The 72,089-nt window shown below is 42.2% G+C and overlaps 1 protein-coding gene across 1 annotated transcript; it reads left to right on the top strand.

Annotated features, from left to right (window-relative positions):
- Positions 1-39,331: 39,331 nt before the first annotated feature.
- Positions 39,332-40,193, top strand: LOC149457122 (uncharacterized). Its single transcript, XM_089684015.1, has 2 exons — positions 39,332-39,784; positions 39,960-40,193. The coding sequence occupies exons 1-2, from the start codon at positions 39,332-39,334 to the stop codon at positions 40,191-40,193; spliced, it is 687 nt and encodes a 228-aa protein (XP_089540141.1).
- The last annotated feature ends 31,896 nt before the right edge of the window (positions 40,194-72,089 follow it).

Here is a 72,089-nt window from a genome sequence, read left to right as displayed (position 1 = left end):
TTAGCAAAAAATAAAAAAACAAGTGGTATTCAAATACCACCAAAAGAAAGTTCTATCTGGCTTAAAAAAACCCAATAAAAATTTCATATGGGTACAGTGTTGCACAAGTGAGTAATAGTCACTCAAAGTCTGACAGTACTGAAAACTGAAAATTGGCCTGGACTAGGAGGGGGTGAAAGTGTCTGGACTTGAAGTGGTTAAATACAATTTAGGAATAGAAGCCGGCTCCTAAATTTTTATAGTCTGCCTAGGCAGAATTGAAAAAACAGCATATTTAGTACATCTCTGGAATACATGTTATTCCCCCATGATTTATATCTTTTAACACACTGCAAGAACAGAAAAAATACTGTTAATGTGCCAGAGACATAGTGTGATCTACTTTGCTCTGAATTCTTGAATGTCAAACCCTGCCTACTTCATTTCTGCTGAATTACACAAAACACAGAGCTCTCTTCGTTCTTCCCCCTCATATCCATAACCCGTCCTTGTGCACAGGCAGAGAACAAAAAGTTGTTAACTCACAAGATTTCTGGCAAAGAAATTTCTGGTATTTTTTGCACTTGTCGAACAGGTATTGTATAACAAAACACTTTTATTTACATATTTAGCAGACAAAAGCAGAGAAAATAAAAGTAATTTGTAAAGGTTTTGTTGAGATTTTATTAGGCCTCCTGTTCAAGGACATAAAGTCCAGCATATCGGTGTACAGTGTAAAATACATCTGTTGTAGTGCATGGGAGCCACAGCAGCTGCATATTTTAGTCCATAGGACTGCATTACAGAAATTGGTGTACACACATAACCACTGTCAAGTGCTGGGAACTAGAATAGCACCTGTAGCTGTTGCCTCCAAGGAGTCACTGAATTGTCTTGTGTGCACACCTGGAGATGAGACACCTCGCTCACCCATTAGACAACAGATCAACTTATGCAATGTTAGTCTCTTACCAGACCCAGGGTACCTCCCTCTGGGTCTTCGGACATGTGGCCTGATTCAGTACAAGGCCTCAGACAGAACCAGCAGTTGCTGTGATTTTTCTCTTTCAGTCCTGCTTAGACAGTTCCCTTTTTCCTTCCTAAAAAGCGATGGGATAGTATGATCATACTTCACATTTTCACAGGGTGAAAAATCCCATCTCTGAGGCATGGTCCTGAGTGATGAGCAGTCTCTCTGAGGTCTCACCTGATTGTGGTCAGCCATGTCAGGGTTCCATTGAGCCAGCAGTCTCTTCAATCATCCAGTGGTCCAGTCTCTTATTCTTACCCCATCTCCTTTAAGACTCTCCGCTCTCTTCAGCCAATCACTGTCTTTCCAGGATTGACCCAGTCAAGATGGCTGCTCTCTATATCCTTAGGATGGCTGCTGTACTTCTGCATCAATGAATATTCAGTTTAACCCTGTCCTCAATGCAGAAGAATAATACAGCATCAACAAAGGAAAAAGTTCCACAGCAGTTATCAGCTACAGTTCAGGTTACACACTGTCATCACCACTAAAGGAATGTTGAGCTATATATTTCAAATGCTGTGGACTAAGTCTCTAGCATTGATTAATTACAGTGATATGTTTTTCTTTAAAGAGGTTGTAAAGGCTCAAGGTTTTTTACCTTCATGCATTCTCTTCTCTGTGCAGCAGCCCCCCCTAATTCTTACTTGGGCCCCATCGCAATCCAGGGATGTGCACGAAAGTTTTGGCTCTCTAGGGACTCTCCCTTCTCATTGGATGAGACAGTAGTGGGAGCCATTGGCTCTGTGTGTGAAAGGACATGCAGAGCAGTGGTTCAGGAGTGAGTCTTCTTGGGTGCCCCTATAGCAAGCTGCTTGCTCCGGGGGGCACCCGACAGAAGTGAGTAGCCAGGTGCGCCGGCAGGGGACCAAGAAGAGGAGGATCGAGCTGTCTGTGCAAAACCACTGCACAGAACAGGTAAGTATAACATGTTTGGTATTTAAAAAAAAAAAAGAATTGCCTTCAATCTGTTCGCGACAACACTACATATACAGGTGAAACTAATATATGAGATAGACTCATTACATGCAAAGCAAGATAGTTCAAGCCGTGGTTTGTCATAATTGTGATGATTATGGCTTACAGCTCATGAAAACCCCAAATCCAAAATCTCAAAAAAATTAGAATATTACATGCAATCAATAAAACAAGGATTGTACATAGAACAATATCGGACCTCTGAAAAGTATAAGCATGCATATGTACTCAGTACTTGGTTTGGGCCCCTTTTGCAGCAATCACTGCCTCAATGCGATGTGGCATGGAAGCTATCAGCCTGTGGCACTGCTGAGGTGTTTTGGAAGACCAGGATGCTTCAATAGCAGCCTTCAGCTCTTCTGCATTGTTCGGTCTCATGTCTCTCATCTTTCTCTTGGCAATGACCCATAGATTCTCTATGGAGTCCAGGTCAGGCGAGTTTGCTGGCCATTCAAGCACAGTAATCCCATGGTCATTGAACCAGGTTTTGGTGCTTTTGGCAGTGTGGGCAGGTGCCAAGTCCTGCTGGAAAATGAAGTCAGCATCCCCATAAAGCTCGTCTGTGGAAGGAAGCATGAAGTGCTCCAAAATCTCCTGGTAGATGGCTGCGTTTACCCTGGACTTAATGAAGCACAGTGGACCAACACCAGCAGATGACATGGCTCCCCAAATCAACACAGACTGTGGAGACTTCACACTGGACTTCAAGCATCTTGCGGTGTGTGCCTCTCCATTCTTCCTCCATACTCTGGGTCCTTGGTTTCCAAATGAGATGCAAAAGTTGCTCTCATCAGAAAAGAGGACTTTGGACCACTGAGCAACAGACCAGGTCTGTGTTTCTTTAGCCCATATAAGATGCTTCTGACGTTGTTTGTTGTTCAGGAACGGCTTGACAAGAGGAATACAACATTTGAAGCCCATGTCCAGGATCCGTCTGTTTGTGGTAGCTCTTGATGCACTGACTCCAGCCTCAGTCCACTCCTTGTGAAAGTCCCCAACACTTTTGAATGGCCTTTTCCTGACAATCTTCTCCAGGCTGCGGTCATCCCTGCTGCTTGTGCACCTTTTTCTTCACACTTTTCCCTTCCACATAACTTTCTATTAATGTGCTTTGATACAGCACTTTGGGAACATCCAACTTTTTTTGCAATTACCCTTTGAGGCTTTCCCTCCTTATGGAGGGTGTCAATGATGGTTTTCTGCACAACTGTCAGGTCAGCAGTCTTTCCCATGATTGTGATTCCTACTGAACCAGACTGAGAGACCATTTAAAGGCTTAGGAACCCTTTGCAGGTGTTATGGCTTAATTAGCTGATTAGAGTGGGACACTTTGAGCCGAGAATATTGCACCTTTTCACAATATTCTAATTTTCTGAGATTGTGGATTTGGGGTTTTCATGAGCTGTAAGCCATAATCATCACAATTATGACAAATCAAGGCTTGAACTATCCTGCTTTGCATGTAATGAGTCTATCTCATATATTACTTTCACCTTTTAAGTTGCATTACTGAAATAAATGAACTTTTGCACGATATTCTAATTTTTTGAGTTTCACCTGTATACTGTATGTGTTAAGGCCTCTCGGTAGGTGGGCCTTAACACCAAGAGGCTGCATATATGCATACCAGAATGTGATCACAGCTGTACCGAGAGGGCGCGCCCTGAACGCTTATGGCACAGTTACTGTTACAGTTACCAATCACTATTTGCGATCCAGAGCTCTCCGATCATGTGACTGCTGTGACAGCCAATTACGAAGGTCACATGATCAGAAACCCCACCCTGCCTCCTGGCATCGGAAACCCCTTAACGGGCCGGTAGGTGCCAGCGTTAAGGGGTTAAAAACACCTTTTCTGAGTAGTCTATATGGCATACAATCCATGCCTCCTGTTATATTTGGAAAAAATAACTCATTACTTTTTGCGTATTGTTCTTGAACATGTTAAAGTAAAAGTCATATTTTACAAAAAAGAACCCTACAGTAGAACTTACCTAAATACATAGTACTGCTCTGTCAACACATCCAGTTCCTCTGACATTCATTCCACTCTGACCATTGAATGCAAGCAGAGTGTGCAGCTTGGATGCAGCCTTGGTTAATCATGAACCAAGTTGTCTGCAGTTTCTACACTCCAATTCACTGGTGCTTGTCTGTTTGCAGAATAGAGGGAGTACCAGAAGAAGTAGACAGTGTGCTGTGTGGGCACTACCACTACACCTGCTATGCATTTAAGCAAGCCGAACATTCAGGTTATTTTTGTTGTGTAAGAAAAGACAAATCTATTGCTGGAGATATCTGTAAAAAAAATGGTGGTCAAAATAAAATGACAGGTTCCCAGTAATGCAGATTAGGTCCCAGAAAAGAAAATAGAAATGTACACAGACTAACAAAATTGTCATATACCTAAATTCCAATGCACCAGAAAAACAACTGTCACATGTTGAAAGTTGCAGCACAGTTTCATTGCAGTATTTCAGTATCTACTGCACTGGCTCCAGTACATTACATTGGTTATACCGGCAAAACGTTTCTTCCTTAATGAATTAATTGTGACTATGAATTAGTGTGACTATTTTTTCTGCCCCCTAGCCCCATAAACATCTACCTGACACCTCTCATGATGCAGCCCCATCCTCCCCTGGCAGCTCCTCTCTTCCTGGATTCACAGGCTTCACTGAGAGCAGTGGGGGCCATTGGCTCCTGCTGCTGTCAGTCAAATCCTGTGAGGAGGGAGCAGGGGTGTGTGTCCACAGCCTGGCTTGGGAACGGATACATGAGTAGCCCCATCTCACAGGAAGAAGTCTGCCAAAGAAGAGACAAAGGACTGTTCTGTGCAATACCACTGCACAGAGCAGGTAAGTATACCATCTTTTTTATTTAAAAAAATGTGTGACTTTATCACTTTAACTTCAAAGACATATTTTTCACAATATAAGGTATTGATTGAATAAATACTGTCTACATTTAAAGTGGAACTTTAATGGAACTATTAAAAATTGCGGACAGGCAGGAATTTCAATGCAGAAGAGACATGCCATGTCTCTTCTGCATTAAAGTTCCCTTACCTGCCTGTCCGAGCTGTACACTGAGCCGTGCACACACAGCTCAGTGTAGAATTTCGGCAATGCCAAGGTGAGTGAACTCCTACGCATGCTTGGGAGTGACGTCATCTTGGACGAGCCAATTAAAATGATTGGGAGCAATACCCGGAAGCCCATGGGCTGAAGATGTCAGCAGCTGGCAGGGGACGCTGGGGGATCACAGCGTTGGAGAACAGATCACAACGTTGGAGTATAGTTCCTCTTTAAATCACTTTACTTGTCTTTTTTCAAGTTCACTCTAACAACATGAATGCCTCTTACACACTGAGCATTTAGCTCTGGTACAGGAGGCTCCAGTGTTTAGGTGCAGTTAGGTATGGGCAGAGGGCACAGGCGCACCAATCAGCTGTGCCGTGCTGCTGGTGGCCTGTTAAATTCCATGAGATGGTGACAGCTGCTGCAGCTGGACAGTGCACTGATCGATCCTGGCATTTAATGCACTGCTTTGTGTTCTGGGCAATTTTTCGTGAACAAATACTGCCCTAAACATTCGTACTGCTCAGCGCACCATTCAGCCGCAGCAACTGTCAGCCTCTCAAGCTGCTGGTAGTGGGGCGAGACTGTGCACCTGAGCTCTCCACCCAAACACCCAGTGTGTATAGGGCCTAGAGAATTTATTTATTATAGTCAGCAAAAAATAAAAATGTGCTTTAATTTTTTTAGTCAGAAAAATCTCCCTCCCTGGCGGTATTCCCGAGTGTAGCTCGGGGTAAAGTTTCAGCACCACAAGCAGTAACCCCGAGCTACACTCAGGAATACCTTGCAGCATTTCTCTGGGATCTCTTTACTTACCTTGTCCTTCGCTCCCGCGATGTCCCTCCTGCAGTGTCCCCGGCATCTGTCCGATGCCGGCATCTGTCTTCCGGGTTCCGTTCCCTGCGGCGTTGGGACATACGGGGACGGAACTGGCAGGAAATTTAAAAATGTGAAAAAGTGACATTCACTATATACACTAAAATCACATAGTAAAACATTACTGTATCAAACCATTTCACATACATTTTGTCCTGAGTGCTTTGTCCTGTGCCCTGCCTGCATTTTTCCTGTTCTTTCTGCCTGGAAACTGAGAAACGTCCATGGCGTCCAAAAAGCGTCCCTTTAGGTCAATAGCAGTTTTAGACCGGCTAGAGAACAGCGATAGTAAATTAGAACCACTTGCAGAATTGAGTGATAATGATTCGTGGGGAAATTCGTCATCAGACACTGAAAACGATTTTGCGACTTTGCTCAGTGATGTGCGAACTTGGCACTATATTTCAAATTTCAGTGTTTTTGGTTTGATTATATTATTGAATAAAATTTATTATTATTACATTATTATTTTTTATGATTATTTATTAAATTATAATTTATGATTTCATGTTTCAAATGTTAACATACCCGGAATGTTTACTAGACTCTTGTTCGAACAAATTTCAGTGAGTTATTCCTAAAAATTACAGGCCTACAATAAAAAAAAATACATATTTCCATGCAAAAAAATACTGACATAATCAGACCGCTAGGGAGGCTACTGGACTGGGAAAGAAGCAGCTTTTAGGCAAGTAAAGTGGAAAACTGGCAAAAGGGCCTGTTGGAAAACAGGCAACTCCACTCTAGAATGCGGTGACCAATGGCAATGGTGGCAGAAGTTCCTTTAGGAGGATAGGCCAATGGTTCAGGGAGCACTGATGTAATCTGACCCACAAGAAGGGTGCACTGCGGTCAGCTCTGATGATTTAACTGTACTGAAAATGTGTTCAACAATAGCGGCTATGGGAACTAGGCCGCAACACACGTTAACTGCTTCCCCGCCGCCCTATAGTAGAAATACTGCTGCAGGGCTGCAGGGGTGCACAAAATCATACACACTGTTTATGAACAGTCCTTCTCCCTGTAGGCTTGGGTACAGCACAGCCATCCAGAGCAGTGTCCTTACAGTGAAGCACAAACACACCACCCCCTAGTAAAACACTCCCAGCACACAGTTAACCCTTTGAGCGCCCCTCATGTTAACGCCTTCCTGCCCAGTGCCATTTTTTTTAGCACTAATCACTGTAGTGGTGTCACTGGGGATGCCAGTGACAACAAGTCAGTTCCCCCCAGTGTCAGAATGCTCGCCGCGGTCCCACTATAAGTCGCTGATTGGCACCATTACTAGTAAAAAAAAAAAATTCCAGTATATATACCGCCATTTGTAAACGCTATAACTTTCACGTAAACCAATTAATTTACAAGTATTGGGATTTTTTTTTAGTAAAAGACATAGCAGAATACATTTTGGTGTAAATTTATGATGAAATTTGAATTTTTAAAATTTTTTTACTGGACATGCTTAATAGCAAAAAGTCAAAAGTATTGTTTTTTTTTCTCAAAATTGTTGGTTTTTTTTTTTTATACCGCAAAAAATAAAAAACCGCATAGGCAATCAAATACAACCGAAAGAAAGCTCAATTTGTGGGGAAAAAGGACATAAATTTCATTTGGGTGCAGCGTTGCATAACTGCGCAATTGTCAGTTAAAGTAATGCAGCGCCATAACGCAAAAAATGGCCTGGTCAGGAGGGGGGGTAAATCCTCTGGAGAGCAAGTGGTTAACTGAATACAATGTTCATAACTGTGTGCAGGTAAAGTAGCAGTTATGGGGAGAATGGCAGTGTTCTCTTGCCTAACTGGTGTGTGGGACTCTCTCATCCAATCAGTAGCTTCCAGCAGGTTCTGGCAGTCTCTCTCGGCGGATGAGAGCCCCCACAGGTTCTTCGGCCTCACGTGCAGCGCTCCGGCTGGTCACTGTGCTCCGGGTTACCTACTGGCAGACTGTCTTACTCAGTGAGGTGGCAAGGTCAGCGGCTCCTCCTTGCTTCTCCTCTCTCCGACTCTGCAGCCTGGTCCAGTTCTCTGACAACACTCTCTCTCTGCTTCCTCTCTCCAGCTCTCTCCCTTATCAATTCCTGTCCAGTCTCCCAGGTTTCTGTATATATCTGCCCCCACCCACACGCCAGTACTTTTGGGAAAAGTAGTTCTCTGATGCACTGCTCCCCAGCAAAGTCCTGCGATTCAGTATACAAGGTTCATGCGGCTGATCTTGTGTGGGTTATAACATCCTGCAGCTGACATCACAGGAAGGATGTTAAATACTCATACAGCATTAGGCACTTTCTTTCAATCATTTATGTTGCATGCATGCTATGTGCACAAGTTTGTGTGAGTACCTTGGACATCTAATATTTTAATAAAAACTGTTTTGAATGGAGTGTGATCAATATTTCTGTTTCTGAGGGATTTTTAAATTGGTGAGAATGTGGGAAAACAAGGAGTGGAATTAAGGTTTACAGTGCCTTGAAAAAGTATTCATACCCCTTGAAATTTTCCACCTGTTGTCTTGTTACAACCAAAAACGTAAATGTATTTTTTTAGGATTTTATGTGATAAGCCAACACAAAGTGGCACATAATTGTGAAGTGGAAGCAAAATGATAAATGGTTTTCTCAATTTCTTACAAATAAATATCTGAAAAGTGTGACATGCATTTGTATTCAGCCCCTTTACTCTGATACCCCTAACTAAAATCTAGCGGAACCAATCACCTTCAGAAGTCACCTAATTAGTAAATAGTCCACCTGTGTGTATTTTAATCTTACTGTTCTGTGAAGCCCTCAGAGGTTTGTTAGAGAACATTAGTGCACAAACAGCATCATGAAGGCCAAGGAACAGGTCAGGGATAAAATTGTGGAGACGTTTACAGCAGGGTTAGGTTATAAAAAAAATATCCCAAGCTTTGGCACTGATGTGTGCCAGGTAAACATACCTTCACTGTTTAGCTGGGTATAAAGTGTCTCTCCAGTCCTTGAGCTTCTCCTGTGCCTCTGCTCTTACCTCGGCTGTGGTAACCTTGTCCACACAGTCTGCAGTTGCTAATCCAGGTACCCTCTTTTGTAAGCTCTTCTCCACAACCACTGTTCCTGGAAAGCACCATCTCTCAGCTCTTCTTCTCAGCCCCTCCATCAGATATACTAACCTCTGCTAACATAACTTCCTCCTGGTAAGCTATGTTTGCCAAATCTACTCTTTTGAGCTTTCTCACCTGAGTAAATGTCAAGGTCCTACCTTTCCTCAGATTGTGTTGCTCCATGTGCTGGCATCCATCTTAAGTTCCTGCAAAGCATGGTGGGAGCCTTTATGCTTTCAGGCCTCTGCGGCTCCTCCTCCAGAAGGGTGTGGCTGATCACATTTAAGCCTGCTGTCTGCAATTGCTCTTTGCATTCGTGTCCTGTATGTTTCTTTGCAGCAAGCTCTTGTTCTGTTCTCATTGCTCTCCTGGTAACCGACTCGGCTTGGACAAGACTATTCTCTGCTTTATCCCATTACCTGACCTCCCGTTGCTGAACCCGGCCCGTGACCAGAGTATTCTTGTCTACCGTCTTGTACTGTTTGCTCCGTTTGTTATCGACCTGGCCTGTCTGACCACGCTATACGTTTTCCATCTGGCTCCCACCAGCTGTACGCCATTGGCGGCAGTCGTTACCGCAGCTGGGGTTACTCGGGGGCCGCGACCTGGTCTCAGGCTGCGTCAAGTCCATTGCCACCATCAGGGGCCCTGGTGAAGGGCAGCCTGGGGCTTAGACTCCGCGCCCTGAGGGACTCTGGTCTGTGAGTAGCGGCTGTTGTCAGTCACTGCGTGACCCTACCATTAGGCCTGCCTGTCCATTCCACCGCTCCTGCCCTGACAGTAAATCTAAGAATCCCTCTTCTGTGCTCCCAATAGCTTCCTACCAGTATGCTCCAACTGCGAAATCTGCTCTATCGAGCATTTGCAGCTGGGTATATCTGAGCATCCCTCTTCTGTACTCATTCTACCCACCTCTGGTACCTCACTGGTTGGATGGTGGCATTCCCCCCTTTAGCTCTATCAGCTTCTGGGCCAGGACAATTAGCTGGTCTACTCTCAATTTCTGGACTCCTCTACACTATTCTGATGATCTCTCGGCCTTCAGAGGGTTCCTGAACTAGTGCAGCATATTTTTAAAATTGAAACCCACTGGCCAGACCAAAGTGGTGTACATTATCCAGAGATGCTTTCACCTTGGCCTTACCCATTTGGAAGTGGAAAGACTCCCTCAGCTCAGACCTCAATCATTTCCTGACAGCCTTTAAAGGTATCTGTCTGTGCCAGGGTTTCTATATCCATCATCCAGTATACAGTACACTTCCACACCTTCTCCTTAAAATTGGTCTGGAACAATGAGGTCCTGGTAACTACCGTCTGGCAGAACCTGCATGACACAATCAAATATGAATTGACCAGTAGATTTTTGCCTCCTCAACTGACTCTGAGCAATGAGGATAGAGGAATCCTCACCGCTGGGTCAGTGTATTCTGACAGCAGGACTCTCCACTGTCAGAATACACTGATCAGTGGTGGCAGCCGCTAATCAACAAATGTTTTCCAATATTCCCGTTTGACAGAAGCTGAAATAACAATCGACTTCTGTCAAACAAAGATGGTATACATAGATTGACATCCAGACTTTGGAAGTTCTTTTGCATTCTTAGACTAACAGCAAAACTGAGAGGATCAATTTGCCTTTGAACAATTCCTGTGGGCCTATGTCAATTCTCACCATGACGATTGGGTTACACTATTTTCTGGGGCACAATTTGCTCCTAGTTTTGAAAGAATACACAAATCCCTCTTCCTTTTCTCCATTTTCTGACCTCTTTGGAAGCTCTAGGAACATCTTATTGCCTTATTATCAGTTGCAGAATTTATGTTTCCATTTTTGTTAGACAAACCATGTGAGGAAAGGCAGAAACCATTATGTCTATATGTTTGCCTCTGTTGGACTACACAGAAAAAGAAGACATTGTTTCCATTATATGGATATGAAAGGGATGAAGAACTAACAGGGAGGAGGAAGCAATATTATTAAAAATTAAAGATGTGTTTCAGTATTGTTGCTTAATAGTATACTGTATGTATAGAAAAAAAGTTACCAAAAAATGGGGAAGGCTCAATGGACTTGGTCTTTTTTTCTTCCATCTCTTTTATGTTTCTGTCACTGGTGTCACACTTACCCCTTTCATGCTTCTTCTTCCTTGTATAAGTTTATTGGCATGCACACAATCAGCAGTCAATGGTGCCTCAGGCAATTCATGACCAAACTCTGTCTTAAAGGGCTAGATGCCTAGCTCCCTTTGCTTCTCTATGACTCCGCAAGGCTTTCTGTTTCATTTGTAGCCTGTGCCACTGCCTAACCCCAGCTTCTGCCACTGAGGTCTGGTCAACCAGTCTGCCCCTATTGGAAATGCATTCCCCATCTGTGACAGTTTGTTTGAACCACCATCTAGGAGGTTCCACAACAACCAGTGGATCCAACTAAGCATCTTTTCCAAAGACGTAGTGCCTATGGGGCTGGCACTGGTGCACTGAACCCACTCAGCTATCAAGCTAAGCAGTGTCTGCAGCAGCTGAAGGCACATTTGGAAGAGAAGAGTTTGAGGGACTGGCATGCAATGCATTTCAGGGACACACTCTTTTTCTCAAGCTTGATAAAATGTGTCATTTTCATGTAGCCAATCAACAGCCACCCTGAGTCTCAGCCAATCTGCGGCCCGAGATCTTCTCTGACTTCCTGTGCATTGAAGCTTGCTACCTGCAACCAGTACCGGCAATTCACTGCATGTTCCAGTCAGCAATTTGCTCTCCGGCACTTGTGTAATTCTGTGTACTCCATACTGTAAAGGGCATACCTGTACCTGTGACTTTCTTTTTTGCCTCAGTCAGCATCCAGTCTTCTTTTATGTCTGTGACATCTCTGTGATTTCAGCCAGCAACCTGCAACTCAATACTTGTGTGATACCTTGTGTGTTCCAACCAGCACTTCTTACAAGTAACTGTGTGATTCTCCAGCCTGCATCCACTCTCTCTATATTTGCGTGTGTCCTGTATTCTGCAGACTTGTCCTCCGAGTATCCCAGTACTACAAGCGACTTGTTACTATTAGCCCAGCAACCCAGTGCTGCAAGAGACTTATAACAGTATATCTTTACTGCTTGCTTGGGACGAGTCTGAGGGTCACAACCTGGGAATCATCAGCAGCAACACCTATTCCCCCCCTGTGGGGTGTTCTAGTGAAGACCCTTCACCTCTACTGTTCTAAGGGCTCTCACCTTTATTAAATGAGCAGGGACACTGAGTCCAATCCCTGCAGTGCCATTAGGTATCCAGTCTTTGCCTTTCCCACTCCATGACTTCAGGCTTTCTGTGTTACCTCTGTGACCTATGCTACTGCCTTGTCCTAGCTGCTACTAACAAGTCCTGGTCAGACAGTCTGCCCTAGTGGAAATGGATTTCCTATCTGACATCTGGCTTTAGTACTCTGATCCACCAAACATGGACGTACACACACCCATTGGAGACACTCTTTACTTTTGTTGCAAGTTGTCATTTACAGTAGTGTGTGGCCTAACCTTCCTGAATGCAGCCCAACCTGGTGTTATAATTACCCCTGCTCCCCATTCCAGCGATGTTCACTTTGTGGCTCTACCTCGAACCACATAGAGTTTCTTTTCTAAGCATCCTCACTGGGTCTTCTTTACCCTATGCATGCTTGTCCCTGCCCAACTCAATCTGTGGGGAGAGCATACTCTGTGAGTGCATGCGCAGGATGAAGAGGAACCACTGAGGACACTTTTTGAAGAGGCAGTGTGGCTCTGGGTAGGGCCACATAGAGAAGATCTGTGGAACAGGGGCAGAGGTAAGTATCAGACCAGACATTTCCAGCTGTTGACCTTTATATCCCAAGGAAGGAACATTGAGTAGAATTACTGCACTTTACTGATGAAATTCAAGGAATGGCATGAACAGTCACATCACATCGACACACATTCTAGAGTAAGTTGACAATACACAGTCAATCACATTTAATGGGTGGTCCACAGTAGTCACATGTTAACGCATATACTGAACTTTAAGCTGCCATCTCCCTGTAATAATCTCTTCTTCCACCTGGGTTTATTAGAACTCTATGAGATGGGATCTCTGCAGTCTCCTCCTCCATATTGGTACACCTCTCCCTGAACCATACAGGGTAATAGCCTCTCTCAGGGAACTTTTGGCCTGTCCAAATAGGGCATTTGCAATCTTCCCTAGACCCCACACCTTAAGGGTTAGAAAGTCTACAGGCAGCTCTCCTTGGTGGAGGACTACTCTTCCCTGGCCTCCTGCCCTGTACAGGGCCTCCAAATCCTGATTACATCTGTGCTGGTGTGAGGTGCTTGGCTCCCATGCCTCAAGTGCATTAAGGCTCCTCCCAACCTGGCTTATAACTGGGCATTGACTCACCCATGACATCACTTCAGGAGGGCTCTACCTAAAGGAGGCCTAACACCAGATGACACTGTCTGCTGTAACCAGACACTATTCTGGTACAGAGCCAACTCTTGGAAAAATAACTAACTATATCTGGCTACATCCACTCAGGGGAGAAGGGCCATGCCTTAACCCCTTCCTGATCAGGCCATTATTTGCATTATGGCGATGTGTTACTTTAACTGACAATTGCGCGGTCATGCAACGCTGCACCATCATGAAATTTACGTCCTTGTTTTCCCACAAATTGAGCTTTCTTTCTGTGGTATTTGATCGTTTGTGAGTTTTTGTATTTTTTGTGCTATAAAAAAAATGTCCAACAATTTTTAGGAAAAAAACAATATTTTTAAAATTTTTGCTATTAAACATGTCCAGTAAAAAAAATTTAAAAAACGGATTTTGTCATAAATTTAGGCCAAAATGTATTCTGCTACATGTCTTTGCTGAAAAAAAAAATCCCAATACGTGTGAATTAATTGGTTTACGTGAACGTCATAGCATTTGCAGATAGCAATATATACTGGGATTTTTTTTTTAATTTTTACTAGTAATGGTGGCGATCAGCGACTTACAGCGGAACTGTGGGACTACGGCGGTCATTCTGACACTGGGGGGAACTGACTTGGTGTCACTGACATCCCCGTTGACACCAATACAGAGATCAGTGCTAATAAAAAGCAATGACACTGTACTAATGGCACTGGGCAGGAAGGGGTTAAAGGACCACTGGTACAAAAGGTGCAGTTGTCCTTTAGGTCAGAACTCCTGATCTCTTTACTTGCTGCAGATCAGTAGTTAGAAAGTATGGGAGCCAGACGACCAGCAAATGGCAAATCAAAGCGCATTTCCCGGAAACAGGCCAGCATTAATAACATGTTTTGTATAACAGGTGTCCTTTCGTAATACAGGTGTGGTACTCAGACAGAAGAGGTTGTAAAAATGATAAATGACTGATCAAAGTTTTTGAAGTGCTGTGAGCAGGCAGTGCAAAGAAAGATGAACAAGAAAAAACAGAATGAACTAACTCATGGTAATCAATTAACATTTCATTAGTTTTCAGAAGCTGAAACATTTAAAAGATGTGTTTCTGAATGGTTTCTATGGCTACACTTTTATATCATAATTATTAAAGAGAAACTGTGATGGTTTCCAGTCAGTTTTGGTTATTTATATGACTGTTTACGATTCGTTATACCTGCTTTTTATATATTTGAATTATTTCTTTACAGCCACACACTTACTACAGGGTGTTTACACAACATTTAGAATGCACCATATGCTATGCTTTCTAATAAGAAATAGCTTACCATTTCCCTTGTTGACTGCATCTAACTAGAAAAATATACAGGTTGGTTATTTATTTGACGGTTTATAATTTGTTCTAACTGGTATTTTACATATTTAGATTTTTTTGATTACAGTTACACATTTAACAGCTTGCCTGCCGCCCTATAGCAGAAATACTGCTATAGGGAGGTAGGGATGCACATAATAATGTGTAGATATACGTGATTTGGCATTTCCGGGTAGGGGCAGTGGTTTATTTAGGTTTTGTGCTGCCCTTGGCAACACAAAAAGGGAGAGCCTAACATTGACCAGTAACATCCCTGCCCCCCCACCCGAGAGAGCCTTCCACTAACACATATCCCCCCCCCCAGGAGTTAAAGTCACTCAACTTCTCAGCTCTGGACATCCCTGGGAACGAGACTCGGGCTCTGAATTCACAATTAAGCAGTCTGCAGCCTCTCTCGACTCCCACCTGGTCCCCATTCCACAAGTGTCCCTTCTACCAGGGGGCGGTGCTGCCCCCCTGAAAAATGCAGCCCTAGGCAAATGCCTTGTTTGCCGTGTGGTAAATACACCCCTGTGTAGGGGGCGGCCTCAGCTGTTGATCACTGAGTCCCGGACAGTGATTCCCCGCTCCCAGCAATCACCGAGTATCACTGATATACAGATCTCTCCCTTGTCAGCATCTGCACACTGCTTTGTATTGCTCAGCATAGCAGAGCAATACAAAGCAATGTGCTTACACAGTAAAACACACACACAGCACACAGTAAAACAGCACACAGTTAACCCTCTGATCACCCCACATGTTAACCCCTTCCTGCCCAGTGCCAATAGTTCAGTGTCAGTGCTTTTTATTAGCACTGATCACTGTATTGGTGTTTCTGGGGATGTCATTGACAGTTAGTCAGTTCCCCCCCAGTGTCAGAATGCCTGCTGCAGTTCCGCTATAAGTCGCTGATCGCCGTCATTACTAGTATAAAAAAAAATCCAGTATATTTACCACCATTTGTAGACGCTATAACTTTCACATAAACTAACTAATTTACACATATTGGGATTTTTATTTTAGCAAAGACATGTAGCAGAATACATTTTGTCCTAAATTTATGATGATATTTGATTTTTTTAATTTCTTTACTGGATATGTTTTATAGAAAAAAGTCAAAAATGCTGTTTTTTTTCCTCAAAATTGTTAGTTTTTTTTAAGCTCAATTTTTGGGGGAAAAAGACATCAATTTCATTTGGGTGCAGCGTTGCATGACCGCGCAATTGTCAGTTAAAGTAATGCAGCGCCGTATCGTAAAACTGGCCTGGTCGGGAAGGGGGGTAAATCCTCTGGAGGGCAAGTGCTTAATACAGGGTATTTACACAACATTTAGAATGCACCATATGCTATGCTTTCTAATAAGAAAGCCCAGCACTATAATTTCCCTTGTTGACTGCATCTGTCTAACTAGCACAATATACAAGTTTGTATGAGGGAACAGCATAGCCTTTCTCTGACTCATGCAGCTATGCATGTGTGTTTTGAATATACCTGAATACCAGAAGGTCAACTTACACAGGCTATTCAGAGCATAGCTGTAATTTGCTGTAGGAAACCTGCAATTTACAGCATTTTCTATGCCCTCCTGTTGGCTGTAGGAGGCTGTAAATATGTAGATATAAACCAAATAACAAACTAGTGCAGCACAGGAGTACCTTTAAATATAAATATGTAGATATGTCTTCAGTATATATTTATCTAAACAGAAAGAAATAAAATAAACTTTGCATTTAACATTTCAGTTCTTAACCACTTCCTGTCCGGACACTTTTACCCCCTTCCTGACCAGGGCAATTTTCAGCGCTATCACACTTTGAATAACAATTGCGCGGTCATGCAATACTGTACCCATATGAATTTTTTACCATTTTTTTGAGACAGATAAAGCTTTATTTTGGTTGTATTTATTCACCGCTGGGATTTTTATTTTTTTTGTTATGGAAATGAAAAAGTCCAAAAATTTTGAAAAAAAGTGTTTTTCTTATAAAATTTTGCAAATAAATAATCTTTCATCATAAATCTTGACCAAAATGTATTCCGTTATATTTTTAGTAAAAAAAAATAAGCCAAAGTAGTTTATAACCAAAAATTATAATTTTTAAACATTTTTTTTACATTTTTATTTATTTTTTTATATTATTATTTATGTTTTTTTTTTTTGTTTTTTTTTCATACTATCACCCTAGCAGTACAGTGTCACCATGGTGACACTGTACTACTTGTGGGGGGTTATGAAGATTTTTTTTTTTTTTTTACAGTGATTGCTTTTACACCCATATAGGATGTAAAAGCAATCATTTCTCTTTCTCTCTGTCTGCATTCTTGCAGCCATTGAGAAATACTGAGTGAGCTGTGATTGGTCGCCCCTTGTCACATGGTACAAGGCTGTTGTGAATAGCCTTGTACCATGTGACCTCTGTGATCATTCACAGATTTCACACATAGTAAGCAATGATGTCACAAGTGACATCTTGCGTTCTACTTTGCATGTGATCACTGATTGGCCAATCAGTGATCACATGATCGGGACCTTGTACAGAGGTCCCGTCCGACGATCAGTGTTTCACTGTGTCCGGAGGACACAGCGGGCACCGGATCGCGGTGCTGCGCGCTCCCAGGGAGCGCGCACAGCTAGAAAAGGCGGGTTCCGTTTATGAACGGCAACCCACCCCTGGAGTGCCACCGTCCTGCCATTTATAAACAGCAGGCGGACGGCAAGTGGTTAACATTGTACAGAAAGAATGTGAAGCAAAAGTGCATACATGGCCTTTAAAAAAGTCTAATTTAGGGCTCATGTACACGGGGCGTTTGGAAAACTCTTCTGAACGATGGAAACTGCTGGAAAAAGTAGGTTAAAAAACGTTAGTTTAGCCGCGTTTGCATACGTTTATGTGCATTTGCATTTAGAGGCATTTAGAGGCATTTTTAAAAAATAACCTCAGGAGACCTTCCAATATGCCCAGAATGCACTGAAAAATAGTAAAAAAATTAACAATTTAAGACATTTTGAGAGGAAGAGAGAGAGCAGAAGCAGAGAGAGCAGTATGTGTTGAGATTACCTTTCTTTTCTGGTTGTATTCACTATGGATCCCATCATGAGCATAATGTGGCACGTTCTACCATTTTTTCCTTCACGCAAAACCTGGAACGGACTGCGCTGGTGTACCGGGTCCATGGAATACATGGAAAATGCTTTGCATGCATGATGATGAAAAAAGGCTCTGGACAGCATCTGAACATGGAACAGTTAAAAAACGCTTATAAACGCAAACGCTTATAAATGCGGTTAACCGCATTTACAAGCATTTGGTGTTTGAAACGCCGGTAAAATCTACTCCTGAACGCAAGTTTGGTGCGTTCAAAAAAACGACTGTAAACTTAACTGCCTGTAAACGACTATGTGTACATGGACACATAGGAACACATTAGGGAGAGTTCAGGGGCTGCTGAAAACAACGCTGAACAGCTCCTGAACGTCAGTTTAGCAGCTGCAGTGTACATGAGCCCTAAAGATGCCCAAGTATTCCCAAAAATTACATAATGCTGCCATAAGCAAATTTTTCATTTCAGTCCCATATTGTGTCTGTTTTTTGAACCTTGTCAGCTGTTGATTTGTTTGAGATGTTGCCAAGCATACTATGCTGTGCAATTTGATATTAATATTTGCAGGTGCAGTTTGTGTTTTCTAACCGAACAATGTCAGTCTGAAGTGAAAACATGAAATGCCACACTATGTATCACATGCATCTAGTTTCAGTATAGGGGTGGGGCTTCAGTGATTGACATCTCCCATTGCAGAGCGGTTGGCAATGAAAGGAAGCAGCCTGTTCCTGTTTGTCTGCTATGTGTTCTACTGTGTTAGCAAGAAGATCGCTAATCTCTTTCAAAACACTTACAAAGTTGAAGGGAAAGAAATGCAGCAAGTCGCAGATCTTATGTTTCGGAGTTCACTTCATTTGTTTGTACATGTAGTGCAGAAATCTAAGGTGTTCAAGAATGTTGTAGATGATGTATACTTAATGAATAATTAATAACTACCGTGTTACCTTCATTATGTGGTAAGGGCGACTTTTTACAATGTAATCTTTAAATCTCTCAAACCTTGCTTTAGGAAGCCATATGACAAAGCACATAAATGGTGTTCTAGTAGCCATAAAGGTATCCATTCATTATTAAAGTGTAATTATCACTTATTCAGACATAATGTTCCTCTTTATGACTTCGGTTATTATCAGATCTAATAAAGTCAGTAGTAAAAACTCACAGAAGGGAAAAGAACTGCTGAAATGCTTTCCCTCCCGTCAGAAAATGGGACATTAAGGCTGATCACACACATATATATATATATATATATATATATATAGTGCCTGCCAAAGGACATACATGACATGCTGCCAGAAGGAACCTGGGGCCTTGCTTTCTACAGGAAACGTATGAACTTCTTTACATCGTTTTCCTTAAAGTGGTATTAAAGGCTTAACTTTTTAAAAAGAAATAACAAGCACATTATACTTATGTGCTCTCTGCAGTGGTTTTGCACAGAGCAGCCCAGATCCTGCTCTTCTTGGTCCCCCTGCCAGTGCTCCTGGCCCCTCTCTCCTGTCAGGTGCCCCCACAGCAAGCAGCTTGCTATGGGGGCACTTGCTGCTTTGTGTGTCCATTCACACATGACGCCACAGCTTGGCTCCGCTCCTGCCCCCTCTCTCTTCTCATTGGCTCACTGGCTGTGATTGACAACAGCAGGAGCCAATGGAGAGGGAGATTGCAGAGACTCCAGTGCACATTGCTGGATCAAGAGGGGGCTTAGGTGAGTATTAGCCCTCATGCACACTGAACGTTTTGATAACGCTGGTAACATTAGCTGTGTAAAGTCACGTTTAAAAGTGAGTTTTGTAGCTTTTTTTAGCGTTTTTGAATTAGCATTTAGCAGTGTTTTTCCGCTATTAGCGGCATTTTCCCACGTTTGCAGTTTTTGCAACATCTCATTTTTCATCTCATCTCATCATGCAACATGCATTTTTCTTTACTAAAAAAAGTCCAAAAACACCGGTTTGTGGCGTTTTACTGTGTTTTGCCGGGTTTTTCAGCGCTAGGGGGTTTACTACCTGTAGAAAAAAGCCAAAAACAGCAGTTGTAAAAACGTCCAGTGTGCATGAGGGCTTGGGGGGGGGGGGGGGGCTGAGGGAGCTGCTGCACAGAGGTTTTTTACCTTCATGCATAGAATGTAAAAACCTTGAGCTTTTACAACCACTTTAATGAGGCAGAATTGTGAGGATAGCGGAAGTGATGTTCTTTGTCTGTTTATCTGCTATCCAGTAATCCTGTACTTTGTCTATGCAAGGCTAAGCAGCAGGTCCTCTTTAAAGTGATTGCAAACCCTTACATTTACCCAGTGATGTGGCTGACCTCAGGTGATGCACAGAGATGAAACAAATCCTCCTATATTAATTGTAGCTTTTTACCTGCAGTCTTCTCTTCTCTATATCTGTTCAAAGTGCACAATTTATACAGCTTATCTGAGCTGTCAGAAAAAGGGGGCTGAATTTACACTCTGCCGAGCTCAGTGGGGAGAGCTCTGAGAGCTGATTGGAGGGAAGGTACACACTCCACACACACAGTACACAGGAACAGAGCTGAGGCTTTCAATCTGCTGGAGCTTCTTCCCCTGTCGCCTTTTTTCCCTTGATGTCAGGAAAACTTGTCAGAAGTTATTCATGCAGATAGCAGAGTAATGAAGCAGTGGACAGGAATGACACTTAGGTCTAGTTCACACTGGCTTTGAAAGCAGGTGTTTGAGGGGCATTTTTAACGCTCCTCAAATGCCTATGGAAATTATACTATGGGCAACACACAGTGCTGTTCACATTATCAAAACATGAAGCGTTAATTTTAAAGCCTCCAAAAGCTTCAGAATTGAAGCCTCATGTCGAGTCAGGAGGAGTTGAAGCTTTTCAATGCCTCTCAATCAAGTCTATGGTGATGCTCCTCAATACCCTGACAGGCGTTTGCGGGCATTTGCAGTGCGGTTATGGCATGTTAATACCATAAGAGTTTATTATAGGCATTTGTGGTGCAGTTTTAATGATTGTAAACGGCTTATAAACGCCTCAAACCCATGCATTGGGCATTTGGGGAGCATTGTTAACGCTTGTAAAACACCCATATTAAAGCTCATTAATATAAAAATAGTAATAAAAGTGAGCGCTCTAATAATAAGCAGCTGAACACCCAAGGAAACCAAAAGAAACCTCGTTAAAACGTATAATATATGTGCAGCGCTGCACATATATTATAAAGCTCATTAATGCCTCTCTAATGCCCATACTAACTCTGTAGAGTATTTGAAGAGTTAAAAATGTAGTCAAGTGTGAACAAGCCCTTAGTGCTCTGGATTGAGACAAGTCCACACTATAGAGGGATATGCCTTGTTCATATTTCTGAGGTTTACAACAACCCCCAGCAGCACATATTCATCTTTCCTTTGCTCCCTTGTCATTGCATTCAGCCACTGGGAGCAGGGAAACATCTGGCACTTTCAGGTATGGGCAGCAGGTGACTCAGTCCCGTTCCTCTCTGATGGGTGATTGGATGACTTTATTCTCAGCTCTTTGTAAAGCTGGCCATACAGATTTTCTTTTATAATTCAGTCTACGGGCTATGCAAAAGAGTTCATATAGATTCCTCCGTCCATACTAAACAGCAAGGATGGACAAGTATCCCACTGTGGCTACGGTATTCTCACAGCCGGTACCAGAAGCTGTTAGAATACCCAAACAGTGGCTGCATCTGATTTGATGCAGCTGCTGTTCGGCTGAACAATTTCTATCCAGCTCCTATGATTTTTAAAAGGAAGGATGTCAGGCAGGAGGTTGGTGAGGAGGCCATCTGCAGAGTGAATCTTGCATAGTGTATTTTAATCTTCAACTACAGGAACTCAGAGCATACATGGGGTATCTGTTTCTCACTCCAAGCAGCTTAACAGAGTCACCAAGAAGCAAGTGCAGCTTGCCTAAGATCGCCCACTCCTCCCAGACTGACATCCACCCATCAAGGCATTCAATATTTGTATAGGAGCCAGGAGACTGCTTGCATCAGAGCTAAGGAGTCTTGAGAGGAATACTGAGGCAGGGTGCTGTGTGTTGCGTTGCTTTCAAAAAGCTATGTACAGCATCCTGCTGGTCCCTCCCACCCTCCGCAATCTGCCTACATTGGAGAGAGAAGCACAGAGACACCTGCAATGATGCTTTTGGGTCTAAAATAAAATAAGAAGTGAACACAGGATCTTTCTGATCTATCAAAAATAAAAAAAACTTTGGCTATATTTACACTTCGAGATATTCTCTTACATTGCTGAGTACAGAAACCTGCATTGTATTGCAGCTATTTTTTATTTACTTATTATTAATTAACAACACATTCATTTCCCTTCCAATTAATAACTGAATAACACTGGAATGTAAGCAGGAATAAACACTAATCAGTAGATTTGGCTCCTTCAAAGTGGCTTGCGCAATCAGGTTGAAGTAACCCTGTGTTTCTAGGATTCCTGTGTGCTGGCAAACACAAAGCCATTCCTTCACCTTGCCAGTAAGATGTGTGGAGGTCAGAGCCCAATTAATCTGGACTGAGCAGCCAAACGTTATGTACTTAGGAAGATTACCGTTTGAAGCTTGTAGCTGATTAAAGGATAGAATTACATTTTTGGAAGATACCAGTACCCAGGATTTTTTGTCAGTTTTCAAGCTTTTATTTCCAAAAGCTTGCAAATGTTTTGATGTTTGTTTATTTATCTTCTTTTGTTAATTAGATTGGCAATAAAAAAGCAACACATTTTAACCTCTTGGCGCCGGCCGCATGCAAATGTGCAGCTTCCCGGCATCTGGGCCTTGACGCCGAGCGGCTGCACATTTGCATGCAATGCAATTAAGAAAAACATACAGTTGTGTCCAAAATTATTCAACCCCCACTGAAATTGAGTGTTTTGGCCAGTTTGACATTGCTTTTGATCATTCAGTCATCTTGCTTACATTTACATTAAAGAGGCACTTGTAGGTCAGACAAATATAACATAACAGTTATAATGAAATAACCACAAATGTCTTTTCTGTGCTCACAGCATTATCAGTTTTATTCAACCCCCAAGTGACATTCAATCTTAGTACTTAGTACAGCATCCTTTTACAGTTATAACAGCTTTTAAACGTGAAGCATAGCTTGACACAAGTGTCTTGCAGCGATCTACGGGTATCTTCGCCCATTCTTCATGGGCAAAGGCCTCCAGTTCAGTCACATTCTTAGGCTTGCGCACTGCAACTGCTTTCTTTAAGTCCCACCAGAGGTTCTCAATCGGATTTAAGTCTGGTGACTGCGATGGCCACTCCAAAATGTTCCAGCCTTTCCTCTGCAACCATGCTCTAGTGGACTTGGAGGTATGCTTGGGATCATTGTCCTGTTGAAAGGTCCAACGTCTCCCAAGCCTCAGGTGTGTGACGGACTGCATCACGTTTCCATCCAATATCTCCTGGTACTGAAGAGAATTCATGGTACCTTGCACACGCTGAAGCTTCCCTGTACCTGCAGAAGCAAAACAGCCCCAAAGCATGATTGACCCTCCACCATGCTTCACAGTAGGCAAGGTGTTCTTTTCATCATAGGCCTTGTTCTTCCTCCTCCAAACATAGCGTTGATCCATGGGCCCAAACAGTTCTAATTTTGTTTCATCAGTCCACAGAACACTATCCCACAACTTTTGTGGTTTGTCCACATGGCTTTTGGCATACTGCAGTCGACTCTTCTTATTCTTTGGAGACAGCAAGGGGGTACGCCTGGGAGTTCTGGCACGGAGGCCTTCATTACGCAGTGTGCGTCTTATTGTCTGGGCTGAAACTTCTGTACCCACATCTGACAAATCTTTTCTCAGTTCCTCAGCAGTCACACGGGGACTTCTCTCCACTCTACGCTTCAGGTAGCGCACAGCAGTCGAAGTCAGCATCTTCTTTCTGCCACGACCAGGTAGCGTTTCAACAGTGCCCTTTGCCTTGAATTTGCGAATGATGCTTCCTAAGGTGTCTCTTGGTATGTTTAACATCTTTGCAATCTTCTTATAGCCATTGCCCTTCCTGTGAAGAGAAATCACCTCTTCTCTTGTCTTCCTGGACCATTCTCTTGCCTTCACCATGTTTGTAACCACACCAGTAATGGTCTAGAAGGAGCTGAGTATCACAGTCATTTTAAAGCTGCCTAATTGGTGCTTATTATGCTTGATTGCTGCTCGGTGACATCCACAGGTGTTTTCAATACCTGATGGAAAGCACCTGTATGAACCTCTGTTCTTCAGAGTGGTAGTCTTTAAGGGGTTGAATAATTGTGGCAATGAAGAAACCACATAAGAACCATTTACTACTGTATTACATAAACAATTGATGTCATTTTAGTTGCATTTGGGTAGTTACAACGTCCTTGTAGGATTTGATTCTGAATACAATTCCAAATGTACACTATAGTCCCTAAACCCCTTTACAGCATTGGGGGTTGAATAATTTTGGACACAACTGTATGTGCTGAGAGCACGCCCTGTGCGCTCCCAGCACACATGTCCGGTACTCACAGAAAGGTCCCAATCTCCTCTTTCGATCGAGACCTTTCCCGATCATGTGACCGCTGTGACAGCGAATCACGGCGGTCACATGACCCTAAAACCCCACCTTGCCTCCCGGCTTCTGAAACCCTTAAAGGGCTAGGAGGCGTCAGAGCTAAGGGGTTAAGTATTGCTTGTGGCTACTGGACCATTTCAGATGTGTCTTCTCTCTCGGTGATATATCTGGGCATCAATGGGCAGCCTAATTAGCCACTTACAGTGAATATAAAAAGTCTACACACCCCTGTTAAAATGTCAGGTTTCTGAGATGTAAAAAAATGAGACAAAGATAAATCATTTCAGAACTTTTTTTCCACCTTTAATGTGACCTATAAGCTGTACAAGTCAGCTGAACAACAAACTGAAATCTTTTAGGGCTCATGTACACGGGACATTTGGAAAACACTTCTGCACAATGGAAACTGTCTGCTGGAAAACATAGGTTAAAAAACGTTTAGCCGCATTTGCATACTGTGTTTATGCGCATTTGCGTTTAGAAGCGTTTTTTAAAGATAACATCAGGAGACCTTCCAATATGCCCAGAATGCACTGAAAAACAGTAAAAAAATAACTATTTCAGACATTTTGAGAGAGATAGAGAGAGCAGAATCAGAGAGAGCAGTATGTGTTGAGATTACCTATCTTTTCTGGTTGTATTCACTATGGATCCCATCATGAGCATAATGCAGCACGTTCTACCATTTTTTCATTCATGCAAAACCTGGAACTGACTGCGCTGCTGTGCTAGGTCCATTTGAATACATGGAAAACGATTTGCATGCATTTCTGATGATAAAAAAAGGCTCCGGACAGCATTTAGATATGAAACAGTTAAAAAACACTTCTAAACGCAAATGCATATAAACGCGGTTAGCCATGTTTATACGCATTTACAAGCGTTTGGCGTTTGAAACGCTGATAAAATCTACTCTTGAACGTAAGTTTGGTGCGTTAAAAAAAAGACTGTAAACTCAATTGCCTGTAAATTACTGTAAACGACATAGTGTACATGGAGACATAGGAAAACATTAGGGAGAGTTCAGGGGCTGCTGAAAAAAACACAGAAAAGCTCCTGAACGTGAGTTTATCAGATGCAGTGTATGTGAGCCCTTAGGTGGAAAGAAGTAAAAATTAAAAACTAAAATAATATGGTTGCATAAGTGTGCACACCCTTAAACTAATACTTTGTTGAAGCACCTTTTGAGTTTATTACAGCACTCAGTCTTTCTGGGTATGAGTCTATCAGCATAGCACATCTTGACTTGGCAATATTTGCCCACTCTTCCTTGAAAAAACACTCCAAATCTGTTAGATTGCGATGGCATCTCCTGTGCACAGCCCTCTTCAGATCACCCCATAGATTTTCAATCAGATTCAGGTCTGGGCTCTGGCTGGGCCATTCCAAAACTTTACTCTTTTCTGGTGAAGCCATTCCTTTGTTGATTTGGATGTATGCTTTGGGTCATTGTCATGCTGAAAGATGAAGTTCCTCTTCATGTTCAGCTTTCTAGCAGAAGCCTGAAGGTTTTGTTCCAATATTGACTGGTATTTGGAACTGTTTATTCCCTCTACCTTGACTAAGGCCCCAGTTCCAGCTGAATAAAAACAGCCTCAAATCATGACGCTGTCACCACCATGCTTCACTGTGGGTATGGTGTTCTTTTGGTGATGTGCAGTGTTGTTTTTGCGCCAAACATATCTTTTGCAATTATAGACAAAAAGTTCAACCTTGGTGTCATCAGACTGTAACACATTTTCCCACATGCTTTTGGGAGACTTCAGATGTGTTTTTGCAAAATTTAACCGGGCTTGGATGTTTTTCTTCGTATGAAAAGGTTCCGCCTTGCCACCCTACCCCATAGCCCAGACATATGAAGAATACGGGAGATTGTTGTAACATGTACCACACAGCCAATACTTGCCAGATATTCCTGCAGCTCCTTTAATGTTGCTGTAGGCCTCTTGGCAGCCTCCCAGACTAGTTTTCTTCTCGTCTTTTCATCAATTTTGGAGGGATGTCCAGTTCTTGGTAATGTCACTGTTGCACCATATTTTCTCCACTTGATGATGACTGTCTTCACTGTGTTCCATGGTATATCTAATGCCTTGGAAATTCTTTTGTACCCTTCTCCTGACCCTTCTCCCCTTTTACAATGAGATCCCTCTGTTGCTTTGGAAGCTGTCTGCGGACCATGGCTTTTGCTGTAGGATGTGACTAAGAAAATGTCAGGAAAGACCTACTAGAACAGCTGAACTTTATTTGGGGTTAATCAGAGGCACTTTAAATGAGGCAGGTGTGTACTGACTCCTATTTACCATGATTTGTAATGTGATTGCTTAATTCTGAACACAGCTAAATCCCCAGTTATAAGAGGGTGTGCACACTTATGCAACCACATTATTTTAGGTTTTTTTATGTTTACTCCCCCCCAAAAGATTTCAGTATGATTTTCAATTGAGTTGTACAGTTTATAAGTCACATTAAAGGTGGAAAAAGTTCTGAAATGATTTATCTTTGTCTCATTTTTTTTTACATCACAGAAACCTGACATTTTAACAGGGGTGTGTTGACTTTTTATATCCACTAAATAAATAAAGATAGGTGCAGTGCTAAAATTCAGCCTAAAACCATATAATACCACATTCATATGTGTACGGTGCAGATTGCACCAAAATGAAATTATATAAAAACACAGTTCAATATGCGTGAGAAATCGTGAAGGCTTGACTCGAAATGGTCAGCAAAGCAGATGGTGAAATCCAACTTTGTCACTAATAAATCATTGTGATGTGACTCCGTGCTCCAACCACATAAAATGCGCACTCACCAGATGCACATGGAAATTTTGCATTACATATAAACTCTCTGCGGGGTCTCCTTTAAGGTAGATCAGTCAGCCTGCCAGGAGTATGGATCCTCTGTCCGGACAGCCTCAAGTTCAGCTTCTCTTCCTCTGGAGGTCTCCACGAGCAGTTGGCTCAAAGCCAAGCCATATATAAAAAAAAGGCTTATAGTGTAGTATTTTCAAAGGTAACAAATTTATTGTGAATGCTTATTAAAAGCAGTTAAAAAGTTCACCAAACATCCTCATGCAATGAGGAAATAAAGTTCACAAAGTATAATAATATCCAGATGTATATCTATCCAGGTGGCTGTATAAGGTCGCTGGACCTCACGTTCGGCTTCGGCGGCGTGACGTCACGACATTAGGCCTCCTCCTTAACGCATTTCGTGCAATAGCACGTTGTCAAAAGGGGCACACCCTGAGCTCTGTGAAAAGAGATGATAAGGGATTTCAAAAACAACAAGTGGTCAGTGTGACGGTGCGCGGTGTCAGACCGTAGCCCTTTTCACCAACTTGCGACTGAAGGACCAGCCGATCTAAGACCGCGCTGCCACTTACATAACAATACCACTCTCAGCTGCGCCCTGCACAAAGATTTTCCAGCTCGCTGGACCACAATCTATGTGCCAGCAGCCTTAAAGCAATTGTTACTGGGTGTCAGGAATGGACTTGCCAGTAATGGTGGGACTCACCTGCCTTGTGGGCTGCAGTACCAGGGCTGGCGAGCGGGTGCTCTCAGCAATCAGAGACTCAACCCTGCAGCCAGCCAAACACCTGAAGCTGATTATGCAGGTGTATTTAAGGGATGGCCAGACCTGCAGTCTGTGCCTTGGTGTGTGTTTTTCCTGGGCCCCTGTATCTTGTTACCTGCATCCCTGTTCCTGTTCCTGTCCCTGTCTGACTGATTCGTTGCTGACCCTGCCTGATCCGGACCTCTGCTGACTTCTCCTGTTTGATCCCTGGCTTGTGACCCCGACCATTCTCTGCCTGACCCCCTGTACCTACCTGCCCGTTAGTTGCTGCACCCAGCTCGTGACCTGACTACTCTCTGCCTGCTCCTCCTGTTCCTACCTGCCCGATTGTTATTGACCCGGCCTGCCTGACGACGCTTGCATTGTATGTATTGTTATCTGTGGGTGGTTTGGTTTGGTTCGTTTGCACTGTGTTATGTTTTAGTATTGCACTGCGTTTATGTATTGTTAGTGTTAATAAATTATATTGTTTATAACATATCTGAAGCCTGCGTTTCCCTGCATCAGTTCACATACCTCTGGTCATACCCTGGAGCCCTGACACTGGGTCAGGTTAATTACGCGATTAACCTTTCACACTGCCACCACCACCTTTTTACAGAGAAGGAGGAAACAATCTCAGCAGTAACACTATGATATTTGAAAAAGCGTCTGTATACACACTGCCACCGCAGACAGATGTATGCAGAGGGTTAATACATACAGTAGCACTCTCCAGAGACAGGGATTCTTAGTTTGCATTAAAAACTTTAGAGACAGTTTCAAAACTTTTCAGAAAATAGGATTTATTACTAAAAAGGTCAAAATGGTGCAATTAAAATATTTACAGAAAAAGATGTAACAAATATATATATATATATATATATATATATATATATATATATATATATATATATAAATATAAAGAGAGAGCAATAAAACAACAGAGAAATAAAGAAAGAAGTTTCAGAAGGCAAGATACTTGCAAGAGTCCTTGGTGTGAGCAGAATCCAGTCATCCGAACAAAAAGGTTGCCTTTCTCCCAAAGATGTTCCTGATGTTAAAAAGGGAGGCATCTCTTCTTACCTCTCTCCAGGCATGTCAGCCTTTTTTCTAGTAATCCAAAGGGGTGTCTCCTGAAAGCAAAGGGCCAATCGCCTCATTTGGGGATGGGTGTTAGGCGGGGACCCAGGCTATGACCAAATCCCTTACAAGTATATACCATGGTCACTAACCATGTAGCTTCACTTGTAGACGCTATATAGGGATGTAAGGTGTCATGTGACTCGTATTAAAATGACGTATCTGAATATATATTTTGTATCAATGTGCCCTAGTTCCTGCTGAAGTTATGAATTTGTATGAAAAATTACTCATGTGGGATGTACGTTTTATGGCCCCTGCTGTAATGCTTACATTACCAGCACCAGGACAGGGGAAACCCCACAAAATGACTCCATTTTGGAAAGCAAACACTCCAAGGTATTTTCTGAAAGGCATAGTGAGTCTTATGAAAACATTATTTTTGCCACAAGTTTTTGGAAAATGCAGTAAAGAAACTGAAAATTAGACATGGGCGATTCATTTCGTTTTGTTCTGAATCAAAATTCAGCTGAAATTTTCATTATATGGAGATTCGGATGTATCCGAATTTCCAAATTACAACAGTAATGAATTTTAACGAATCCAGAATAACAAAATTACATTTCAGCCCAAATTCTAATCACATTCAAAAACAAAATCGAATTTGAAAACGAATTTGAAATAAAAACATATTGTTGACTATTGCTGATTTCCTTCAAAGACTGTGTATTAGTGTTAGAATATAGCCATATTCCAAAATTCGAATTTAAAAAATAATGAAAATAGAATAGAAAATAAAAGAATAGAATAGAAAATAAATTTAATGAAACAAAACTAACCAAAATGAATGCAATGAAACAAAATTAGTAACTTAATGAATCAATACAAAATGAAACTAAATAAATTTTTTTGTTCTGTACGTCTTTTTTTTTTTTTACACAAAGTTGTCAATTTATAAAATATTTCTAACATGCTTCATAGGCATACTCAGAATTACACCCCACAACAATGTTCCCTGTATGATCCCCCATGTCATTTTCTCCCCCAGTATAATTCCCCCCAGGTTAGTCTGTCCCCCCCATATAGTACCCTCCACATCAGTCTATCCCTTAGGATAATCCCCCAGGTCAATCTGTCCCCCAATATAATTCCCCCCAGGTCAGACTGTCGCCCAGTGCAATCCCCCCAGATCAGTCAGACTGATCTAAAGGGATTGTATAGTCTGTCTGTCCCTCAGTACACCCCCGCCAACATCAGTCTGTCCCCCAGTATAATTTCCCCCCATATCAGTCTGTCCCCAGTATAACCTCCTAAGTCTATCTGTCTTCCAGTACAATACCCCAGTCAGACTGACCTAGGGGGATTGTACTGGGGGACAGGCTGACAGTCTGTACAAACCCCCAATGTCAGTCTGTCCCCTAGTATAATTCTCCCCCAGGTAAGTCTGTCCCCCAATGCAATCCCCCCAAGTCAGTCAGACTGACCTAGGGGGATTGTACTGGGGCACAGACTGATCCCCAGTACAACCCCCACAATAGTTGTTTTTTTTTGGCCCTGTAATAGTTGTGCAAATGTTTATCAGATCTCTGTTTTCACAAAAAATACACTAAAATTATTATTAGCACACATACGCGCCACATAACGTACAAAATGACTGTTAAATTCCTACTAAAGCCTTGTTTGCATGTGGCGTACTAAAGAGTACACTCATGTGAGAGCTGTGTTTAAGTGCATGGGGATGCACTGGTGTTCCATGCATCTCTGTGCAGAAAGTCATATTCACATCAATTTGTACACAGCGGCTGCACAGGCACAGTTGCTGCTCCCAATCTGACATCCGTGTATGTGCAGTTGCACAGCTCAAATGCAGACAGTGTGAATTCAGGGACATGCTCCTGTACCCACACAGATGTCATATGCAGAGCAGCGACTAGGCAGCCACTGCTTCTCAATTGATATCAATGGGACTACCTGCACAGGGATGCACGGAACACCTGTACGGGTAAACATGACCTTTCACATGTGTATGCTGTAGTATGCCCCGTGTGAATGAGGCTTTACTATGTTTTTTATTTTTAATATAACATTTTTTACAATGTTATTTTTAATATTCTTTACTGTTTTGGTTTTTTTTGTGGGGGGCTTTGGCAAAAATCAGGGATCTAAACTGTCTCTTTTTGAGACAGAGAAAGGAACTGACGAAATATAGTCCCCATTCCCTTTCTCTGCAGCCTTAGCTGCACTGCATATGAATAAATAGAAGTTTTTGTATAGAGGCTCCTATTCATTCACAAACTGAAGCATAGTAAACACTGTTTACTATGCTTCAGTGCAGGGGCGGACTGAGCATCTGGAAATTCGGGCACTGCCGAGGACACAGGGTCAGTAGGGGGCCCCATGACATGCCCTTGGTACCTTTTTCATAGGCTTTTTTGAGTTTGGGCAAGGACACAGGGGCCCCATGATCCCCTATTGCCCGGGGCCCCGTGAGTTGTCAGTCCGCCCCTGCTTCAGTGATGAGTGAACACTGGAGCAATCTGTACCGATTGCTCACAGAGTTCATTCAGGAAGTGGCATGTAAACATGACATGTTTACCAACCCTTCCCGCTTTCTAATCCCGAGCAGGGGCGGACTGACAACTCATGGGGCCCCCGGGCAATAGGGGATCATGGGGCCCCTGTGTCCTTGCCCAAACTCAAAAAAGCCTATGAAAAAGGTACCAGGGGCATCTCATGGGGCCCCCTACTGACCCCGGGCCCTCGGGCAGTGCCCGAGTTTTCAAATGGTCAGTCCGATCCCGAGACAGATCTCTGTCCCCAGCAGCAGCTGCAGCCGGTGGGAGAGGGAGGAGGGGAAGTCAACCAGCAGCCCTGCAGCAGGGGGAGCTGGGGATCTGTGCTGTGGTGGGGGGGGGCAGTACATACAGGTTCATACGCCGAGGCATCCCTGCAGTAGCTGAAGCCAGCATTAAGTGGAATCTGGCCAACAGCACTGCAGGAAGGGGCACCAGGGACAGATGAGGGAGGGGACATTATAGTGAGAAAAGTCAAAGCAAGGAGGGGGATATACATTTTTGCTAAGTTAAATTCCCTGTGGCTCCCCTACAGTTCTAGCAGCCATTGGGAGGGGAGAGGTGGGGATACAGACAGCTGCAGTGGAACCACAGGGGATCAGTGCTACAGGGGGGCACATAAAAGCAGTGGGGGCATATTAGAGGACAGGTGGAGCATCAGCAGCTCCTCCATGGGTGCAGTGTGTGAGGACACAGTGGGCCCCACCCCCTCAGGGCTTGTGTACACCGCACATATTTCACCCATGGATGATACGCCACTGACCCCAAGGAATTTTTTAAGAGGCATGGTAAGTCTTTTGAAAACTTCATTCTTTTGGCACAAATTTTTGGAAAATGCAGAAAGAAAATAAAAATTGATTTTTTTACACAAAGTTGTCAATTTAGTAAGATATTTCTCACACACTGCATGGGCAAACTTAGAATTACAACCCAAAGCACATTCTACTGCTCCTCCAGACTATGGCAATACCACGTGTGAGACTTTTTTATTGCCTGGACTGAATATGAACCTTGTGCATACATACAGCAACACTGTGACTGGTGTGCCAGTGATTAGGAACACTGTGATTGGTGAAGCCGTGATCAGGGAAACTGTAACTGGTGTGGCAGTGGTCAGGAAGGCTGTGACTAGTGTGGCAGTGGTTAGGAAGTTTGTGACTAGTGTGGCAGTGATCAGGGACGCTGTGACTAGTGTGGCAGTGATTAGGGACGCTGTGACTAGTGTGGCAGTGATCAGGGACGCTGTGACTAGCGTGGCAGTGATCAGGGACGCTGTGACTAGCGTGGCAGTGATTAGGGACACTGTGACTAGTGTGGCAGTGATTAGGGACACTGTGAGTGGATGGGGGTGATTAGGGACATTGACTGGTGCAGTGGTGATTAGGACCACTGATTAGCAGCACTGTTCTGGTGAAGTTGTACTTCTCTGGTGGTGATTAGAGACAGTGGTTGGTGACAGTGATATTAGGGTAGCCAGCCATTAACATTATCACCGCCACAACAGTACACTGTCACCATAGTGACACTGCACTTGCTTTAGTGACAGTATGTAATATACAGTGAAGAAAATAAGTATTTGATCCCCTGCTGATTTTGAATGTTTGTCCATTAATTATGTATGATTATGATGTATTGATGATTCTGATATCATTTTTTGTAATTTTGCAAATCAAATTGTTCACTGTTATTTTTTAGTTTTTTCTAGTGGCAGTTATATGCAAGTATCTATAAATCTCCTGAAGAAGCCAGAAAATTGGTGACACATGTCGAGTTGGAATTGTTGCATTGTGAACTTCAAGCCATGTGAAGTATGAAATATGAAGTCAGTTTTAAATTTCTTACAACTACTAATGTGATGTAGTTTTTTTTATATGACAATATGGAATAAAGCTTTGTATCATTTTAGTACAATATCAAGTGTTTGAAGTCTGTTGAGCACCTTAAAATCCCCTCCTTTTTGTACAACGTTGGCCCTATTCCATGTCATCACAGGAATCACAGTATTAAGCAATGGAATCATGAATGAAAGCCATTGTTAACTAATGGATGTGTGATTGCTGTGACTGGTCACAGCTATCACATGGTACCACAGTCAATCATAGCGACCCAGTACCCCAATTGGTGATCTGCTGTTTCCACTGGCCACAGATCGCGCTGCTGCACATCCCGGCTGGTTCGCACGAGGCATGATTCTGAGAGGATGTACATGTATGTCCTCCGAGAATGATGCTATTCCCACATGATCATTTATTTATAGTGGCCGGGTGGGAGGTGGGTAAACCCCCTTTAACACCTGAGAGTTTTGTATAGTATTATCCTATGACTGACTACACCTGACTACTACCTACAGAATTCCATTGTTATAACTATGGCTGCTCACATTTCACCGCTTGTATGCTCAGTACGCTTTTTAGTTTTTTTTGTTTGTTTTAGCAAAACCAGGAATTTTTGGCCCTGTTAACTTCAAAGGGAGCTCATGTAAACACACAACACAGGTGTTTCTGTACATTTTTGTGTGCACTTTTGGCACTTGATACACTCCATTCTGCTCTCCTCCCCAAATGCAGCAATTTGATATATACGTGCAACAAAAGGCTTGTAAAATGCTTGTAAAAAAAAGGCAAAAAAAGCCTTCAAAATGACAAGGACTACACTGCTCTGGAGTGAATGCAGGCTAAAATTGTATTGCTTTGTTTCTATCTGTTTCAGCCAGCAGAGGGAGCTGCGCAGTGCCTTTAGAGCAGACAGAGCAGCACAAATTCTTGACTTTGAGTTTATATTGCTGCATTCTTGTTTCTTAGTTACTATCTTATCTGTGGAACACAAGCGCTCAGAAACTCCTGTTTTCATGTCACCGACTCTTCAATGCTTCTTTTAAGTTTTCTGTGTGTAATATCCTTACTTAGCTTATTCTATTATTCAGCACAGAGAATGTGTAGATTTCAACTACAGTACATTTGTAGCAAGAACACATGGAATTTACATAACCTTTTACCAGATCAAGAAGGCTCATTGATCTTGGAGAGGAAGCACAGGAAGGACATGAAGATGGATTTCTTGACATTGTAAAAGTGAATCTCAATAATGTATATGCTTTTTAAAAATGTATTTATCCACTTCAAGACTGGGCCTGTTTTTCACCTTTTTGGTTATATGTAAAAATCAGGGGGTTTTTTTGCCAGAAAATTTCTTAAAACCCCTAAACATTATATATTTTTTAAGCAGAAGCCTAGAAAATAAAACAGTGGGTGTTGCAATTTTTTTTAGGTTGCACGGTATTTGCATAGCATTTTTTAAAATGTATTTTCTTTGGAAAAAAAACACTTTAATGAATCTTAATGTGAAAAAATATAAAAGATGATGTTACGATGAGTAAATAGATACCAAACATTTCAAGTTTTAAAATTGTGCAGGCCCGTGCAATGGTGCAGTAAACTACGTACATTTTATTATCCATAGGCGATGCTAAAAGCCTTTAAAAGTTACCACCAGCCTTTAACAGGTTTACACAGGAGGTCTAGAATTATTGCTCTTGACCTGACGCTCGCGGTGATACCTGACATGTGTGGTGCGAGTGCTGTTGTGAGCGAGCATGGGGGGTACTTTTTTTTTTTTTTATACTGTCCTTTAAAACATTTTTTATCACTTTTATTGTTTTCACAAGGAATGTACAGTAAATATCCCTTGTGATAACAATAGGCAGTGACAGGTACTCTGGGGTCTAATAGACTCCAGATCTCTCCACTGCCCTTAAAAGCTTTGGATCATACCAAGATCAGTTCAGCTGACCAGTTTTCACCTGGCTCCTTCAATTGTTTTGTAGCGCCCTCATATATGTTAGGTAAATCTAGTATGGATCTTTTTCTGTAGCCATAGAAGTCTGAATTATATAGTTTGATCTTCTCAGAACTCAACAGGCTGAGAGTTTGATTGCCTCCATTTGACTCTGGGAGAAGCGTCTAGAGATAAGGGTAGGAGGAATCGAATGCCTGGCCTGAACATTTAGTAGGGACTATCCAATCCCTAGGGCAGTGTGCCCAGATGATGGATGGGTTACTGTTAAATAAGCTGTAGCCCAGAGGAGGGGGTCTTTTTTTCCCCTTTGGGAATGGATCAGTGAGCTCCAGGGGCTGCTTGCCCTGGAGAATTCCTGGGATAGATACTGGATTTTCGTTGAGGTTGTGCTTATGGACTATGTACGCTTTGGGACTCTGTGAGCATAGTCTCCTCTCTTGAGCTGGAGTTCTGATCTCAAGTTGTGAAACATGGGCTACCTTAGTCCTCCTTGACTTGTGCTACATTTTTGGGTGCTTGGTTCCCAACTGAGCACAAACAGACTGTCCTAGCTGATTATAATTTCAGTGGAAATTACCAGCACTTCCATCCAGATAAAACTGTCCTCTGCTGGCAAACTCTCATTTTGGGGTATCCTGCTTCATTCCCAGTCCCCCTGTTTAAGTTCATCAGCAATAAAAAAAAAAAAAAAAGACACCCTTAGACTGTTTACTGGGCAAGAATGGATGGAATGATAATGGTCTGCATGACTGACTTGACACTGATTAGGTAAAGAACTTGTGAACATTAACAGTGGCCTTTTCGGGGGCAGCACAACATTTCAATCAAAATCTGGCAATCCAGGTGATGCCAAGTGGACCACTCACAGTTAAAATTTTTGATGATTTAGCAAGATTCGACTGAATGTTGAGCTGTATATAGCCAGCTTTTGTCTACATTCAAACATATCAGTACAGACTCTGTCACCTTTGCCATTCAGGGTAGAGGCATAAAGTCTCTTAAAAGCTCACCGCCAACCCACTAACACGTACCTTCACTGCACTCACTCAATGGGAGCCCTCAACAAAATGGTGCTTCCAGGTATGGAAGCGTATGTGACCTCCTCCCAAGATGCAGTGTAAAGGCATGAATGGTTAGCTGTCAGGCCTGGACACTGTGAGGAATACGAGCAAGACATCAATTCTGTGTAAGCTTTGACACCATTCCAGTATAAGTGAGTTTAGAGGGTGAGCTCTGCCCTGAATGGGAAAAGTGATAGAGTCACCTTAAAGAGGAACTTCACCTAGGTATGCGAAAATCAAAACTCAGCAGTTACAAGTACTATAGCCATGGCTCCCTCTTTTCGAGGGACTGTCCCTGATTTCAAGGGACTGTCCCTGATTTTGTAACAAAGTCTCTCTGTCCCTCTTTCCTCCTCATTTGTCCCTCATTTTGGTCTGATCTATATAATTGTATATAAAATACACTATTTGTCTTTTAACAAGTGTTTCACAATGCTAAACGTTTCATCCAAATTTAAAATTGCTGCATCTCTAAATTTCAAAAGCCAGTATAAAGGAATAGTTGTGGTAAAAAAAAGCACTTGTGGGTTTAACTAATAATGTTTTTTTGTATAATTCTCCTTTAAGGGGACATGGCAGGGGGTATGTCCTATGCCTACATACGTTGCTAGTAGGTGTCCCTCGTTCCCATCTCAAAAGGTTGTGAGGTATGCTGTAGCAGCAGATTTTTTCGACACACATTCCTACTAGTCCATGTAGTCCAGCGCTGTCTTTCACACAGGTGATGCTTCTCAGGGTTCCTGTTCCTCCATGTCACCAGCTGTCACTTCCAGCTGACTCTATGGCAGCCCTTACTATGGAGGTCTCCTAGGCAATGTCATCTTGGCCTAGGTGAGGAACAAGGATGTGGGAGAGGGTGCCACCAAAAAAAGGTTTTGCTGACCTCCCTTTTCCTCCCAAAGAAGTCTGCAATTTCTTGACAGGCTGGGGAGAGGATAAGAAATAAGTTATCTTAAGTTTTCAGAAAATGTAACCTGATTCTCATGCAAACAGTTAAATACACATATAAAATATAGATAAGAGCTTCTTTATCTACAAAAGGTTTTGTATTTTTGTCTATCCAATTCGGAGATTTAGCCTGGGTTCACATATATGTGGTGCAGTATATCGCATGTGATTCGCACAGGAACCGCACCGCATTACTCTGCAAATCACATGCAATTGGAGCCATACATTTTGGTCCGCACTAGAATCGGATCACATGGGTATTCACACCTATGCAATCCGATTCGCACCGTGTTTTGTGGACCGCTTTTGGGGTGTTGGTAACTTAACATACACACCCGCAGCGGTTTGCATGAATGGGGTTCGATTCTGATGCAGTGAGGAATTCGCACAGAAAACGCTGCAAATTCTGCACCGCATCAGTGTGAACCAGGGCTCACACAACTTTGCCACTCTCACAGTGAAGTTGATTTTAAAGACAAAAGCCACCGGAAAGGATAGTATATTTCACAGAGCTGGATTTTTCCTGTAAGTGACCATGTGGTGACAGGACAGTTTAAGGGGTGTACTTGTTGGAAAAATATTGCATAGCAATTCAGCTAGTGACATTTTTTACATTTGTTCTGTGCAAATGGGGCAATTAGGTTATTTCCTGTGCTGTAATTTTTTTTATTGCTTTAACCACTTGACCTCCAAAAGATTTTACCCCCTTCATGACCTGGACAATTTTTTTTGCTATTCAGCACTGTGCTACTTTACCTGACATGTAACACTGTATCCAAATGAAATTTATAGCATTTTTTTCACACAGAAATCTCTTTTGGTGGTATTTGATCACCACTGGGTTTATTATTATTTTTATTATTAAAAATAATTTTGAAAAAAAATAACATTTCTGCATCAATAGTGACACTAATACAGGGATCAGTGCTAATGCTGTACAAGGTCACTGTACTAATGACACTGGCTGGGAAGGGGTTAACTTCTAGGGGCAAAGGGTTAACTGTGTGCCTAACAATGTGTAATATGTGCTGCTTTTACTTTACTGTCTGGCTGTTTTCCTCCCTGCTTTGCAGAGGGAAGAAACTGCCAGATCACTGTTTCCTGTACACAGGGTTCTATGTTTGGTAAGCACAGACCTCTGTGTGTGATTTGACACAGTTCATCAGCTGATTTCAGGTAAACTCATACTGTGTCCATTCACAACATGGGTCAGCAGGGGCAGCACGGAAGCAGGCCTATCATGTATATATATGCAATTGTGCTTGCACCTGCTGCAGGTGGTTAAATTTGAAAATACCATATTTGGCCACTAGATGGCACTAAGTAAAATAGAAATTTTCTATTATACTTTGCACAGTCTAGTGGCAATATGAGGTATTTTCCAAAAATGTTTTTCATTTTTTTAAAACAAAAAATGACCATTTGTCCACTAGATGGCACTATGTAACATAAAAGTTTACTAGGATACCTCAAGCCATCTAGTGGCCAAATACAGTATTTTTCATTTAAAAAAAAAAAAACCCCAAAAAACCTTTGTCAATCATAGGAAATTGATAATGACATTTTTTTTGCCTCATTCATAGAGAATAAATGTTTCACTTTCACTGTGCAAACTTCTATGCATGGTTTATAAATACACATCTTATGCCCCGTACACACTATATGAAAATCGGACGAACAATCGTCCGGTTATCATCGATCGTTCGTTGCTGGTTGAAAGCGATGTGAGAATATTGTACGATATAAAGGCATTGCGTTTGAATGTTATAGCGTAGCTGTGGAAAAGATGTAATATACGTGTAACCCTGTAGCCACGCCTTTCGAAGCCATATTTGTTTTCCCTCAGCGACTGATCTTTCGGGACAAATTTTCAGAACAGTAATGGATACCGTATCTGAATGTTCTGAAGATACTGCAATTGCCATTATGGGTTTAGGAATTCTGGCCATACAGAGGCAACAGAGGAAGAAGACAAAAAGGAGGCTGTGGTTCAAGAAATGGCTACTGAGGCGTGGCCAGTATTCCCACATGTCACTGTTGAGAGAATTGCATGAGAAAAATCCAGATGATTTTAAAAATTATTTGCGAATGAATGACAACTGCTTTAATCAAATCCTGACTGCAGTAAAGCCACACATTGCCAAGCAGAATACCATTCTCAGAGAAGCAATCAGTGCGGAGCAATGTTTGATTGCCACACTACGGTATCTTGCCACGGGGCGAAGCCTGCAGGATTTGAAATTCACCACTGGCATTTCACCACAAGACCTTGGAGTAATAATTCCTGAGACCTGCAGGGCCATCATCAAAGTTCTACAGGATGAATACATTAAGGTACAAGTCATTTCTTAATTGCCCCATTATAAATCCTAAATCATTAATGCTCATGTATTTTTATGTAAAATAATGTCTTTCTGAATTCCCTTAATGAAGTTCAGAAAATGCCAACACTAAAGTGTTTTGTTTAAATTGTCTTACCAATTTTTTTTTCTTCTTTTGTTGATTACAGTTTCCAAGCATTTCTGAAGAGTGGAAGGAAGTAGCTAGGCAATTCCATGAACAGTGGCAATTTCCAAACTGTGGCAGAGCTATAGATGGAAAACATGTCCGAATAAATCCTCCAGCAAACTCTGGCTCCTACTTCTACAACTACAAGGGCTTATTTAGTATAATAATCAGTGGTGTATTTTGGTTTTGTGCTGCCCTAGGCAAGAATAAAATTGGGCACTCCCCCCTCATCTAAATTTGTCCCACCCTTTCAACTGAAAACTCCACCTCCTCCTCTTTAGGCTCCACCTCTTCCTATTAGAGCTCCATCCACTGACACCGATGGGGCGCGATCCCTCCCACTGACACCAATGATGGGGTACGATTCCTCCCACTGGCACTAATGATGGGGCACGATTCCTCCCACTGACACCAATGATGGGGCACTTTTCCTGCCACTGATACCAATGATGGTGCCCCATCATTAGTGTCAGTGTGTGAGGAATAGTGCCCCATCATTGGTATCAGTGGGAGGAATCGTGCCCCATCATTGGTGTCAGGGGGAGGAATCGGGCCCCATAATTGGTGTCAGGGGGAGGAATAGGGCCCCATCATTACTATCAGTGGGAGAAAGTGCCCCATCATTGGTGTCAGTGGGAGGAATCGTGCCCCATTATTGTTGTCAGTGGAAGGATTAGTGCCCTATCATTGGTATCAAAGGGAGGAAGTGCCCCATCATTAGTGTCAGTAAGAAGAATAGTGCCCCATCATTAGTGTCAGTAGGAGGAATAGTGCCCCGTCATTGGTGTCAGTGGGAGGAATAGTGCCCCATCTTTGGTGTCAGTGGGAGGAAGTGCCCCAATCCTTTAATTGTTTTTGAGCTGTCTGTATAGGTATGTGTGTGTGTGTGTGTGTATGTGTGTATATACAGTATATCACTTTGGTATTGCTGTGATTTGTAGTATCACCGACATTATATGTCTATCACATGGGTATTGATGAGACTTGTAGTACCATGGACTTTTTAATATTTGGTTAATTATATGTGCAATATATTAAGACTGTTTCACATGATTTAATAATATTGTTTGTTCACTATATTCACCATAGCATTTCATGACAGAATTTAATATTTAGCACTGCACTTTTATTTATACCAATGAAAAGGTATGATTCAGACATAAATTGACACAATTTGACTGTACAAAACACTTTTTAAAATATACATTTAAAAACTGTGGTTTGCCTAATTCAACAAAACGTAATAATTATTCAGTCTGTGTCATTATGCCCAGAACTGTACAAGCATCACTGCCCTGATTGAGCTATATGTGACACCAAGTGAAAAGGTTTGCTCCCCTATTGTCAGAGCTGGGAAACACAACTTCTGTGATTATACTGTTCTGCTCACTTGAAATTGGCTAAAGGTCTACTTTTGCATCTCCCCAAACATTCTTTCAACACAAGCAGTCACTGGAGGGGAGCTCCTTCTCCCAAGACAAGCCTCACCTTACATATGCTGGTTCTGGTTCCCTCTACAAATAATACTGAGAACCCTTTATCTTAAAAAAACCCAAGCACACCCTATGAGCATACAGCCGTGGCCAGAGTGATCAGATGAATTGCAATTAATTGCCAATGAACTCAATCCAAAAAAAAAATTTTCACTGCATTGCAGCTCTGCCACAAAAGCACCAGCTGACATCATGTCAGTGAGTCTCTCATTAACACAGGTGTCAGTGTCGACGAAGACAAGGCTGGAGATTACTCTGTCATGCTGATTGAGTTAGAATAACAGGCTGGAAGCTTAAAAAGGAGGGTGGTGCTTGAAATCATTGTTCTTCCTCTGTTAACCAGGGTTACCTGCAAGAAAACACATGCAGTCTTCATTGTTTTTTGATTGATTGCAAAGGTTGCATTTGTGTCACCTTCAGCCAGTCAATGCATGAGGTACACTTCCCAAACTGGAAGGGAGTGGGGCTGAGACGCGCTATGTGTGTATACATAGAAACACAGAGCTGGCTCTGCAGCGAGCCCATGCAAAGCAGCTTGCTAGGGGGCACTAGGGGGAGTATCCAGCAGCGCCTGAGGGGTAGAAAAGTGGTGGATCAGGCCTGATGTTTGCCAAACCCAGGAAAAAGTAATTTTTTTTATTGTTGTAAATAAAACCATGTAACCTACAAGAACCAAATGGTAAATCCACATAAACAACAAATATTTATACTCACCCACTCTACCTGCATTCCTCATCAAGTACAGTTGCTGTTTCCTGACATGTTGAATGCCCACTAAAATGTGCAGTTAGAAATACACAATATACATTCTAAACATGTACAAATATTATTTGCACATACCTGTGGATTGCTCCGCCATATAGGATCCTAGTGGTTGTTCATATTCCTGGTCTTCATTTCCAGCCTCCTTGGTCTTAACATAACATAATTGAACTTGCGTAGTTTTTTCTTTGCAAGCTGCTTCTTTATCTTTCCTTAAAAAAAGTTTACTTAGTATATGCACAAAAGAAAAAAAAAAGAAAACAAAAAATAAAAAAACTTACTTTTTTGGATGAGTTGGTGAATGCGGCCTAGTTGGTCCTGTTCCCTGTGTTTCAGATCTGACCATCTTTTCCTTTTTGAACGTAGGATGCCATATTTTTTCTTGAGAGCTTCTATCACTTCATCTAGAATCTTATCTTTTCTTGTATTTGGCTTTCTGTAGTTTTTAAGCTTGCCATCATAGTAATTTCTTTCAAGCATAAACACAAGCTCCACCATTTCTCCTCTGCTCATGGCTGTAGCCTTTATCTTTCTTGCAACCTTCTTGCTGTGCTCTTTCCTGGAAGGTTGTGTGTCCTCTGTGTCCTCCATGCTGCTTGCTGGCGAGAATTCGTAGGCCCAATGTCGCAGGCAGCGGAGCGCGGTTATATGCACAGTGCGGGCAGGGTGTGACAGGGGCAGAGCTCACGACGTACGCTCACTAGCTTCCATACCGAGTGATCGTTCAGTCACAACGAATATTTTGTTACGAAACTCCGGAAATTTCATCTTCTAAAGATATTTTGCGTCACAAACGAAGGTAAGCCTTGACATGTTCTCTTTAGGCCTAAATTCAATATATTAATAGTTCATGCAATATCATACTTATAAGGCATTATATGTTGGGTTTCTTTGACAGGAGCCATGGCAGACAAATTTACATCGCCTGACTTCTTGCCACTGTTCATTGACCAATACAAGCAGATACTTTGTTTGTGGAAAGTCAAGTCCAAGGACTACTTGGACAAAAATAAAAAGCATGAGGCCTACAACAAGCTTGCTGAAATGTGCAAAGCTGTCTCTCCACAAACAAATGTCAATTATGTCAAACACAAAATTGCTAATCTAAGGACTGTATTTAAAAAAGAACTGAACAAAATCAGTGCACCTGAACGGTCAGGGGCTGCAGCAGATGACATCTATGTACCAAGACTTTGGTACTTTAACAGCTTGCACTTTCTAACTGATCAGTGTGACTCCAGAACCTCATTGTCAACTCTCCCATCAACTTCAACTGAGTTGTCACCTGAATTGTATGGAGATGACCAGGAGGAGCTACCACTGACACAGGAGCAATCAGTGACACAGGAACTACCACTGACACAGGAGCTATCATTGACACCGGTAAAATATTTTATATTTTAACACCTTTTATTCCTGAAATGATCCATTCCTACTATTATGCACTATTTGCCTACATATATTATTATTATACAGTATTTATATAGCGCCTACAGTTTGCTCAGCGCTGTACATTACATGCCTGTCATCTGAAAGTACTTTAGAATTTTGGATGATTTGTTAAATACTACCTTACTCCTCTCCATCCCTAGGAAATTTCAGATGGTACCATCATGCCACCACCAAGAACACCTGTGGCTAGACCAAGAAAAAATATGGATGATGCTACTACATCCTTCCTAATGCAAGCTTCAGCAGCCCAACAGAGGGGAGATGATGAACAGGATGCCTTTGGAATCTTGACAGCAAATAAACTGCAAAACGTCTGTTCACCAGAGACAAATGGCTTAGTGCCTGTTGCTCCAAGTAATGAATAAAGGGGCAAGAGGTGAAATTACCCCAAACACCTACATTGCAGAATCACAACCTGCACCTCCAATGCCACCTCCAACAGCACCACCACCTCCGTCATCACTGCAGCATCCACCACAATGGCATTATCCTGCACCTGATCGTCAATCCTCGTCATGGTGCCTGGATTATCATTATACCAATCTTTAGTTTAATGTTCTATTTTCTTTGTTTTCTGGACATGATATAAAGCACTATGTTGTGCACTTTATTCATCTTGGTTATTGGTTATTTTTGTAACATGGTGTATTGTGAATATTGTGAATAATAAAGTTATTGTTGAAAACATAATTTTTATTTGTGATTTTTTTACAACAACATGCAAACACACACATTAATTGTGATGGAAAGACATATGTAATGTTAGTTTTTTGGGTGTTGGGTGAAGAAAACTGTTTAATAACATCAATGGCTGTAATGCTACAAATATTCCATGGTGTTTACTTTCTTCAGGTCATAAGCAGCTTCCGATCATGCGCGGTCTTTCGTATCCAATTCTTCCCGTACGAAAACTGTACACATTAAACGAAAATTGTTCTTTTTGTTCACAAACGACAAAAATTTGGATGCTTGCACCATCGTTAATTTTCGTTCGTAAGATCGGAATTGGCTGTCGAAAATGATGTACACACCTTCAGAAAATTGCATGATTGCTCGTCGGACGAATACGTTTTCGTATAGTGTGTACAGGCCATTGGTGTGGTGCATTAAAACAATCCAGTTTGCTGATATGTTTCTTCCATCTAAAATCTGTCAACAATGTGGCAGACTACAACTGTACTACATGAAGGACAGAGGAGGTATAAATTCTGCCTTATTGCTGCAGGAAATTAGAGAGTTAGCCCACACAAGTCCCAGGGTCTAACAAGCCCAAGGCAAAGCATCACAGTAATAGCCAATTGTAAGAACTGGCCAGGAAACAAAGTGTAAATGGCAGGATGGAAATGAGGACTATTATTATTATTATTATACAGTATTTATATAGCTCTAAAAGGTTTGCTCAGTGCTGTACATTACAGTGGGGAACAGAACATGAGACAATACAGTAACAAAACAATACACGAGGGGTTCAAGGGCCCTGCTCTTTCGAGCTGACAATCTAGGAAACTAGAGCACCAGGAATAACGTGGAATAAGAGCTTTGTGAAGGGTGTCAAAGGGCACACCACAGAACACCCTACATTGCCTCTTCAACAGCTGAGGGAAATACGAAACTTGCTCCAAACAAGTTTGTAAACATTATTAAGTCATCCAGTAGAATCACCACAGTGACTTCAGTGTATTGCATTGCACCTGTCTTCCATTGATGCCAGTTGCCCATACGTCTTCTGGCCAGATCAGCTCAGCCTGCTCAATTACAGGGCCCATTCACACTGTTGCACTGTGGGAGTCCTTCTTAAGGGCAGAAACCACAAGATGCATGCTATTAGTTTTACAAGTTAGAAAAATGTACCTCTGTCCCTCTATGGCATAGCTCCCAACTGTCCCTGATTTTGAGGGGCTATTCCTCTTTTGGAACAAAGTTCCCCTGTCCCTCATTCCTCCTCATTTGTCCTCTATTTTGGTCTGATGTATATACTTGATGCAAAAAATTGTCAATTTGTCTAACAAAACATTTCACCCAATTTGTAGATGACTGCATTTGTAAAATTCAAAAGCTGCTATAAAGGAATAGCAGTGGTAAAAATAAGCACTCATGAGTGTAACAAATCATTTTTGAGTATTAATAGGGTTGTGGCATGGGTTTGTCATTTGCCTTCATACTTTTTGCTAATAGGTGTCCTTATTTCCCATCTTAGAAAGTTTTCACTTTGTTACTAGGATGAGGCGTATACAGTGCCTTGAAAAAGTATTCATACCCCTTGAAATTCTCCACATTTTATCAATGTTACAACAAAAAACGTAAATGTATTTTATGTGACAGACCAGCACAAAGTGGCACATAATTGTGAAGTGGAAGGAAAATGCTAAATGACTTTCAAAATGTTTTACAAATAAATATCTGAAAACTGTGACGCACATTTGTATTCAGCCCCCTTTACTTTGACACCCCTAACTAAAATCTAGTTAAACCAATTGCCTTCAGAAGTCACCTAATTAATAAATAGAGTCCACCTGTGTGTAATTTAATCTCAGTATAAAATACAGCTGTTCTGTGAAGCCCTCAAAGTTTTATTAGAGAACATTAGTGAAAAAACAGCATCATGAAGGCCAAGGAACACACCAGACAGGTCAGGGATAAAGTTGTGGAGGTTTACAGCAGGGTTCGGTTATAAAAAAATATCCCAAGCTTTGAACATCTCACAGAGCATTGCTCAATCCATCATCTGAAAATGGAAAGAGTATGGCACAACTGTAAACCTACCAAGACATGGCCGTCCACCTAAACTGACAGGCCGGGCAAGGAGAGTATTAATCAGAGATGCAGCCAAGAGGCCCATGGTAACTCTGGAGGAGCTGCAGAGATCCACAGCTCAGGTGGGAGAACCTGTCCACAGGACAACTATTAGTCGTGCACTCCACAAATCTGGCCTTTATGGAAGAGTGGCCATTGTTGAAAAAAAGCCATAGGAAGTCCCTTTCACAGTTTGTGAGAAGCCATGTGGGCACACACAGCAAACATGTGGAAGAAGGTGCTCTGGTCAGATGAGACCAAAATTTAATTTTTTGGCCTAAAAGCAAAACGCTATGTGTGGCAGAAAACTAACACTGCACATCACCCGCAACACACCATCCCCACCGTGAAACATGGTAGTGGCAGCATCATGTTATGGGGATGTTTTTCTTCAGCAGGGACAGGGAAGCTGGTCAGAGTTGATGGGAAGATGGATGGAGCCAAATACAGGACAATCTTAGAAGAAAACCTGTTAGAGTCTGCAAAAGACTTGAGACTGGGGTAGAGGTTCACCCTCCCGCAGGACAACGACCCTAAATATACAGCCAGAGCTACAATGGAATGGTTTAGACCAAAGCATATTCCTGTGTTAGAATGGCCCAGTCAAAGTCCAGACCTAAATCAATTGAGAATCTGTGCCAAGACTTGAAAATCGCTGTTCACAGACGCTCTCCATCCAATCTGACAGAGCTTGAGCGATTCTGCAAAGAAAAATGGGCAAAAATGTCATTCTCTAGCTGTGCAAAGCTGGTAGAGACATCCCCAAAAAGACTTGCAGCTGTAATTGCAGTGAAAGGTGGTTCTACAAAGTATTGACTTTGGAGGGGGGGGGGGAGAGGCCTTGATACAAATGCACACCACGCTTTTCAGATATTTATTTGTAAAAAAAATTGTTAAAATCATTTCTCATTTTCCTTCCACTTCACATTTATGTGCCACTTTGTGTTGGTCTATCACATAAAATCTCTCACTGTCTCTCACTGAACCTTGTAAAGACCCTTTCCAAGAGAGTGGGCTGAGAAGAATAAAGTCTGTTTTGACCAACCAACTTGTGTGTAAATAAATTACAGGTTAAGGCACTGATCTCTGTAAACAGTCTTTTTTTTAGCAAGAGATAAGGACAAACTGAAACACACATGTAATGGTCCTTAATGCTCCACTTGCTGGCTGGATATAAAAAACATTATATTATTAATTAACTAGTTGCCGACCGCAGATAGCAGAATGACGGCTTCACTGCGGCCGGCCAGTTCTAGGTGGGCGTCATATGACGTCCTTGCGCGCCCCCGGGGGCGTACCCCCGGCGGCGTACCCCCGGCGATCTCCGTGATCGCTGTGTCCTACGGACACAGCTGATCACGCGATGTGGTAAAAGGCCAATCACAGCGTCCTTTTACCACGTGATCAGCCGTGTCAAATGACACGCTTATCACAGGGAAATGTAATTGAGGATTCTCGGCTGCACTTTCCTTACGCTGTCAGAGCGTGAGGAAAGTAATGCCGACAACCGGCAGCTGTCAGAGCAGGGATCGACACTGATCATCAGGGCACTGATGATCAGTGCCCTGATGATCGGTGCCCAGCAGTGCCACCCACCAGTTCCACCCACCTGTGCCCATCAGTGCCGCCCACCTGTGCCCAGCAGTGCCTAGTAGTGCCATCCACCTGTGCCCAGCAGTGCCACCCACCTGTGCCCACCAGTGCCACCCACCAGTGCCCATCAGTGAAGCCCAGCAGTGCTGCCAGTCAGTGCCCAGCAGCTGCGCCAGTCAATGCCTAGCAGCTCTGACAGTCAGTGCCGCCAATCAGTGCTGTCTATCAGTACCCATCATCAGTGCCACCTCATTAGTGCTGCCTATCAGTGCCGCCTATCAGTGCCCTTCAGTGCTGCCTATCAGTGCCGCCTATGAGTGCCCATCAGTGCTGCCTCATCAACGCACATCAGTGAAGGAGAAAAATTACCTGTTTGCAACATTTTATAATAGAAACAAAGAAACTTTTTTTTTTTTCCAAATGTTTTGCGATTTTTTTGTTTATAGTGCAAAAAGTAAAACACCCAGCAGTGATTAAATACCACCAAAAAAAAGCTCTGTTTGTGAGAAAAAAATGATAAAAATTTCATATGGGTACAATCTTGCATGACCACACAATTGTCAATCAAAGTGTGACAGCGCTGAAAGCTAAACATTGGCCTGGTAAAGAAGGGGGTATAAGTGCCCGGTAGGCAAGTGGTTAATGTACAATATTTCAAATTTACCTGAAAAACATAATTTAATCATGACCATATCAGCTGTTCTCCACTGTTTTGTCACTAGGACAGGAAGGGATGGAAATCCTCCCAGGCGGGGATGAAGCTAGAAATAATTCCCTCATCGAACCCTTCTTTGCACTCATAACTTTTCAAAAAACAGGCTGGATACTATCTGTCATTAAAGAAATTTCCTTGCTCTTTTTGAAAAAAATTAAAAGTCAGCAGCTACAAATACTGTAGCTACTGACTTTTAATAGAAGTACACTCACCTGTCCAGTGATCCAGCACTGTCCTCACTTGCACCATTACTTTGCCAGTCTTTGGGTCCTCAGCGCTGGCATGTTTACTCTGGGCAGCCAGTTGTGATTTTTTGCGGTTTCACAGCCAGCTTCCCACTGCACATGCATGAGCCATGTGAATGGTCCTACAGGTGTGGGACCTGTGATGTGTCTCAGAAGGTTATGGGCACGGAGGGGGGGAGAACTTCTGGTGGATCTGCTGCACCAATGTGAACGGAAGTGGTAGCGGGTACCTGTCAAAACCAGGTACCCAATCCCCCTTCTGAAAAAGTGCCAAAAATAGAAGAGGAAGAGGGGAGGAGGGCATAAAGTGGAACTGAAGGAAATATGCTCAGAGAGATTACTTGTCTGTATATAACAAAATACCTGGGTGGCTGTCTGAACTGTCCCCATTCAAGCATACCACAGATCTTTAGGGCTTGTGTCTTAGGACACCACAACATTGGATTTCCAGATACAAACTCAAAATTTTGAAGACTTGTGAGATTTAGAAAGGTTGCTAAACTACACCTGATTGGACTTTAGAATTTTGATTAGAGAAATACAAGCAAGAAAAGATATATGGAAGTTGCCATCACTGACTTTTGCAAGCTCTAGTACTGTCATCTTCATTCTTTTTTCAATTCCTAAGGGGTCATTGAACCAAATTTGTATGCAGGGTGGGAATTCAGAATTTTCTGATTTTTTTGTTGGCTGCATGCTTATTCCAGGCTAGTGACTTACTAGTTAGTAAAGTCAGCATCTGGATGATATCCCAGGGGTCTGCACCTTAACTGGGTGTCCAGTGTGCTCCTATACCTTTAAGGAGGGGTGGGTTCCCTCAGGTCCATCTGCCCTTGGTCCATCCAGTAAATACATGTGCCTCTACTATGGGGGCTCTTACAATTGGAGAGTTAGGAACTGCGGAATATTGGGGTGCTGTGACGAGGCTCTGTAGCTTACGCATGTATTTGCAAATGTGTGCTAACTAAACCCCTGTTTTTAACGCATACTGTTAGACAGATTAATTCGGTTTGTTTGCAGGCTGGCTGGCAAGTTAGAGCTCCGAATTTTTCATTTTTGTTGATTGACTTGCGTCGCACTTCCATGTGCTCCTTGCTGTGAAGGACACTTATAGACTGGGGCAGTGGCCATTTTTTGTACGTCTGCAACTTAACCCTTTTGCTGCCACTGCCGTAACCATCACAGTGGAAGCGTGTATACAGATTTTATATAGAAGTGGAGACTTTGTTTATACTTTTACTACCAGCTTTGTAATAGAAGAGGTTCTGGCAGCTGTAAATCTGTCCAATCACTTCAATATGTACTCCCAATTACCTGGGACCTCCATTGCTGGTGTCAGGGTGGACAGCAGTTGAAGACTAGTGAAATCCTGTTCGCTGATATTTTCTGATTAGTATAAACCCAGAGCACTCTACTCTGAGCATTTCTGGGTTCAGAGCTGTCAAACCTTGTCAGCTCTGAGCAGAAAACAAGGTGGTCAAACCCAGCCTGTGATCGATCGGCTTCAGCAGAGTGCAAAGGTTAAATTATGGGTCTAATCTTCCTAAGGAAAACCTGTCACCTGCATTATGCCTTCACATAGATGTCTTCTCAGCCTCCTTGTGGTAGTAATAAAAGTAAGTTAAAATAAAACAAAAAAGTTAAAGAAAAAGTAAGTGTAATAAAGTAAACTATAACTTTCTAAAAAAATTGTTAAAGTGATTGTAAACCTTCATTTTTTACAAAATAAAATAACAAACATGATATACTTATAGTACCTAGACTGTGCAATGCTTTTGGAGCCCCGGTCCTCCTCCTCTTGGGTCCACTGCCAGCACTTCTGTCTCCTCCCCTCTGCTGAGTGCCCTCACAACAAGCTGCTTTCTATGGGGGCACTTATGAAGGCTCGCTCTCAAGCCAGCTCTGTGTGTCCATTGACACACAAAGCGTTGCTTGGCCCCGCTCCCCTATCCCTCTTCACTGGCTGTGATTGACAGCAGAGGGAGCTGTCTGAGCCAATGAGAAGGGAGAGAGCTGCTGCTCTTGTGCACATTACTAGATTGAGATCACACTCAGGTAAGTATTTGGAGGGTGGGTTTTTTAACCTCAATGCAAAGAATGCATTAAGGTAAAAACTTTCAGCCTTGTCAACCACTTTTTAAAGTCCTCCTGTCTCAATGTACACCAACATGGAAACGCATATGTGAATTTCAGGTGTGCATACATGTGAAAACAATGATTACACCACACATAAGGTTTGCCTACTCTACATAAACTGTGTATTGATATGAAACCAAAAAAGGTTGAAAAAAGGGGAGCCAGAAGGCTACAATAAAGCAAAGAATCATACAATCAGAATAGGATTTTACATCAAAGGGTAAATGGAAAGTGCCACATATGGCCAAGGCACCCGATAGATAAGCATCATTAGACTGGAATCTTGTCTAATGCATGGACAACTCTTCATTTTTATATTTATGACTAACCTATGAATAACCTTAAAGACTATTACCTGTTGAGTAATTAATAAACATCTCGAACAAATAATAAGCTTGTGTCTGTGTCTACTGGCCTCCATTCATATGTGTTCCAGGTTGTACATCTCTGCAGCAATCAGTGTGAACATACAGCATGTAACAGTTACCTGTGCATTTGTTGTCTTTTCAGACCTCGTGTGACCTTGCTTCCCTACAGTTGAACAACTCACTTTACAACACATCTGTGTGTAATTACTAGCAATGGTAAGATTGCTGACTTCCTTCCTTGGGCAAGGTTGTGTATGATGTATGGTTACAAGATCAGCATTTAGACACACAAAGGATATGTCTATGGCTATACCACACTAGTATATTTATGGTTTATGCACTCCGCATGTTCTATGCTGCAGAATTAACTATATTGTAACCGTGAACATGTCTAGTTCATCTGGTGGACCAAGCAACCACAGTGGTAGTCCACAGGAAGTTGTGGGAGTAAGAAAGTACACAGACTAAATATCAATCCCTCATTTACAGGTAGCAGCAATGTTCTTTTATTGCATTATCTGTGGCAGCATGTCATGGATGCCCATTGAAATATGCCCGTATTCTCATGTTTTGAACCAAATCTTATCTTTTCACTCTGTGTAGCATGTTAAAATGGTTTCCACATGTTTTCCATACACATATAATCTGGATGATAGATATGGTTTATCTTCTATGCTTTCATTTAAGTAGCAAGCAAATTCCTAATATTTCAAATTTGGAGTTAAAGATCACCTAGTCTGTAACAGATTCATTCTGACATTTGGGTTGAACAGAGGGTCCAATTAGCACAGGGAACCCTGCTCCCTCTGCTTAACAGTACAAATAAAAAACTTAGTAGTGATTTGGTTATGGATGCTAACTGCATTTCATTGGCTCTGTACATGTACTTTGCACAATGACAAAGTTGAATCTGATCTAGTTAGAAAAGAGAGAGAGAGAAAACACACATACTCACCAGTAGGGTTGCCCCCTCATCCCTTTAAAACCAAACACATTAATTACCCAGGTTCTCTGGCTGATTAAGGTGGCAATTAAACTCACTTAGTGCCTTATCTGCATTAAATTAGCCTCAGAACCTGTGTAATTAATATGTTTTGGGTTTAAAAGGGATGAGGGTGACAACCCTACTCACCGGCAGCCAATCAGCTTCTAACTTCTTCTTGTTCAATTATGCTTTGACAAATAAAACGTGGAAGCTGACCGATTTCTATGCAGAGTTGAACCAGATTTTGCACTTTCCAGTTTTAGTATATTAACTTATATATATCATTATAGTATGTGTATGTATAAATGTAAGTCAGGGACCTTAGATTGTCGGCCCCTTGAAGGTTAGGGACTCATGTGAATGTACAATATATGTATGTAAAGCGCTGCATAAATTGACAGCGCTATAAGTACCTGTAATAATTATCAGGACATCAATCCAGAGCAATGATGGGAAGCCTGCATGCAGACAGGAAGTAGATAAAAAAAGATGCAGTATAAGAGGTGCAAAATAGACCGTATTTTATGATGGAAAAAAACCCCATAACAATTGTATGTATCAACATTAAGGACAGGCAAACTTAAAAGTTGTCAAGAGGACCTTTCCACATATGGTCAGGCTTTGCCTTTTATTTCTCATTTTCAATAACATTTCCTCATTTGCAGTTATGATGAGAGAAAAAAGACCTCTGCTTGTGTTGTAATACAAGTGAATTTGATTTATAATAGAAAAAAAAACAGTGTAAAGTTAGCAAAACATTCATTCCATTTACATTTTAACTTGAAACAGCTGAACTGCAAATGAGTGCAGTGAATGTAAAGATTAGCACATAAAAACATGAATACATTTATTCCTCATCCTTTTACTTTGTTACAATAGTATAAATAAACACGTTTGTGTGCATATGGATAGGCTGGCTCTCCTGGATTACAATGAGTCTCAGGAGTGGAAAGTAGGCTTGTTTCAAAGACAATGCACAGTGGGAGCCTGATGAACACATGTAAGAAAGGGTGTGTTTGTTAGGTGTGGAGGCTGCAAGCTCAGGCTGTGCCAATGAATAGAAATTTGCAGGGAAAAAAACTCCTGAAAAGTCATAATAGGAGTAGGTGAGGTTTTCACTTAACCTGGCTCATCACACATGAATGATAGACTTAAAACCAAAAGTACATACAGCTTTATGGGCAGAAAACCTTTAAACTATACAGTATCTGCCTGCTGCTAGGGCTAAACTCCAATCTCCTACAGTGAGAACTGGTTCTAATGGATTCTCCACCCCAGGCTGCAGCGCAGTGAAAAAAATGCAAACAGCTCTGATGGTGTCCTTAGTGATCTTACAGAGGTACAGATAAAGTAAGATGAAAAATAAGCAAGGTTACTGGAATAGCTTTAGTATATTGGTATGTCAAATTAGTTTCCAGTGGCAGCCAGTGATATCTAATCTTTGATCGGTTGCTACGTGGATCAGTTTCAGTTATCATAAATCAGTCAAAGTGCTTGCTGTTAACAAAAAAAAAAAGGGGGGGGGGGAGGTTAGATTACAGACTAGCATCGCTAAGAATAGTATGGTTTTATATATATATATATATGCGCTGCGCAAACTGTTCGCGCTATATCAATCCTGTACAATAAAATATATACACACACACACCATTCTTGCACAATTGACATGGTTCAGACACATTTGTGACAATCTGACTATGTTGACCTGAAATATGACATCAGATGAGCATCAATTGCTCCTAGATTGTAAGCTCCAAGGAGCAGGGCCCTCCTATCCAGGGGCAAACTGACCATTGGGAAACTTGGGCACTGCCCGAGGGCCCGGGGTCAGTAGGGGGCCCCATGAGATGCCCCTGGTACCTTTTTCATAGGATTTTTTGAGTTTGGGCAAGGACACAGGGGCCCCATGATCCCCTATTGCCCGGGGGCCCCATGAGTTGTCAGTCCGCCCCTGCTCCTATCCCTCTTCTATTGAACTGTATTGTTGCTGTATTGTCTCCGGTTATATTGTGAAGCGCTGAGCAAACTGTTGGCGCTATATAAATCCTGTATAATAATAATTGCTAGCAGAGCTAGGCAGGTTGATAATTCCCAACTCATGGGTGTGAGATAAGCCATTGCCATATACTATATAGCACTTTATGAAAAATGTACAGACTTTTACTAACAGGTCAGGTGAATGTGCTGGTGGGTTGAAAAAGATCTTTGAACTTTCTTGTAAAAAAGAACAGTAAGAAATTTTCATGCATGATGATGATGAGTACTAGCTATTGTTTATTCTGAGTTAAAGTGAACCTGTACTTATAATATAAGGCTAGCCATACCACAGCCTGAAATCACTTGATTTCCTTATATATGCTAAACCGTATGGATGAAGGAATCTCCTCCTGCCAGTTATTGTATTCAGGCAGCCAGCACCTGGGTTGGATGCAGCTACTGTTCATCCAGCTATTTTTCCATTGAAGTTTGTTGAGCAGAATGGTGCTGACAGGGCTACCTACAGCTCTATTTTCAGCTGATTGAGCAGGAATCGGCTAAAATTCGAGCTGTTTATGGCCAGCTCAAGGTAAAGCAACAAGTCTACTCAACTGTAGAGGTATCTCTCTAACCCGAATTTCAAGTTTTTCTGTAGATCCACCAAGAGTTACACAGCGTCTGCAACACACAGTTGGAGAGAATTCTATTCAAGCCTATGAAGAAGTCTTATTATGTATCCTAATGAAAGATGGCCTTTTCATAGGAATTGATCAGATTTTCTGTACAAGTGCACTGAAGAAATGAGGAAAAGACAGAAGAGTCTGGAGCAGCTACTGTAGGTCCTCCTGTGGACTGCATAGCCTGGTCCTGGCAGGAACCTGAATAGGTATTAGTCTTAAATGGGGGGTGTTTAACCACTTGCCCAGTGGGCACTTTCAACCCTTAGTGCCCAGACCAATTTGCAGCTTTCAGTGCTGTTGCACTTTGAATGATAATTGCACGGTCAACACTATAGCCATATGAAAAGTTTACCTTTTTTTTTGAGACAGATAGAGCTTTCTTTTGGTAGTATTTGATCACCTCCGGGTTTTTTATTTTTTGCTAAACAAACTAAAAAAACAAACATTTTTAATAAAAAAGTTTTAGTTATTGTTATAAAGTATTGCAAATAAGTAATGTTTCTCCTTCACTGATGTGTGCGGATGAGGCTGCACTGATGGGCAGCACTAGTGGGCACAGATAGGTGGCACTGATGAAGAGGCACTTTTAGGCAACACTGATTATTATTATTATACAGTATTTATAAAGAGCCAACAGTTCGCTCAGCGCTGTACATTACAGTGGGAGACAATACATGAGACAGTACAATAAAAATGCAATGCTATACGCGAGAGGTTTGAGGGCCCTGCTCCCTGGAGCTTACAATCTAGGAGGGAGGGGCTAGTGGTACAGGAGGAAAAGCTGTGGGGGATGGAGTGGTAGGAAGAGTGGAGGAGATCGGCAATTAGCAGGGGGCGGGGTAGGCTTCCCTGAAGAGGTGGGTTTTCAGGATGCGCCTAAAGGAGAGGAGAGTAGGTGATAGTCTGATGGATTGGGGTAGGGAGTTCCAGAGGATGGATGATGCCCTGGAGAAGTCCTGGAGTCGGGCATGGGAGGAGGAGATCAGGGAACTAGAGAGAAGGATGTCTTGTGAGGAGCGGAGAGTGCGTTTTGGGTGGTATTTGGATATTAGGTCAGTGATGTAGTTTGGGGCAGTGTTATGAACAGCTTTGTACGTCAGTGTTAGCATTTTGAATTTGATCCATTGGACAATCGGAAGCCAGTGGAGGGATTGGCACAGGGGGGTGGCGGAAACGGAGTGGTTGGTAAGGTGGATGAGTCTGGCTGCCATATTCAGGATCGACTGAAGCGGGGATAGCCAGCGGCGAGGCCGGCCAGTGAGGAGGAAGTTGCAGTAATCGAGTCGTGATATGATGAGGAAGTGGATGAGCTGCTTAGTGGTTTCTGGGGTTAGGAATGGGCGTATTTTGGCGATGTTGCAGAGGTGGAGTCTGCATGAGTTTGTTAGTGATTGAAATTGGGTCTGGAAGGATAGATTGGAGTCAATAATGACACCAAGTACTCTGGCTTGTGGGGTGGGCCTGATGGTGGCATTGTTGGACGTGATGGAGAAGTCAGTAAGTGGGGGTGTGTGGGCTGGGGGGAAAACTAGGAGCTCGGTTTTGGAGAGGTTCAGTTTAAGGAAGTGGAGTGACATCCAATCTGATATGTCGTTCAGTAGGCTTGTGATTCGGGCGGAGACTGAGGGGGTGAGGTGAGGGATCGAGAGATAGATTTGCGTGTCATCGGCAGAGGTGGTAGTTGAAGCCGTGAGAGTGTATCAGTTGGCCAAGGGAGGAGGTGTAGATGGAGAAGAGAGGGGGCCCGAGGACAGAGCCTTGAGGGACCCCAACAGAGAGGGGGAGTGAGGGGGAGGTGGTAGCGTTATAGGTAACGCTGAAGGAGTGTTGTGATAGGTAGGACGAGTGCCAGGAGAAAGCGGAGTCTCTGAGGCCAAGGGAGTGTAGTTTTTTGAGGAGGAGGTGGTCAACTGTGTCGAAAGCCGCGGAGAGTTCGAGGAGTAGGAGCACTGAATAGTGGCCATTAGCTTTGCCGGTTAGCAGGTCGTTGGAGAGTTTGAGTAAGGCAGTTTCGGTGGAGTGTAGGGGATGGAAGCCAGACTGTAGGGGGTCGAGGAGGTTGTTGTCGTTGAGGTGGGAGCTTAGGCGATTGTAGACTAAGCGCTCAAGGAGTTTGGATGTGAATGGCAGCAGGGAGATGGCTCTAAGGTTGTTCGGGTCAGTAGGGTCCAGGGAGGGCTTTTTAAGTATGGGAGTGATGTGCGCGTGCTTCAGAGGGGAGGGGAATGCGCCAGAAGAGAGGGAGAGATTAAAGATGTGGGTGAGGGAGCGTAGGATGGAGGAGGAGGGAGGTCGTAGGAGTTGTGAGGGGACAGGGTCGAGGGGGCAGGTGGTGAGGCGGGCTTCAGAAAAGACCTTGGTGACCTCCTCAGTGGTAGTAAGGTCGAAGGAGTGGAGTGTTGAGAGGGCTTCAATGTGAGGGATGTTAGGTGGGGTGGAGGTCTGAACAGTGGAGAGGCTGAGGAAGAGGGGTGATGAGGGGGTTGCTGTGTGAGAGGAGATAGTTGGGGAGGAAGTTTGAGCAGCGGTGATGTCCCTGCGAATTGTGTCAATCTTGTTTTTTAAGTGATTGGCAATCTCGAGTGCGGTGAGTGAGGTGCTGGGTGGAGGTGGGGGTGGAGGTAGAGAGAGTTGAAGGTAGAGAAGAGCCGGCAAAGACTGGAGGAGAGGGTATTGATGAGGATCAGGAAGTAGGCTTGTTTGGCAGCGTGGAGGGAGGAGGTGTAGGTGTGGAAGGCAGATTTATAGCGGGTGAATGCTAGTTGGGATCTGGTTTTGCGCCAGTGTAGATGATCAGTGTAGAATTGCCGGTTACCAGCTCTCTTCTCCTTATGCTGTCACAGTGCGTGAGCAGAAGACTGCTGATAACCAGAAAGTCTATTTACAGTGTGATTGGACACAGCTGAATCCAAGGTAAAGGGCCGCTGTGATTGTCCTTTACCTTTCCATGCGATCACAGAGCACTCCCAATGCATGCCCGGGGGCACAGAGGGGGGTGGGGTTCTGGGAGGACGTCCATAGATGCCCTCCCAGAACCAACCGACTGAGTTGTAGCCGTCTTTTGGCCATAGCCCAGTCGGAAAGTGGTTAAGGGAGGAAAGAACTTAAAGGATAACTGTATTAAAGTGCAGTTATCCTTAACTTTAGTGAGCCCCAGAAACTGTAGAGAAGTTTAACCACTTACCTGCCACCGTATGGCAGATATACTGCTACACGGCAGCACGGGTGTGCAAAATCACGTATATATACACATGATTTTGCATTTCAGGGTAGAGGGTACACGCCCTACCTGCGCCACCTTTCGTGGCCGCGGATGTCAATTACCGGGTCCCGGTCGGTGATTACCCGCCGACGCTTGGTGATTACTGACAATCACCGAGGGGGAGGAAGCCTGTTTTGTTTACAAACAGTCTTTTTCCCTGTCAGCTCAGGCACACTGCTCGAGATGCATAGCCATCCCGATCAGTGTGCTTACAGAGAAGCATACACCCCCCTACACACAGTTAACCCTTGATCGCCCCTCACATTACCCCTTCCTTCCTAGTGTCATTAGTACATTGTCAGTCCTATTTTTTAGTACTGATCACTGTATTGGTGTCACTGGGGATGTCAGTGACACCAAGTTAGTTCCCCCCCAGTGTCAGAATGCCCACTGCAGTCCCGCTAAAAGTTGCTGATTGCCGCCATTACTAGCAAGAAAACAAAGAGAAAAAAAATCCCAGTATCTATACCGCCATTTGTAAACACTAACTTGAGTCCAAAATAGTTTTTTTTTCTCAAAATTGTTGGTTCTTTTTTGCTTATAGCGCAAAAAATAAAAAACACACAGGCTATCAAATACCCCTGAAAGAAGGCTCAATACATGGGGGAAAAATGACTTAAATTTCATCTGGGTGCGGCGTTGCATGACTGCGCAATTGTCAGTTAAAGTAACGCAGCGCCGTAGCGCAAAAAATGGCCTGGTCAGGAAGGGGGGTAAATCCTCTGGAGGGCAAGTGGTTAATCACCAGTGGCCATCACAACGAACAGTCAAATTTCGGTGAACCGAAAAACTATACTGAGGGAAATATGAGAGCTCCCCTAGCTTACTTTTTCTGGAAATGCTTTCTTTTCTGGCTTTTACACAGTTCATTGACTTTGGTACCTTCTGAATCTCTGACTTGGATCAAGTATACAGATAAGGAGTTTTGACTACACTCTGCATGCCTGTTCTGGGTCAGTAACTTCAAAAGTATTGAAGCCAGAGATAACCAGACAGAAGAGGTTAGCAATGACCTTCACATCATTTAAGGTATTCATAGACATGACGCCCATCTCCTAATCTGTTTGATTTCAGAACAGCCTGAGCAACAATCCCTATCTCTCTCTGCTTAGGCCCCATACGCACAATGAGAATATTGGATGAATGATCTCCATTTTTTTGCATGCTAGTCCCATATCGAAAGTAAAGAGGTTACTAAAGTTCCAAAAATTCTTGTACGACAGAATAAAAATTTTAATGTGATATAATGTATTTTCACATGAAAACTGTATTGATTAAATGAAAATCGTACAATCTGGTATCATACGAGAAACATTTTCGTGCTTGTCCCTTCTAATAATTTCGGACAAAAGCTGTGTGCTAACAATCAGATTATCATTATTATCTTCTGATTGTGTGTGCTAGGCTTTAGTGTCTTACAACACCAGCCGATCATTCTCAGGGGAACTAGATTCTTAGGTGATACCGTTTAGCTAACTGCACCAGTAGAATTTTGTTAAAAAAATTTTAATTTCGAAGCATTTGTTTGCTTTCAAATTGACAATCATTTTCAACTATAATTATAAGAAAATTCAAACAAGCAGGATGGACAATTTTTCACGGACAAATACAATTCTAACTGTGGATGTGGTTTTCATTTGGGATAAATTGTACATATTGTAATCTGCATGTTCTAGGCACAAAAGAAACCTGTTTAATATGTCTGACATTCCATTCAAGTAACAAGTCTGAAGTAAGGCAAACATTTTTTATGAAATGAGTTGACTCGGTAATGGCAAGATGGAAAGCTCTGATGAGTGGTTTTTCAGAATTTCAAACAAAAGTTCCAACAAAAGCTCTCATGGTGTATGGCCAACATTAGCAAACAATCATCATTCTTATTTCAAAAAAATGGAAAGCATCTGATTGTTGCTTATCACTTTTGTGATGAAAAACCTTGAGCCAAATGAGATGGAATGGTGGTTAAAGAAACACAGTAATAACTAAAAAAGCTACAATTTCTGGGGAAATTGTGTGAAGTGTTCTTGCCTCCACCAGTAGTCTACAACTGGAGTGGGCGGAGTAACTGGGTGGAGTGGCTTGTCACTCTGCTGCCTGCTCACACACCTGGGTTCCTATGGCAACTCACTCTACAGCAAGGGCAGAGAAGAGCGGTTAAAAACAAACTGCTCCAACTTGCTCACTTCACTGGCAGTTGCCATCTTCAAACAGTAGTAGTTTAAAAATTATAAATCCTACACCGAAGAGCTTTATATTGTGAGAATCACAAGACCCAGACCTACATTTTGATGCATAGTATGTCTCTGAAATATTAAAAATGAAGGCACAGTCGCAGTTTAGAAATTGCCCTTCAAATTTGAGGTGGCTAGAGTGGAGTTTCAATGAATGTCAATGGGTTGCATGTGTTGCAAACAAATGGTCATATTGTGAAAACTATCAGGACTATGGCTTAGCCGTGGACATTTTTAGTGGCAGCAGGGATAGCTGAACGTTTTGATAGAAGATTTGCGTAGGTGGACTTGAAAATGAGGGAGTGATGGCAGTTTAGAAATCATGTCCTGATTTGTTAGCTCACACTCTAGCTTTTGTCAGCTCCCACTCTAGTTTTGAACATTCCGCCATTCATTCCTATGGGACCAATTTCACCACAAAAACGCTGATATTTCGTGAACCATTCGGCGAAACGTTCCACAAAGTAATAGCACACCAATCGGGAACAATCCGCACGTTTCGGTATATTACTGTCTATGTAGTGTAAAAACTGTGGGAGGAGTTAGGGTGGTAAATTTGGCTATAATAATAAGAATATATATGTGAGATAACAGTAAGTGGTCTTGCCATGCAAGAACACTTAATTATTAATAATCAACCACATTGTTTTATGTATGGAGAGGCAACATTTAATCTTTTAATATTTTATATCTTCCTAAAATTACTACTAGTATAGCATTTGTACTTATCAATTGACTAAAAAAGGTTCTATTGGTAATCATAAAACTTTTTTTATATTCAACTAAGTGGAGTTTAATCATTAAAGTACAAGAACACATTTGCTGCTCGCATCACATTGCAGTTGGGATTATTTTTCAGTTTACTAACAGAAATGATTTGCAGAAAAACAAGCCTTGCTTATGTCTGTGGACATGAGTGAGCAGGAAATGTACTGGGTTTCAGTTTACACAATTGTAAGTCAATGAAAAGAGTAACATAGGCTGGGGGGGGGAGGAGCGAGGAACAAAGAAACAGGAAAAGCAGCTGTGAGCTTTACGTTGGAGACATTCCCAGAGTTTGCAAACATCTTCACTGAGTTCAGGGCCAGACTATTTAAATGCATCTCTCTATCTATGTTAACACACACCAAATAGAACAAATTACACAATTCCTTATAGATTCTAAATATGAATAACGTATACACTTCAAACAGAGTCTACATTTTTAAACTTGTAGTGTAACCCACATAATCCACGTCTGTTGAAGCTGCAAACTATAAAAATATGTGTAATGATCATCCAGAAGGGAAATTCTCAGGCTATGAGCAGCAGATTTTTTCCAGGTCAGACAGAAGCTGCATTTCAACTTCCAGCAGGGTGATGTCACTAAAGTAGCAGTATAAAGCTGGCCACACACCAAAAGAATTTTCCTTCGTATTGAAATTTTGAAAAATCGTTAAACAGCATTTTTATCTTGCCATCGCCGAGTCAATGAATCATTCAAAAGCCCTCTAAAATGCCATCCAGGTCTTCTACTTTAAAGTGGAACTTGAGGCCAGAATTAAAGATGGGGGAACAGGCAGGAATTTTAATGTAGAAGAGACATGCTTTGTGCACGTGGAGCTCACTCTACAAATTTGACAATGCCGAATCTGAACGTAATCCCTGCCTGGCCAATGACAGCGGCTGGTGGTCAAGACCCGGAAGCCAGCAGTCCAAAGATGTCAGCGGCCGGGCGGGAAGCTTGGGGATGCCACATTGCTGCAGCCGAGGGGAGTATAGCTCCGATTTAATGTAATCCATATAAAGGAGGTCTCTTTTGTGCCTAGAACGTGCACCTTACAAGAAGTTTGATTTTTCCTAAACAAAAGCCACATTCACAGTTAGAATTTTGTTTGTTTGAGAAACATTATCTATCTTTTCAACTTGATGCCACTAACCATTAAAAAACTGAATGAAGAAAATTTAACTAGGGTATTGCCAGCTTAAGGCTAGTCATGGGCCGAAGGAGAGAAAATCAACAGATTCCTTTATCCACTCTAAAAGGTTTAAATGGAGGACTCTTTTCTGACAGCTATTACCCAAACAATAACCACATCAGATAGGATGATAGGTAAATTGACTTTTGTCAAGCCGAGTGGTGCCAGCTGGGCCACCACAACTCCAATTTCAGCCAATTCAGGAGAAAACGCCTGAAATCTGAGCCCTGTAAGGTCAACTTGTACAGCCCTATGGCACCATAACATAATACTCCATTGCAAACACGTGTGGTCACTGTATACATGCCGTTATAATCATCACTTGCAATCCCAAGCATGAAGTAGAACCAAAACTAAGATTCAGACAATTATACAGCTACTACTATTGTGCATTTTAGAATCTCACAAAGATTACATATTCCATCTCTCAGAAAATAAACTTTCTAATAATGCCATCAAAGGGAACTAAGAATATTAGTCACGTGTAGTCAATGTAATGTGCAACCTTCACAAAATGTTTCAAAATTATTACTCCAGTAAAAACAACAAGATTTATATAGACTGCACATATTCAAATTTTAGGAGAATGTCAAGATAAACTAAACACTTCTCATCATCACAGAGTTTGATGTCTGTGATGACGTTCTGTAAGTGTATGGTTGGTTGGAGAACAGTCTGAGGGAAATTTCAATATCATTTGCCAAGTATTTATTTCATTGAAATGTTTTAGAACTTTAAAACAAAGCACTAAAGGAGCAATAACCCTGAACTATCCAATAAGCAATCATCTTTCATTGTTCTGATTATAACAACTAATGAAAAACACAAACTAGCTGCCCCTTTTGTTATTATCGCATATGTATAAAGGATACATACTACATAGCACTCTACAAAAGTGAAATGTTGATTACATACTGCAGAAAATAACATGCACAAAAGACATGACACTTTAAAAGAGGGCTCTGCCTTTACAAGATTACAATATACCACACACAATAGCATTTTAGGTTGTCTTATTAAATATGTTCAGTGTAGTTTCAAATGTGTACATGCATAAAGTACTGGCCTAAGAATAGATAATGCTAGGTATAAATGGCAGATTTGAAGCAGTCTGTCATCAAACTAAATATCTGTCTAAGAAACCTTTGATGGAATGCCATTGTCCAGCATCCAGGCTGCATACTACAGCTGTGGCCAAAAGTTTTGAGAATGACACACATATTAAATTTTCACAAAGTCTGCTGCCTTTTCTGATGGCAATTTGCATATACTCCATCATTGCTTTGCACAAAAAGGGATTCACAGGCAAGAATATTGCTGCTACTAAGATTGCACCTAAATCAACTATTTATCGGATCATTAAGAACTTCAAGGAGAGAGGTTCAATTGTTGTGAAGAAGGCTTCAGGGCGCCCAAGAAAGTCCAGCAAGCATCACGACTGTCTCCTAAAGTTGATTCAGCTGCGGGATCAGGGCACCACCAGTGCAGAGCTTGCTCAGGGATGGCAGCAGGCAGGTGTGAGTGCATCTGCACACAAAGTGAGACGAAAACTTTTGGAGGATGGCCTGGTGTCAAGAAGGGCAGCAAAGAAGGCACTTCTCTCCAAGTAAAACATCAGGGATAGACTGAAATTCTGCAAAAGGTACAGGGATTGGACTGCAGATGACTGGGGGAAAATCATTTTTTCCAAAGAATTCCCTTTCTGATTGTTTGGGGCATCTGGAAAAAACTTTGTCCTTAGAAGAAGAGGTGAGCACTGCCATTAGTCCTGTGTCATGCCAAGAACACATTCATGAATAAAGAATGGTACAAAAACATTCTCCGAGCGCAACTTCTCCCAACCATCAAAAACAGTTTGGTGATGAGCAATGCCTTTTCCAGCATTTGAGCACCTTGTCATAAACGGCTTGGGGAACAAAACATCAAAATTTTGGGTCCATGGCCAGGAAACTCCCCAGACCTTAATCCCAATTGAGAACTTGTGGTCAATCCTCAAGAGGTGGGTGAACAAAAAAACTCCACAAATTCTGACAAACTCCAAGCGTTGATTATGCAAGAATGGGCTACCATCAGTCAGGATGTGGCCCAGAAGTTGATTGACAGCATGTCAGGGCGAATTGCAGAGGTCTTGAAAAAGAAGGGTCAACACTGCAAATATTGACTCTTTGCATAAACGTAATGTAATTGTCAATAAAAGCCTTTGACACTTATGAAATGCTTGTAATTATACTTCAGTATACCATAACATCTGATAAAAAGATCTAAAAACAGCAACAGGCTTAGTGAAATTAATATTTTGTCATTCTCAAAACTTTTGACCATGGCTGTACATGTAGGACACATAGACATCTGTTCAGCATCACTTTAAAATTGGCCATACACGGATTGAATTTCAGCCGATTCCAGCTATTGGCACCACTTGGCACAACAATAATTTTGCAGTTTACTTTTTTAGAAGGATGCAGACGAAAAATGATCAGCCAAACAGTGCGTGTATCCAATCAGATGCTGTCACTCTTCTGGTACTGTAACAGTCACGGGTGTCAGCTGTTAAAATACAATAGCCGGCACTGCAGATTCCTCCTTCCAGAGGAATCTTAATGTGCATGGTCAGCTTTAAAGGAGAACTGTGGGTGGGGGGGGGGGGAAACATACTCATCTATATGACTGCAGCATTGGTCCAATGCTACAGTTGTCCCCTGCTAGCTCTAAGCCAAAAAACTGAGCGATCACATGGCCACTGATCTTTCAGTTCCTGGTCTTCAATGAGCAGAGAGCGGTGACTATTAGTCACCGCTCTCTGCTCTGCCCCTCCAGCACTCAGTAGAACGCCTGGCTGGCTATCAATGGCATGGTAAGAGGCTTAGCCAGCTACCGGTCAGGCATCTGGGTGGATCCAAACCTTAAAGTCACGATCCTTCCCTTCCAGAGCCTGGAGCAGCTGAGTGACATCAGCCATGACATTTAGCCATACTTCTCTTTTAAGGTAACTACACCATAACCTGTATACAGCCCAGGTGACACAATAACAACACTTTCCTTCTGATGCTTCACATGAGTTATAACCTTGATTATACATTTTTTAAAAAGTAAAACTATAGTGTGCATAGAAAACCCTCAGTGCTATGGACCTCCTAAAGAACTTGTGCGGCTAGCATATTTATTTATTATTTATTTATTTTAGGTACTTATATAGCGCCGTCAATTTACACAGCACTTTACACATATATATTGTACATTCACATCAGTCCCTAACCCTCAAGGGGTCTTACCAATACACACATATAAGATTCCATAAACTGCACATAACTGGTGCTATAAACAAATTTTGCACACAAATAAAATGTCCTAAATAGTGAACTGTCCCTTTAAATCTTGAATATCAGCACGTGGACTTATGTGGTATATATCCTATAAATCGTGATCCACATCCATGAATACAGAAGACACTTGTAGTTGGAGGATGTGTATCATGATTTATAGGATATATACCACATAAGTCCACGTGCTGATATTCAAGATTTAAAGGGACAGTTCACTATTTAGGACATTTTATTTGTTATTTGTGTGCATAATTCGTTTATAGCACCGGTTATGTGCAGTTTATGGGGTCTTATATGTGTGTATTGGTAAGACATCTGGTATAGCACACATTGATTTTCACAAGCACAGTTTTTTGTTTTTTCATTTGCATGTATTATATTGTTAGCAGCATATTTGTATATATATTGTTGCGCTGCATTATTTTATTTTATTAAAACTGTGGTGTACTTTGTTTAGTGCTGTCTTTTTTAAACACTTAATACTTCACATTAACATTTTACAACCTAGATATTTCAATTCTAATTATCACCTTTGTATACCTATGCAGATTTGTAGTTCTTCTGCTATTGGTTATTTATAGATCAGGTACTGTAGTTTAAAATGCATCACACCCTGAATAACTAGTAGGCACCCAAGTATACACATAATCACAAACTAAAAATAGAAATACGACTTTAAAACATCAAAAACAAAACTGATAAGATTACAGTAGGCTGATCACATTTGTGCGTGCATCCTAAAACTGCTACTATAAAGCTATGTGCACACTGTGTCAAGACTGGCATTACACAGGAAGATGTCTCATTGAGAATGACAACTGGTGAAACAGCTGCCACGAATTATGTGTTGATGTGCCCATTGTTTCCATTGGTCACATGACCTAGCCATTGGCATTTGTATTCATTTTCTTCACTGTATGTCACTGCACCAATTTTTCTGTGTCATTTTTGTTCATGGATTGTAGGGTGTGGGTCTTTGAGCCTATCTTAAAGTCTAGGGGGAGGATGTGTGGCCTTAGAATTCTTCCTCCCATCTTGGGGAGGTCTCTCTTAGGGAGAGCCCCTTACCTAGTACTTGTTGGTCATGAGAAGAGGGGGTTTGCCAGGCCTTTTGGCTTGGTGGACCTGAGTGTGCCTTGCCCCTGTCAGGGAGAGAAATTGGAGCATAGTGGAAATCCCCTCAATAGGATAGGCACATGATGTCACTCTGCATCCAACTGGCCATGTGAGATCATTTAGACAAATAGCTGTTGTTTCCTCTTAATTAAAGTGACCCTGTGCTTTGCCCAGGTAAGGTAAAACAGGTCCACTCAACTCCCATCCCTTCCAGCTCTAACTACTTAGCTACACTGTGTAAGTTGTGATCTGGATGTTATACAAAGCTGAGGAAACATGCTTGCCCCCTGTAGATTGCCTGGGCAGGCGAGCAGCAGCACTGTCACATGGAAGATAGGGGAAGGAGTCGCATACTCCCCATACCGAAATGTCCTGTATGCTACTACCTCTTGGTTTGTCTAGATTTTAGGGAATCACAGGGAATTCTTCCATATTCTTCCATATGACCCAAGGCTCACTACATCAAAGCTTTAGTGCAGTCACAGAGAAACATTTACATCAAGAGGCCTCTCTTTACAACTCTAGCCTACCGCCTTGGGGTCCTATTGTGACACCGGGGGGCCATTGAGAAGCCATAATGCATTGCCAACTCCTAACAACTAAGGGCAGAAACTGTATTACAGGGGCCCTGCATGTTTATTCCATTGCTCCCAGTTGAACTAAGTGCTAAGACAGCAAAGGAACAGTGAGTATGTGAAGCTGTCAAAGCCTGCAAATAAAGAAGTACAGCCAGAGCTTGCTTGGCTGTACTTCTCCTGTGGATCACAGGAGTACAGTTTGTTCTGCACCCCTGTGACCTGTTTTCAGCTGACAGCGGGCTAAAGTCCGCTGTTGGCTGACATCACTCAGCCGGTCAAGGCTGGTGAAAGATCGTGACCATATGGTCGGGATGCACCCAGGTGCCTGGACCGGCACCTGGCTCAGCCACTCAGAGAGCTCCTAAGAGGCTGAGCCAGCCGCTCCCGCCCCCTCTAGAACCCAGTGCTCCAGCAAGCGCTGGATAGGCAGAGCAGACAACGGTGATTGACAGTCACTAATCTCTGCTCAGAGCAGCGAGGAGAACTGAGCAATCAGCAGTGTCTAATGGCTCAGTTCTCACCTTCAAGGCCCATACACACGATAAGAAAATCATACGAAAATTTTCGTATGAGGAGTGATCGTACAATAATCTAATCTTTGGTATACAGCTTTCCAGAGCTGATCACAACAGTTCATGCGACAGTAACCAAAGGGACAAGCGTGAACATTTTTCTTGTACGATACCAGATTATACGATTTTCGTTTAAGGAGTACAGTAGTCATCTGAAAATACAATACATGACATTCTATTCTGTCATATGCAAATTTTCATACATTGAGTAACCGCTTCATTTTCGATATGGAGACTGACAAGCAAAACAAATTGAATGATCATTCATTCAATATTCTCATCAAGTGTACTAGTTATTATAGCCAGCAGGGGACAGATGCAACATTGTTCGTGTGATTGTCACAGAATTGGCAAGGGTGACTGTGATATGCAGACTTGGCTTAACCTTCTGTATGCTGGGTGTGAAGGAATTTGGTGCCCAACAGATAAATAATTGGGTCATTGGGGATGGGCAAAAGCATATATTTAGTTCACGGATTATGCCCAGGTAGCTTGTTTATATGCAGGCTGGTTCATATGTAGCAAAAGAATCTGTAAAAATTGGTAATGGAAAGAAACACTACGACTACCACTACAGAAACATGCATCACCAGCACAACCTACTTATTCATTTATGAGACTATTGATTATAGGATAAGTAGGGCCAAAGCTTATTTGGCCCTATGTCTCCTTTGGGAAACAGGAATTTACTAGATTCTGCACTTCTGTAAACCAGATTCAGACAACAGTGGGTAAAGGTCCACTGCTGGCTGATGTCACTCAGCCAGTCCAGACTCTGGAAGGATCCTGACTTTAATGTTGATCCAGCCTCTCAGCCAGCTGCTCCCACCCCCTTAACAGCCCAGCAAACCAGTGGGCACAGGAGGGGCAAGGCAGAGAGACAGAGATTGACAGTCACCGACCCTCTGCTCACTGAAGACCAAGAACTAGTATAAAAAATAAAACAAATTCCAGTATATATACCGCCATTTGTAGATGCTATAAATCTCACTTAAACCAATTAGTTTACATGTGTTGGGATTTTTTTTTTATAGCAAAGACATGTAGCAGAATACATGTTAGCCTAAATTTATGATGAAACTTGATTTTTTAAATTTTTTTTACTGGACATGTTTATTAGCAAAGTCAAAAATATGTTTTTTTTTCTCAAAATTGTCAGTCTTTTTTTGTTTATAGCACAAAAAATAAAAACCGCAAAGGCGAAATACCACCAAAAGAAAGCTCCATTTGTGGGGAAAAAGGCAAATTTAATTTGGGTGCAGTGTCGCATGACCGCACAATTGTCAGTTAAAGTAACACAGCGCCGTATCGCAAAAAATGGCCTGGTCAGGAAGGGGGGTAAATCCTCTGGAGGGCAAGTGGTTAATTACACAGGTTCTGAGGCTAATTTAATGCAGATGAGGCACTAAGTAAGTTCATTTACTGCCTTAATCAGCCACAGAACCTGTGTAATGTGTTCGGGTATAAAGGGGTGAGGTGGCAACCCTAGGCTTTAGTCCACTGTTAGCTGAATGTGGGTCACAGGAGTACAGCACTAAATGCACTCCTGCAGCCTATAGGAGACGTATAGCCAAGAAATACAGCTCTGTCATTAAGGCGTTAGAAACAAGGCGATCCAATCCAGAGCGACTGATCTAGTGATCAAGTAAAGTAGACGTACTACTATTACATACCACATTCTGTGGGAACATAGCCGGATTTGTATTATAATAAAAAGTAGCCTTTTAGTGCAGCTGCACTCTCCCCTATTATTCTGATTTCTAGACCATGGGTAGCCAAAGCACATACCTGCCTCCCTGTGTCAGAGCAATCTCTGGTGGGGATCATCAGATAGTTTCAGAAAGTCTATATTAAGCCATATTCATTTATGGAGACACTAGAAAGGCATTTTCTTAGAATAAAGATATGTTCAGGCACTACAAGTCATGAGAGATCAAGCGGATCAATCTTGATGCACATCAATGCAGTACAAAAAAAAAAAGCTGCAGTAAGACAGATTTACTGTAAGATTGTAGACTGATTCCAAAATTCCCCTGTACTCTCAAAAGTAGCACTGCACCAAAATAAAATGTACTCCTGGCCATATTTCCGTGTGCTTTCAGATCTGCGCATTTTATACTTCAAATCTTTGCATAATGGTCACAGTCAGCTGTCTAGAATTGCATGTACACACAAAACACCCCAAATCCTTTGTTTAGCCTATCACAATTCCTTAGCATAATCTGCACTAGAAATGTGCTTGATTCTGTTGATAAACCTCCTTGAATGTGCGTACTATTTAGTGCTTAGTACTTATTTCTATTGTCATTTACACCACAACTTTTGCTTTAATCTCATAAGGAATACTAAGTTTTAACCTCTTGCTGACAGCCTCCTGTAGTATGGCGGCAGAGCAGCTCCTGGTCCGGATCATGTATCTAGTACGTGATCCAGCACTTCCGAGTAGGGGGCACGCCGGTTGTGCTATTAGTCACAGCACAAGCTGATCGGCAGGTGCCGGCCAATGATTGACCGCTGGCACCCACTGATGGATGAAGAGGAATACAGGGCAGAGCTCTATGTAAACAATACAGAGCTATGTTCTGGCAGTGGGGATGTGCCAGTTTTTGTTTCCCTGCAAAGCAGCATAGGCAGAGAGCACAGAAAGTTATCAGCTTACAAAATCAACAGCTTTGTACTGATTGAACAGATGTAATAAAACCCTTTCAATTGTATGTTTATCAGACCAAAAGGGAGCAAATAAGAGAAGTTCATTGTTACAGTTTACATTCACTTTAAGAGAGTAATTATATATTTATGTTAAAATTTAAGGTGTCTTAATTCCTTTGCATGCTGGTTTTTAATGTGCTCTGGTGTGCAGGGCTCCTTTCTTAGGCCCCTTTCACACAGGCAATCCGATCAGGCCTGCCTGTCAGTTTTTCAGGTGGACCTGATCGGATGGTCCATGTATCCCTATGGACCGGCTGTGTAAACAGACTTGTGACCGTTTACACCCAGTCGGCTAAAAAAGAAGACGGGAGGGAATCGGTCCCCCTCCGTCTAGGCAGATCAGAGGCAGTTCGGTGTAAATGGACACTCGGTCCATTTACTCCAGGCCATCTGTAGAGCAGAGTTGGCTGTGTCCATGTCTGCTCTGCAGAAACTGAGTGGACATGAATGTGTCATCTATCCACTTTGCTCTGATCAGGGGACAGATCTCCTGCTGAGCAAAACAGATTCCACTCTGTGTGAAAGAGGCCTAAAGCTAAAATGTGACAAAGACCTGTTACTTTTTGGCATGACAAAGGGTTCCTGCATGGTTTGATGACATTCCCTGGAATTCACAAAGACTGGAGCAGGTAGATTTTGTCTTATACTGCTTTTAATCACGTTGGTTTGTGAGTATATATCCTCTTTTTATTCAATGAATACGTGTTTTACCACGGTAATGCACGATGAGAGTGCGCCCTTGTCTGTTCTTTTCCACTAGATTTTGTGAAAGTGTCTCTCATGCATTCTAAAAGTGAAGAATGTGCCAAATCCATATATCTGTCTAGAATGGTCTTAGGCTAGGTTCACACCTATGCAGTTTGCATTTGATCCGTTTCTGCAGTGCTTTTTGCATTTTTTCATGTGTCTTTGATGCATTTTTTTCCTTGTTTCTAGGCAGATTAAAACTAAAAAAAAAACGCATCAAAAATGCACTACATGCTTTTCTGCAGCTTCCTTTGAAGTCTATAGAATCAAAAACGCAACTTTTTGTGTTTAAAAAAGTCTGTGACCCTTTCCAAAATAACGCACCGGGTGAAAACGCGGAGATGTGAACGTGTCCCATAGGAAATCATGTTAAATGGACTGTACTGCGTTTCTGCAAAATGTTGCGGAAAACACTTAGGTGCGAATCTAGACTAAG

The sequence above is a fragment of the Staurois parvus genome, unplaced genomic scaffold (assembly GCF_062004578.1).
Source record: "Staurois parvus isolate SC_StPar_1 unplaced genomic scaffold, SC_StPar_1.0 ptg000334l, whole genome shotgun sequence".
NCBI classification, from domain to species: Eukaryota; Metazoa; Chordata; class Amphibia; order Anura; family Ranidae; genus Staurois; species Staurois parvus.
This window is presented reverse-complemented; position numbering and strand designations above follow the sequence as displayed.

Coding starts and splice junctions, on each gene's coding strand:
- LOC149457122 (XM_089684015.1), top strand. CDS start 39,332: ATGGATACCGTATCTGAATGTTCTGAAGATACTGCAATTGCCATTATG. Junction 39,785..39,959: donor TACAGGATGAATACATTAAG/GTACAAGTCATT, acceptor TGTTGATTACAG/TTTCCAAGCATTTCTGAAGA.